Genomic DNA, 60,948 nt, shown 5'->3' on the forward strand with positions numbered 1-60,948 from the left:
GTGTAGAACTGCACTCACGGTGCTGGACTTGGTTGCTGAGAGCTGGACTCAAGCATGCTGGACTTTTTGGCAGAAAAGCTGGACTCAGATGTCAGACACGGTGGAGGAAATGATGCACGCAGGTTGTGGGCTCTGTTGCTAGGAGCATACGCAACAGAGCAAAGCTAAGTGGTGTTTCCCCTGTTTTGTCACTTTTCCTTATGTGTGTTTAGTGCAGTGGTGGGATTAATTTCTGCACCGACCAATTCCCTAGTGAGGGTTTTGGTGCAGGGCAAGCTAGGGTTAAAAGGTATCCTGAGCGGCGCCCGGTGCAGAAGCGGCCTAGGGAACGTTAGGATTGTAGAGACACTGACTCAGGGGAGTGCAGGAGGTCTCCACATCCCTACTCCCTATCGCAGGGCCACCATTGTTATTGTTACCCAGGTTTTCCCCCTTTTCCCCTATGTCTTATTGTATTAGTTACCGGCCTGCGGGCCGCGTCATATAGGACAATTACACGTGCTGCGTCCTGTTGTATCAGTTACCGGCCTGCTGGCCGTGTCACTCAGGACGGGGCACGTAACACTTAGGTAACGCTATTTTGATTTAAAAAAAAGCATAATAAAAAAAAAAGCATAAAAGCCATCCCACCGCGACAAGGTGTCCCATTTGGAATGGTCTTAGCGGCAGACAACCTCAATGTTTTTAAGGACAGGGCAGGACAGAGTCCCAACTAAGACACCCATCCATTTGAAGCTATATAGATGAAATACTTAGCTCAGAAAGGGGGGCACTCCACTGTTTGTACAAAGTACAAGAAAATACAGCAAAACCAAAGAAATGAGCCGGAACTTAACTTGATATACGTGCAATGTGCAATAGCACGTTCACAACAGATTCCCTTTAACACTTTGATGCGTTGCGATCTATCTTAACATTCTGACTCATAAGGGTGACAATAAAGTTTATATTCAGGTTGTAGAAAACATTGGGCACTTTCACATGAAAAAGTTCACATATCCCACTTGTCCATCTAGATTAAAATATTTCTCCACTAGCACACACTTTCTTACAGTATTCTCACAGGATACATTGGAAGTGACATAGACCTGAAGTGTATCATTACCCAGCAGATACTTAGTCAGTCATACTCTTTCTGAAAGTTTCTCCTGGGCTGCCATCCAACTGAAGTGGCTTTTTATCTTGTGCGATGTAGCCTATTGTCCGTGAGGTTGCTACCATTGATTTTCATTTTGCTAGGTTCATTCTCATTCCCAGTTGTTTTTCTTTTCTTTGATTCTCTTGGCTATTTTTCTCCATCAATTTATGTCCCACACCTTCCCGGGCGGCAGTCAGAAGAATGGCGGAGAGGTTATTTATATTGTGTGGAGTAATTCAGTCTGGATGGGGCTCAATGTGCATATGACAATATATTTCTGTTTTGACTTCTCAGAAACTTTTTATGTTGTATACTTGTACTTCAAAAAGAAGTGAGATGATCTGAAAAAAAAATCAATATGGATGGGACATATCCTGGTCTTATAATTCCTGTGATCTGACGACATAATGATTCGTACCGATGCGGGAAAAAAGATGTCAATAGGTTTTGCTTTGTCTAAATTCTAAAATAATATTTTTTTTTTATGAAAGCCATGTCCACTAATGAATGACTAGTAATGAATGACAAATTATACGTAGAGGCCAATCACTGGAGAAGGACATCAAGGTCAGATGAATGGAAGGAACAAGGCGAAGAGGAAGACCAGCAACCCGATGGCTTGTTACAATTGTAGTTTCCAAATTCAATGATGATATAGGACAACCACCCAAATTGTGTAGATTCGGCCCAATTTATCTTGAGAACTTCCAACTTTTGAACCAGGTCACTCTGACATATGGAAAGTTCTGGAAAGTTCCTTCACATTCTCTCATGTAATTTATCTTGTATCCCAGGATGTCTTTGACAACCAACTGTATAACTCATATTTCTGCCAGATTATTGTGTAATGCCTCAATTCCCTTTGATCTTGCATTACAAAAGATCACCATATCCAATAATAAACAGAGTCTACTTGGACAGACAATGCGTGTGGGTGTCGCTTGGATTATTCCTCAAAGCTTGGGTACCCAAGACAGAGAAAGCCTGAGTAGGAATAGAAATCCCATCTCTAACAAAAATAATGGTGGAGAAGACCCTGGTGGACCTATCTAGGCTTGCATAAGATCGATCTTCATACAGATAGTTCATGCTTCAAGTCGCCGTGGCTCGAGATCGAGCCAAAGCCGTTAAATAAATAAATATATAATGACCAAGGTCGGCACCTAGTACTTTTATTAAAAATCTCTCATCACTGATCTCATCACTTAGCACTCATCCGACAACCTTGTGTTAGGAACGGCGGAACGCACTAAATAAAAATATAAATAAAGTGCGTTCGCCGCTCGGGGTCCGCTCGGGTAGGTGATATAACCGCTGCTAAGTGGTGGCAGGAGCAATATGGCGGAATTGCACACAGGGTTAAACTCCACCCAGGTGTGCAGAGCAATCTCAGTTAAACTCACGGAGATGCAAAAAGTACAAACACAAATAACTGAGCCTGTTGTAGTCACAGAACTCAGTAAAAAACGCACATACGGTATACGGTCACAGGAGTAGCCCAAGACGGCGGCACTACGTCCGTCTAGACCTACCGTGTGCGTGGCGTTGCAACTGCGGACGCAAAGAAGGCTGCTACTGCAGCGCGGCGTGGACACTGCCGCCAAACGACAAAGGCAAGGCGCAAGCGCAATGTCGGACGCTAGCAGCTGTGCAAGTTGAAGCAGAGGAGCGCTGGCGCTGAAACTAACTCAGTCCCTATTCACATGCATAATATCAAAGGGAAGGGGTTTCAAATGAGTCAGTCACCAGAATCATGCATCCATCCTCATACACACAGCAGCAAGTATGACTATACTAGCGCATGGCGGAACAGCCATGCGGCTTTTTATAGCAGCCGGGACCTTCTGCATGCTTCCAGATCTCTAAGATGGACCAATGAGAACTGGAGCGGGACCTGAGCACATGACTCCCGATCTCCAATGGGAGATCGTCCCATGAGCATGCCCAGTAAGAGGACAGAAGGACTTAGCCTCAGGAGAGATTTGCTGCAAGGCAATTTCCTCTGCAATCTCCTCTGCAGTGGAAAAATAAGAGGAGAGTGCAGAATGTGAGGATCTGTATCCCTGCTGAGTAAACGCAGGAATCCGACTCCTAACACCTTGTCTTCATCCCGCAGTCTACTACATAGTAACATCTCTTACTAAACTCACTTTATAAAACTTTTTAATATGTATGTGTTATCTCACTGTCTACAGCTGGCCATAAAGATGACATGTCAGCCAACGCTCATACAGCACATAGTAGTTTCTTCCAACGCCCCAATACATATGAGCACTCAACTCAGCTGAACGTGCATGTATTTCCTAATGCAAGAGAAGAAATTCATTGCCATACATCATCTTCCCTGTAGAAAAAAAGATCAAGACAGATCATTTTCCCCTTTTGTCCTATACACATCAGATGGTTGTCCATCCCCATTATATTTTATGGGAGGGCTGCATTATACTATATGAGGGGGCTACATTATATTCTATGGGGGATGCATTATACTATATGAGGGAGGCTGCATTATAGTCTATGGGAGCTGCATTATACTCTATGGGGGGCTGAACTATACCCTATGAGGAGGTCACATTATGTTCTATGCAGGAGCTGCATTATACATGTTGAGGGGGCTACATTATATTCTATGGGATGCTGCATTATACTCTATGCGATGGCTGCATTATACTCTATGAGGGGGACTACATTATATTATGTGGGGTGGCTGCATTAAACTCTATGGGGTGGCTGTGCTATACTCTATCCAACTATGAGCAGTGCATTATACTATATGTACTACATGGGACCTGCTTAATACTGCATCAAGGACTATGGGGAATACATTATACTATATAAATAACTATGGGGTGCATTATACTTTAGGAAGTGAATTGCACTACATGGAGGAATATGGGAGTGCATTATACTATATGGAGGACTATGAGGAGTGTATTATACTATATGGAGGACTGAGGAGTGTTTTATACTATATGGAGGATTGAAGGGTGTATTTTAATATATGGAGGAATATGAGGAGTGTATTATACTCTATGGAGGACTATGAGGAGTGTATTATACTATATGGAGGACTGAGGAGTGTTTTATACTATATGGAGGATTGAAGGGTGTATTTTAATATATGGAGGAATATGAGGAGTGTATTATACTCTATGGAGGACTATGGGGAGTGTATTATACTATATGGAGGACTGTGGGGAGTGTATTATACTATATGGAGGACTATGGGGAGTGTATTATATTATCTGGAGACCTATGGGGAGTGTATTATACTATATGGAGAACTATGAGGAGTGTATTATACTGTATGGAGGACTATGGGGCACATTATATTATATGGAGGACTATGGATGTGCATTATACAATAGGGAGGACTGTGGTGCACATTATGCTATATGGAGGACTGTGGGGTGCATTATACTATGTGGAGGACTTTGGGGTGTATTATACTAAACAAGCAAATTGCTGCCTAATCATCGAGTGATTGGCTTGTTTATGCCGGAACAATCATTGTTCTCAGCAGCACATCGCCAGGTGAAAACTGCAGACATGCTGCTGATAACATGATACTGTATGGGGACAGATTGATCTAATAGTGATTGTTCTGTCCCTATTATGCTTCCTCAGCTGGTGGAAAGAGGCCAGGAAACAAGTGTCGAACAACTTCAATATTGTCGATTACGCTAGTTTAATGACCTGGATTCAACGCATGTAAATACAACCGAAATGCTTCTGTGTGATGTGCAATATGTTAGCATTTGGGACCCCATTTTAAACTTTTGCCCAGGGCCCCACTTTTCCTAAAACCAGACCTGCTAATATCTTCTTATTACTTTGTCCCCATTTCACTCTACTCATCTCATTATCTAGTATCTTCTCACCACTGAGTTGTCCTCGGACTGTCTGATATACATCTCACCATATTGTTATTCTCCTGCATTATCAAGTCACCATGTAGTATAGTATTCCCCTCTTGTTCTCACCACTATGTTCTTGTTTCTCATTTTCACCTAACCATCAAGTCTTATCATGTCCTCGTCTCACCATCTAATATACAGTTAGGTCCATATATATTTGGACAGAGACAACATTTTTCTAATTTTGGTTCTAGACATTACCACAATGCATTTTAAACAAAACAATTCAGATGCAGTTGAAGTTCAGACTTCAGCTTTCATTTGAGAGTATCCACATTAAAATTGGATGAAGGGTTTAGGAGTTTCAGCTCCTTAACATGTCCCACCCTGTTTTTAAAGGGACCAAAAGTAATTGGACAGATTAAATAATTGTAAATAAAATGTTCTTTTCTATTACTTGGTTGAAAACCCTTTGTTGGCAATGACTGCCTGAAGTCTTGAACTCATGGACATCACCAGACACTGTTTCCTCCTTTTTGATGCTCTGCCAGGCCTTCACTGCGGTGGTTTTCAGTTGCAGTTTGTTTGTGGGCCTTTCTGTCTGAAGTTTCGTCTTTAACAAGTGAAATACATGCTCAATTGGGTTGAGATCAGGTGACTGACTTGGTCATTCAAGAATATTCCACTTCTTTGCTTTACTAAACTCCTGGGTTGCTTTGGCTTTATGTTTTGGGCTATTGTCCATCTGTAGTATGAAACGACGACCAATCAGTTTGGCTGCATTTGGCTGGATCTGAGCACACAGTATGGCTCTGAATACCTCAGAATTCATCCGGCTGCTTCTGTCCTGTGTCACATCATCAATAAACACTTGTGACCCAGTGCCACTGGCAGCCATGCATGCCCAAGCCATCACACTGCCTCCGCCGTGTTTTACAGATGATGTGGTATGCTTTGGATCATGAGCTGTACCACGCCTTTGCCATACTTTTCTCTTTCCATCATTCTGGTAGAGGTTGATCTTGGTTTCATCTGTCCAAAGAATGTTCTTCCAGAACTGTGCTGGCTTTTTTAGATGTTTTTTAGCAAAGTCCAGTCTAGCCTTTTGATTCTTGATGCTTATGAGTGGCTTGCACCATGCAGTGAACCCTCTGTATTTACTTTCATGCAGTCTCCTCTTTATGGTAGATTTGGATATTGATACCCCTACCTCCTGGAGAGTGTTGTTCACTTGGTTGGCTGTTGTGAAGGGGTTTCTCTTCACCATGGAGATTATTCTGCGATCATCCACCACTGTTGTCTTCCGTGGGCGCCCAGGTCTTTTTGCATTGATGAGTTCACCAGTGCTTTCTTTCTTTCTCAGGATGTACCAAACTGTAGATTTTGCCACTCCTAATGTTGTAGCAATTTCTCGGATGGGTTTTTTCTGTTTCGCAGCTTAAGGATGTCTTGTTTCACCTGCATGGAGAGCTCCTTTGACCGCATGTTTCCTTCAAGGCAAAACCTTCTAAATGCAAGCACCACACCTCAAATCAACTCCAGACCTTTTATCTGCTTAATTGAGAATGACATAATGAAGGTATTGCCCACACCTGTCCATGAAATAGCCTTGGAGTCAATTGTCCAATTACTTTTGGTCCCTTTAAAAACAGGGTGGCACATGTTAAGGAGCTGAAACTCCTAAACCCTTCATCCAATTTTAATGTGGATACCCTCAAATGAAAGCTGAAAGTCTGAACTTCAACTGCATCTGAATTGTTTTGTTTAAAATTCATTGTGGTAACGTCGAGAACTAAAATTAGAAAAATGTTTTCTCTGTCCAAATATATATGAACCTAGCTGTAGTTTCATCACTTATTTCTCCTCTTACCATCTAGAATTCATCTTAAAGCAGTTGTCTGGGATTTTAAGAAAGTTAAAAAAAAATCATTCAAAATAGCAAATTACTCATTAACTCTGTCCATATAAACGGCTTAGGAGGGTTGATTCCCATTAAGCAACTCTCTTAAATACCAGGCCAGTCCTTTTAACTTAGTGCTCTCTTCGGACTACCAAGAATTATCATATCATTTACATCTCAATTCACCAAAGTCATCTGTTCTCATTCCGCATTATCACCTCGCCATATATTCTTAATACTGTATTCTCATCTCTAATCTAATATGTTCTCATCTCCCTGGCTAGAACTCACTTTAAAGGGGTTGTCTGGGATTCCCCAATGACCAGCTGTTCTTAGCCACAGCGCTAGCTTAGAAGTAAATGCTGAATGGAACAGAATGACGTGGTTTCGCTCAATGTGTTGCTGCCATAGCTGAGAGCTGCAGATCAGCTCCTGAACAGCAGAGTTTTGTTCAATGTGCAGCTGACACAGCTGAGAGCTGCAGATCAGCTCCTGAACAGCACAGGTTCTTTCAATGTGTAGCTGACACAGCTGAGAGCAGATCAGCTCCTGAACAGCACAGTTTCTTTCAATGTGTAGCTGCCACAGGTGAGAGCAGCAGATCAGCTCCTGAACAGCACAGTTTCGCTCAATGTGTAGCTGACACAGCTGAGAGCAGATCAGCTCCTGAACAGCAGAGTTTTGTTCAATGTGTAGCTGCCACAGCTGAGAGCTGCAGATCAGCTCCTGAACAGCACAGTTTCCCTCACTGTGTAGCTGCCATAGCTGAGAGCTGCAGATCAGCTCCTGAACAGCACAGTTATGTTCAATGTGTAGCTGCCATAGCTGAGAGCTGCAGATCAGCTCCTGAACAGCACAGTTTCGCTCAATGTGTAGCTGCCATAGCTGAGCGCTGCAGATCACCTCCTGGACAGCACAGTTTCGCTCAATGCTTAGCTGCCGCAGCTGAGAGCAGATCAGCTCCTGAACAGCACAGATTTGTTCAATGTGTAGCTGACACAGCTGAGAGCAGATCAGCTCCTGAACAGCACAGTTTTGTTCAATGTGTAGCTGCCATAGCTGAGCGCTGCAGATAGAGATGATCGTCAATACCCAGCTCTCGTCTGTGCTTAAATTCGGAGTTAATAACAACTGATCCTAGGGGTGCTTGGTGTTAGACCCCCACCAATCCGATAATGTTGATCTCTCCTAAGGTTACATTACCAATATTACATGCTTGGAGTACCCATGTAACATTGGTGCACTCATCTCACCATTGTCACCACCTATTTCCTTATCTCAACATCTCGTACTTTTTTTCTGGTCTATTTCTCATCTCACTGCCTGTTATGGGACCCCTCTGACCATTCGATGGTGGCTCCTCATCCATGATTTCACCCACCTTGTCATATAGCACTTATCTATCTAGTACCTTGCTGCATAGTACATTTCTCATAATTAGTACTTATCAGACTATCTAGTGCTTATTTCTTGGTCTAATACTCCTCTTATCATCTGAGACCCATCGTCGTCTATTAGACCTATAGCGGTCTCTTGTATTTCTAAACTCTTGTTGTTTCCTTTTATCCCTAATATAAAATCATGGTAAATATATAATAACAATGCTACATACTGGACTTGAGCAAAAACAAAATTAACAGGACACGGGTCCAGTGGCCACATCGGTAGTCTGTGACCACCAACCAGAGCCTTGTGAGCATCCTTCTACAGGCCCGCATCTGTGACACACCCCTTCTGATACGTGGACCCAACACGGCATTATGGACCAATTAATGAGAAAAGGGTGCAGGGTTACTGCCAGCTACAAAATGGTTCACAAGGCTCCGGTTATCTGGTCATGCGGCAACGGACTACCAAGGTCATGTGATTTTTTTTTTTTGCTCAGCTGAACTACATACTGTATATTAGTCGTCCTTATTTACCATTCAGCACACCGGATCTATCATCATAAATCGCAATACAAACAACACACCTAATTAAAGAAATCTCTTCTGATGAGGCTGGTGTACTTATTTTGATAGTCCATGTTAGAACGGCTGTATATTTCTCCAGTTAAAATTAGCATTTTTTTTTTAATCCAACCAGAGCTAGAGCTGGACTCATCAAATCTTTATTTTAATATTACCAGTGCAACTATCAAAAATGATAATCATTTTAATGTGGACTCTCATTGGGTCTATTCAATGGCCTGAATAATGGGTGGTCTTCATAAATAATTTCTCTTTTGAAGATGGTTTCAATGAATTTAAACGGGTTGTCCACTTTCTAGCTGAAAGTCTAAAAAAAAAAAAACACACAAAGCTCATGAGACATAAGGTTTAGGGCTTTTTAAACATTTGATGAACCCCTTTAGTCATATATATCTCTTCAGATAAAGTCACTGGTCACATAACCGTTTTGCTATTGATTTTGGTAATATAATTACAAACTAAAAAGGAAACAATTCAGGACCAGATATGATAATTGGTAATAATACATTTCATTTAACATCGCATTTGGACTTGGTGAAATTGTTACTCGGCATAACTTAGATTTCATTTGATGATAGAACAGAACAGATTTTTTTTATTTTTAATCTGCCGGTAATTATTTGTAATGACGGCTTACGGCGCTGAGCAGCATTCACTGCATATAACCATCCCACCACAGTTTATCACAGTGGACATCGACACACAATCATTCATTACACATTCTCTTGCCCACATGATATTAATATTAACCAGGCAATATGCTAATATAACTCTCCGCTCCGTTTACATTCTGTTGCTGGGCAGATAAATGCACATACAGAGAGGAATACACTCTGCTACTTAGCATGACCCACAGGATCCCTCTGTGTTCTCTAAGAGAATGTGTAATGAAAGGTGGTCAATGGGGGTTGTACTACTTACATTTTTGATTTACAAATAGACAAAATGGATACAAAATAATAAAATGATTAATCCAGATGACTCCAGCATAGGCTGCTCGGGCAGTCTCCAGTAGGGCAGGAAGTGATGGCGTCCTGTTCTTCAATCACATGACAGCTGAGTCTCAGGATTGGCTGCAGCAGTCTGGTGAGTGGGACGGACCGTCATCAAAGGCACATCCAATCCTAATCACCTGGCCACTGCTGCCAATCATGGGCCACACCAGAAGAACAGGATGTCATTGCTTCCTATGGCCTGTTTCACACATCAGTCAAGATCCGCAGATTTGCAAAAAAAAACCCAGTGGATCTTGATGGATGGCCATCCATTGGATCCGTTTATTTGCGGATCCGCCAAAATTTTGGCGTCCGCCAACATGCCTGGACAGACAATGCAACGTTTTTTCGGGCGGCCGGATCCGCATTTTACATTGCGCATGCCCGGAGGACTTGCCTCGGCAGCAAATTTAACCCTAAACTCCATTCTGGTGGCTGAAAATTCTCTCTCTCTCCCCTCCCCGGGCTGCGGTTCCTTTAAGATTCTTCCTTCGCCGGATCCGTTAAAACAACGGTCCGGTGGCAAACGTTGAGTCCAGCACTGGAACGGATCCACTTTCCTCCATTTTAGCGGATTTTAACTGACACAGAAAACTGTGGGACGGACCATCATCAAAGGCACATCCAATCCTAATCACCTGGCCACTGCTGCTAATTATGGGCCACACCAGAAGAACAGGATGTCATTGCTTCCTATCCATCCAGCTTAAGAGCAGCAAATTATGCAGCCGCGGGGACTCGAACATATTACTCGAGCACGCCCGAGATACTCCGATAACACGATATCCGAGCACAATCGCTCATCAATATTTGACACCCATTACTTTGAAGCACAATATTCTCTATTGTTACGTTGGGGACCCATAACTGCTGCAGTTTAGCAGCATTAGCTGCTAATATGCTTTGCATATAAGCTCATTTCTATTGAGCTTGTAAATGCCTCTATGAAGCTGGTGAGATCACTAAAACACACTGTAAGATTTTGGATCCCATCCAGTTTCAGTGTCACATACTTCTGGTCTGAACTGCTGATCAATCAAGACTGCCCACCTCCCCTAACAATCAGGGGGTCCAACTGGCTACAGTGGGTAACCTCCTGAAATTAGAAGACAAGACAAACTCTTTAAAGGTGGCAAGAAAAGGTCATGGAGGAACGTAGCCTATAGACAAGATAGTGCTCCATTTACCACTGGCTGGTGATGTGCCTGGTCAGTCCAAACTTTTATCATTCTGAGACCTTTTACTCATAAGTTTGCACACAAACAAAAGTTTCACAACATATACAGTGGGGCAAAAAAGTATTTAGTCAGTCAGCAATAGTGCAAGTTCCACCACTTAAAAAGATGAGAGGCGTCTGTAATTTACATCATAGGTAGACCTCAACTATGGGAGGCAAACTGAGAAAAAAAAATCCAGAAAATCACATTGTCTGTTTTTTTTTCATTTTATTTGCATATTATGGTGGAAAATAAGTATTTGGTCAGAAACAAGCAATCAAGATTTCTGGCTCTCACAGACCTGTAACTTCTTCTTTAAGAGTCTCCTCTTTCCTCCACTCATTACCTGTAGTAATGGCACCTGTTTAAACTTGTTATCAGTATAAAAAGACACCTGTGCACACCCTCAAACAGTCTGACTCCAAACTCCACTATGGTGAAGACCAAAGAGCTGTCAAAGGACACCAGAAACAAAATTGTAGCCCTGCACCAGGCTGGGAAGACTGAATCTGCAATAGCCAACCAGCTTGGAGTGAAGAAATCAACTGTGGGAGCAATAATTAGAAAATGGAAGACATACAAGACCACTGATAATCTCCCTCGATCTGGTGCTCCACGCAAAATCCCACCCCGTGGGGTCAGAATGATCACAAGAACGGTGAGCAAAAATCCCAGAACCACGTGGGGGGACCTAGTGAATGAACTGCAGAGAGCTGGGACCAATGTAACAAGGCCTACCATAAGTAACACACTACGCCACCATGGACTCAGATCCTGCAGTGCCAGACGTGTCCCACTGCTTAAGCCTGTACATGTCCGGGCCCATCTGAAGTTTGCTAGAGAGCATTTGGATGATCCAGAGGAGTTTTGGGAGAATGTCCTATGGTCTGATGAAACCAAACTGGAACTGTTTGGTAGAAACACAACTTGTCGTGTTTGGAGGAAAAAGAATACTGAGTTGCATCCATCAAACACCATACCTACTGTAAAGCATGGTGGTGGAAACATCATGCTTTGGGGCTGTTTCTCTGCAAAGGGGCCAGGACGACTGATCCGGGTACATGAAAGAATGAATGGGGCCATGTATCGTGAGATTTTGAGTGCAAACCTCCTTCCATCAGCAAGGGCATTGAAGATGAAACGTGGCTGGGTCTTTCAACATGACAATGATCCAAAGCACACCGCCAGGGCAACGAAGGAGTGGCTTCGTAAGAAGCATTTCAAGGTCCTGCAGTGGCCTAGCCAGTCTCCAGATCTCAACCCTATACAAAACCTTTGGAGGGAGTTGAAAGTCCGTGTTGCCAAGCGAAAAGCCAAAAACATCACTGCTCTAGAGGAGATCTGCATGGAGGAATGGGCCAACATACCAACAACACTGTGTGGCAACCTTGTGAAGACTTACAGAAAAGGTTTGACCTCTGCCATTGCCAACAAAGGATATATCACAAAGTATTGAGATGAAATTTTGTTTCTGACCAAATACTTATTTTCCACCATAATATGCAAATAAAATGAAAAAAAAACAGACAATGTGATTTTCTGGATTTTTTTTTCTCAGTTTGTCTCCCATAGTTGAGGTCTACCTATGATGTAAATTACAGACGCCTCTCATCTTTTTAAGTGGTGGAACTTGCACTATTGCTGACTGACTAAATACTTTTTTGCCCCACTGTATGACACACACATATTATAGATACAGTATATCTCAAGTTGGACATAGTTTCACACAAATCCCTAAAAAAATGGGCGAGACAAAATTGTTGGCACGTTTCCAAAGTTGTAGGCAATCAACTTTGTTTCAGGCATGTGATGCTCATTGAAACTCACTTGTGGCAAGTAACAGGTGAGGGCAACATGAAAATCAAACCTGACACCAGATAAAAAGGGGAGAAGTTGACTCAATCTTTGCATTGTGCGTCTGTGTATGCCACACTAAGCATGGAGAACAGAAAGAGGAGAAGAGAACTGTCTGAGGACTTGAGCACCAAAATTGTTAAAAAAATATCAACAATCTCAAGGTTACAAGTCCAGAGATCTTGATATTCCTTTGTCCACGGTGCGAAACATAATCAAGAAGTCTACAACCCATGGCACTGTAGCTAATCTCTTTTGACTGCAGACAAAAATTGATGAAAGGTTGCAATGGAGGATACTCTGGATGGTGAATAACTAGCCCCAATCAAGTTCCAAAGAAATTCAAGTTGTCCTGCAGGCTCAGGGTGCATCAGTGTCGGTGCGAACTATCTGTCGTCATTTGAATGAAATGAAACACTATGGCAGGAGACCCAGGAGTACCCCACTGCTGACACAGAGGCACAAAAAAGCTAGACTGCAGATTTCCAAATGTACATGAGTAAGCCAAAATCCTTCTGGGAAAGTGTCTTGTGGAAAGATAAGACCAAGAAAGAGCTTATTGGTAAAGCACAACATTCTACTGTTTACCGAAAACTAGATGCCTACAAAGAAATAAACACAGTACCTATAGTAAAATATGGTGGAGGTTCAAATATGTTTTGGGCTTGTTTTGCTGCCTCTGGTACTGGGTGCCTTGACAGTGTGCAAGGCATTACGAAATCTGAAGCTTACCAACAAATTTTGGGTCGCAATATGGTGCCCTCTGTCAGAAAGCTTGTTATGCAATCTAAGTCATGGGTCTTCCAGCAGGAAAATGACCCCAAACATACTTCAAGAAGAAGCCAGAAATAGATGAAAAAGTACTGGAGAGTTCACAAGTGGCCAGCAGAGTTTGGATCTAAATCCCGTTGAACACCTGTGGAGAGATTTTAAAATTGCTGTTGGGAGATAACGCCCTTCACATATGAAAGACCTGGAGCAGTTTGTAAAAGGAGAGTGGTCAAAATTCCAGCTGAGAGGTGTAAGAAGCTTGTAGATGGTTATAGGAAGCGGTTGATTGCTTATTTATTTCAAAGGTCTGCAACCAAATATTAAGTTGAGGGTGCCAACAATTTTATCTGGAGCATTTTGGGAGTTTTGTGTGAAATTATATCCAATTTGACTTTTTTCTCTGTTTTTTTGTGTTTTTCCAATAAATACAAAGGAAATAAACATGTGTATAACAAAAGATGTGTAATTCAAATAAGTTTCAGGGATAAATACTTCATTTTCTGGAATAATTTCAAGGGTGCCCACACTTTTGTCCATGATAGATAGATAGACAGACAGATAGATACCGTATATATTTATATGCAGTATAAGCCGAGATTTTCAGCACTTTTTTTGAGCTGAAAACGCCCCCCCCGGCTTATGCACAAGTCATTGTCCAGAAAGCCGGCATGGGAGGGGGAGCGGCGGAGCATCGGCAGGAGCCGGCGGCTGTGGCACAGTGACAGCTGCAGCCGCCTGCTTCAAGAAGACATCACACTCGCCCTCCTTGCACCGCCACTGCATCTCCATTGTCCCGGCGCCGGCAGCTCTTCCTGTGTTCAGCGGTCACATGGTACCACTCATTAAAGGTAATGAATATGCACGTGTCTCCACTCCCATAGGCGTGGAGCGCATATTCATTACCTTAACGAGTGGTAACACGTGATCGCTCAGCACAGGAAGAGCTGCCGGGGCAACGGAGATGCAGCGACAGCGCGAGGAGGGTAAGTAGGACTGGGGGGAGGGTGAGTCATGCATATAACGATGGGACCGGGGGGGGTGAGCCATGCATACAACATGGAGAGCAACACATACCAGGACAAAACGGGGGAGCCACCCATACCAGGACAGGACGGGGGAGCAACATATGAGGACAGTAGGGGGGAGCAACATACGAGGACAGTGCAGGGAGAGCCACAGATAGCAGGATAGGATGGGGGGAGCCACACATACCAGGACAAAACAGGGGAGCCTGTTGTGAGTTCATTTTCCCCTCCGTCACTGAGGCCTGGTGAACTCCCTATTCTAGTGAAGGAAGGTAGTGAGCCTGATTATCAGGCTCCTGGGACTAATGAAGACGATTGGCTGAGTGGAGTCACTGACTGGATTTAAGGCAGCCTACGCCCTTTCTGCCCTGCGGGTGACTTCTCTGTGGACTCTTGGACACCAGTCTGATTCCTGCTCTCCTAAAGCTAAGTTTTCTGTTTTGCCTTTTTGCATCTAAGATTTGTTTTTGTTTTTCTTGCTTTTTGGATTCTGCCACTCCCTGCTGGAGTGTGCAGTGTTCCGTGAGCTCTGTCTTCTGAAAGTACCTGAGTGCTGATTTAGTTTTTGAAGCTTAGTTGCTTCAGGGCCATTTTTATATCAGCTTGTTGGCTTTTGTCTCTGATAGGGTTTTGGCAGATTGCAGATAGCAGCCTTCCTATCCGTTCCTATCTAGGTAGTGTTTGGGCCCCGTCTTTGCTCAGCCTGTCTTTCTGTCTGTGTAAGTGTTTTCATCTTGCTTCACAGTCATTATATGTGGGGGGCTGCCTATTGCTTTGGGGTCTGCTCTGGGGCAGTTAGATTTCCCCTTTCCTTCTTTAGGCCTATGTATCTCTCCGGCTGTGATCGAGGGGTCTAGGTCATCATAGGAACCCCCCACGGCTACTGCTAGTTGTGTTGATAGGTTCAGGGGTCTGCAATCTGATAGTTGCCAACTTCTCTGGTTTTCAGGACTTAGCTAGCATCTCTGTTTTTGCCTCCTACGGTGACTCAATCATAACAGGAGCCACAAAACAGGACAGAGGGAGCCACACATTGCAGGACAGGGATGAGGGGGCAATGCATACCCGGCTTATATTCGAGTCAATAAGCTTACCCAGTTTTCTGAGGCAAAATTAGGTGCCTCGGCTTATACGCGAGTATATAGGGTAGTTAGATAGACAGATAGATAGCTAATAGATAGCTCATAGATAGCTAATAGATAGATAATGATCTTATATAGTATGCCTTCAGTTAATGGAATAATTTCCGAGAAAAATGACTTCAAATTTCTGTTAGGAAAAAACAAAGAAAACCTTTTCTGAATTTAAAAGAAGACATCGAGGTGGCTGGTATCACAGCAAATAATGATAAAATATGGATAAGTAAACTGCAGTCTAATTAAATTCCAAAAGTTACAAGAGAAAACTTTCTCTCTCTACATTAGCGAATGAATATTAATCTGTTTTTCAGAAGAGACCACATGGCTCCTTCTCCGCTAACAATCAAATCATTATTTGCAAACATTATTCCGGAGTCGTGGCCGTTTCCACTTGTCAAACTTTTGCACCGTGATTCACTAAGGCGAACCAAATCTGTCAGGCACGAACCAATAAATGCCACTCAACCCGCTATTTAATTTAAACACGTTGTTCTCTCTGACATGTTGAGTCATTTTTGCATAGCAAAAAATTAAGATTATGAATATTGAGCGCAACTCGGAAATAAAAAAAAAAAAGAAGAAAAAAAAGAAAATGAAAACTCATCTATTTTGTCTTCTGCTGGCACGTTCATTACTTTCAAGGAGAAGGTGCCGCCTGCATGTGTAATGTTCTGCCGCGCGCTGAATCCTAACATTACAAATAGAGCTGGTGTCATATATTACAGAGGAGATCTGGATGAGAGGCAGTGAATGTATGGAGATGGGAATACACCAATTATACCGTACAGCCACCCACCGTGCATTATACTTTCCCAAAGATGGCACCTATGCCTGTTTTATTATCAGAGCTGATATTTGGGAATTGTTATTACAACATGTATTGTAACACCCTCCCCCAAAAAGGTGGCCAAATAAAAAGGAGGACGAACAACAACTGGTTTAGCAAAACTCCTGCCCCCCTCCGCCCAGCTGCAGTTTGTTTTAATAAGACAAACAGTGCTTTACACCCCTTTTTTCGGTCCATACGCTGAATCTCCACCACTGGTTCAATCGTCTGTTATCGTCTGTATCGCTGACATCTCGTCAGCACTGCAGGCAATCAATGAGCTCAGTGACTTTTTATTTAATCTGAAAGTATAAGAATATAGGGCAAGAGAGCCTGATTCCAGGGATGTGTCACTTATTAGGCTTTTTTGTTGTAGTTTCAATACAAGCAGTGTTTTCTCAGCAGGAGATTATCGCTGCCAAACTACAGCTCAGTGACAGTATTTTTAGCCTCTCACATAATCTTAAAATGTATTCACATGTTCCCTTTTCTCAATTTTGGCACAGTTTTTGATATATTTTATGAAAATCATGTGAAAACAGCGTTTATGTGGAGCGGAACGCTTATGTAAATAGGTTACAACAATAGCATGTATGCATACACACAGGCCAATATACACATATCGGCAGTCAACCAAGTAAACGTAGGCCTAAACCGGTTTATACGTAGCAACATGTGCTGTGCAAAAGTTTTAGACAGGTGTGGAAAACTTGCTGCAAAGTAAGAATGTATAAAAAAAAATTGACAAAATGCAAAGAGAAGTCAAAATAAAATCAATACTTCGTGTGACCACCCTTTGCCTTCAAAACAATGAATGAGTTCTGATCACACAGGACGACGCATTGCTGAGAACAATGATCCTTTGTGCAGCACAGAAGATCATTTCACCTGACGAAAGAGCGTTTTTTTGTTCGTCGTGTGATTGGCTGCCTGTTCAATATTATCTAGTCCTAGGAACAATAATCGTGCAGTGTAAATGGACCTTAGCGCATGATATAGACACTGAAGAACCTCAGCCGCTGCGAGGTGCTGACCGTGGTCCTGAACGTCCTGGGATCATGGATAACATAAGTGAATGAGGGTGGCAGCAGTTTTGAGACTGTCATACACTGATTATTTGCTGGCCAAGATAAGAGTTTTCCTTCCTCGTCAACTTCCGCTAGATTAAAATAAAAAACTCAAGTGTTACTCATCCTACCCAGGTCCAGTTGTTGTGTCTCTGTCAATGACCCAGTTTTTTTTCTGTCCAGGGTTGAGGCTCAAGTCTGAAGTCACTGAGACCTGTGAATCCTCACAGTGCACTGTCAGGATGTTCTGACACCGGGAGTGAGGGCCACGGGGTAAGAGAACCAACTACCTACCTGTAGTACCCGGCGTCGGCACACAGCGGTCATTGACAGCTTCTGCTGGTGATTCAGTTGCTCCACATGAACAGAGCAGCTCTTCTTCTTTTGGCTGCTCTGTCAACAGGGCGTGACTGTCAATATTATGCTCGTTAAAATACACTGTAGGAAACAAGAAGCGCAATAGGGTCTTATCTGATGATAATAGTGAAAAGAAATATAAAATCCACTCACTCACTAGAGGAGAGATCAGGCATATGGAAATCATCAGCTGCTGCATGTCCAAATGGTCAGACAAGTGACTGCCAATATATCGCTTCTTATGGAACTTATTTTTTGGACTTTCATGCGCTGCTTGACATAATACACAATCCAGTTATATTAAAGGATCAATCATTTATTTTCATATAATCCCAACGTGTTTCAAAGTGGAAAACACTTCTTCCTCAGGGGATGACAAATATTCAATATTTGTCATCCCCTGAGGAAGAAGTGTTTTCCACTTCGAAATGCGTTGGGATTAAATGAAAATAAATGATTGATCCTTTAATATAACTGGATTGTGTATTATGTCAAGCAGCGCATGAAAGTCCAAAAAATAAGTTCCATAAGAAGCGAAATATCATGCTCGTTCACAGCCGGATCCCCGCAGTCAGGCAGCAGGGAGCCAGCTATCAATCATCATGACGTCGGTAGTCATGCACCATCAACAGGAGCGGCCCAGAAGAACAGCTGATCTGTTGACGTAGAGCTTCTGAAGCAATCTGTGACGGCTCGCTGCCAGAGGAGATGGACACCGGCCACATCCGGCCAGGTAGTTAGCAAGTACCTGCCTGTTAGTTCTTAGGTCTATAGTAAAACAAATAATAATAGTCCTGACCCCCCCTTTAAGCTTAGTGATATATTTCTCCTGGAGCAGATAGCAGCTGAGCTATAACCTGGTTGGCTCTGTCATCTGGCATCTGCAGACACCTCTGGGGAATTCTTCTTTTACCAGAAGCGTCCGGCTTTGTAAAGTCCGTATTTAACACATCTGTTCTGTCTCCGACATAATCAATGACTCTTAGCTGCCTGTTCTGACAACATATAATCATTGCTATATGTTTAGAATGCTCAGACTTTTGCATAGACTTTAATGTTTGGTATTTTTGGCTCCATCTAGTGCCCAAAGCAATAACTGCAGTGTTATCTTAGTTTCATTTTTGTTTTTTATCTTCTTCCCTCCAATTCTCAAAGTATTCTGGGTAAGTTTGCAAGGACCATGGTCTATAACAGCCCCCTTCTTCTCTTCAGTCGGCCATTTCTTTCAAGTCTGCATATTGGAAGCACCTCATCACTCTGTTTCCCCTTGTTTTAGCATCGGTGGTATGTAATCATTCTCTCAGTATATTCTGCCTTATATTAGCTAGCTTAGTTACAACCCCTGCTCAGCTAGTAGTTCAGATTGTATGTTATACAGTCATATGTAAAAGTTTGGGCACCCCTATTAATGTTAACCTTTTTTCTTTATAACAATTTTGGTTTTTGCAACAGCTATTTCAGTTTCACATATCTAATAACTGATGGACTCAGTTATATTTCTGGATTCAAATGAGGTTTATTGTACTAACAGAAAATGTGCAATCTGCATTTAAACAAAATTTGACCGTCGCAAAAGTATGGGCACCCTTATCATTTTCTTGATTTGAACACTCCTAACTACTTTTTACTGACTTCCTGAAGCACTAAATTGGTTTTGTAACCTCATTGAGCTTTGAACTTCATAGCCAGGTGTATCAAATCATGAGAAAAGATATTTAAGGTGGCCACTTGCAAGTAGTTCTATTTGATTCTCCTATGAAGAGTGGCATCATGGGCTCCTCAAAACAACTCTCAAATGATCTGAAAACAAAGATTATTCAACATAGCTTTTCAGGGGAAGGATACAAAAAGTTGTCTCAGACATTTAACCTGTCAGTTTCCACTGTGAGGAACATAGTAAGGAAATGGAAGAACACAGGTACAGTTCTTGTTAAGCCCAGAAGTGGCAGGCCAAGAAAAATATCAGAAAGGCAGAGAAGAAGAATGGTGAGAACAGTCAAGGACAATCCACAGACCACCTCCAAAGACCTGCAGCCTCATCTTGCAGCAGATGGTGTCACTGTGCATCGGTCAACAATACAGCGCACTTTGCACAAGGAGAAGCTGTATGGGAGAGTGATGTGAAAGAAGTCATTTCTGCAAGCACGCCACAAACAGAGTCGCCTGAGGAATGCAAAAGCACATTTGGACAAGCCAGTTACATTTTGGAAGAAGGTCCTGTGGACTGATGAAACAAAGATTGCGTTGTTTGGTCATACAAAAAGGCATTATGCACGGAGGCTAAAAAACACAGCATTCCAAGAAAAACACTTGCTACCCACAGTAAAATTTGGTGGAGGTTCCATCATGCTTTGGGGCTGTGTGGCCAATGCCGGCAAGAGGGAATCATGTTAAAGTTGAGGGTCGCATGGATTCAACTCAGTATCAGCAGATTCTTGACAATAATGTGCAAGAATCTGTGACGAAGTTGAAGTTACGCAGGGGATGGATAATTCAGCAAGACAATGATCCAAAACACCGCTCCAAATCTACTCAGGCATTCATGCAGAGGAACAATTACAATGTTCTGGAATGGCCATCCCAGTCCCCAGACCTGAATATCATTGAACATCTGTGGCATGATTTGAAGCGGGCTGTCCATGCTCGGCGACCATCAAACTTAACTGAACTGGAATTGTTTTGTAAACAGGAATGGTCACAAATACCTTCATCCAGGATCCAGGAACTTATTAATAGCTACAGGAAGCGACTAGAGGCTGTTATTTTTGCAAAAGGAGGATCTACGAAACATTAATGTCACTTTTATGTTGAGGTGCCCCATACTTTATTAAAATGCAGATTGCCCATTTTCTGTTAGTACAATAACCCTCATTTGAATCCAGAAATATAACTGAGTCCATCAGTTATTAGATATATGAAACTGAAATAGCTGTTGCAAAAACTAAAATTGTTATAAAGAAAAAAGGTTAACATTAATAGGGGTGCCCAAACTTTTACATATGACTGTATATAATGTATATTTCCATGAACCCAATACTGATCCTATGTATCTGTTTGTAGTTTTACCATACACATCTATATCTACGTTCAATAAACAACAGATTCAACTACAGTCTCCCTTATTGGACCCCGGTATAGCAGTTTAGCTGCTTGTTAAGCTGTATGAATCTTGTTCATTTAGTGAGGACATGACAGTAAAACACCGGCTCTCCAGCTAGTGGGAATATAGAGAGAAGAACCTTCCATCCTGCAGTGGCCAGTTACACAGCGCTACCCAGCTAGTGCAATTCAGGGAAAAGACATCCCTTCATCCAGCTTGCAGAAACTAGTGATGCTACAGAAATCCATCTAGTGAGATTCAAGTCAACGGCTACACAGAGACTAACACAGCTACAGCAATCTCTGCACAGCCAAGCATCCCTCTAAGACACCATGTCCCACAAATCACACAGGACAAAATCTGCTACAACCATCTCCTCAAAGACTGTATCTATCAGCAGCGCGGTCGCCATTGCCCTCGCAAATGCGGAAGCCGCCAAAATGCAAGTAAGGTATGCTGAAGAAGAGATGCAACTTAAATTAGAGAAAGCACGCCTAGAAGACCAAGAGAGAAAGTCACTCATACAGTTCCGCTTAGAGAGAGATGAGCAAGAGAGAAAGACGCAGTTAGAAAAGGCGTGTCTGGATGCTGCCTTAGAGAGCCTAGCTGCAAAAAGGAAGCGGCTGCAGCACTGGCAGAGGCAGAAGCACTGGAAGCCGCACACAACCCTGAGCTGCATAGTTGCAGCAGTACGTCAAGCCTGAAGTTGCCGCTGCAAGATTCACCACAACGCATATCTCAATATGTTAATGAACTTTCTGATCCAAACTATAACCAAGGTCACGACACATCCAGTGAAACGAGTGAGAGTCATCATGAAGCTCAGCTCCAGGAAAACGTGAAGCAAAGCAACTCTCCTGTCTTCCTTGCCCCTCACCAGGTAACCAACGTGAATCACCTTGCTGACACACCGCATGTCAGACTGAAGCAATATGACACCGGCTGGCGCCACCCTGAGGATACTATCAGGTATGAATGCACCTCACATCACTATCAGGGTGACCCATCACCAGTATACTCTGCTGTCAACCGGTTCACATCAGAGCTTGCAAGGATCTTCACACAACGTGATCTAGTTGCCAAGGGACTCATGAAATTCACTGACCACGCTGAAGGTTACAGAGCTTGGAAAGCTTCCTTCCAAAATGTTACCAGAGACTTGGGGCTAAAAACAGGGAAGAGAAAGACCTCTTAGTCAAATACCTGGAGAAGAGTCAGTCAAACACGCAGTAAGGATCAGAGACATTACTATAAACCACCCTCATATAGGCCTTAAAGAGATCTGGAAGAGGCTAGATGAGCGTTACGGCTCTGCAGAGGTAATATAGAGAGCCTTGTTCAAAAGAATCAATAACTTTCCTAAAATATCTAACAAACGTCTCCCAAAACTTAGAGAGCTAGGTGACCTGCTACAAGAGGTCCTACTTGCCAAATGTGAAGGTGACCTACCAGGACTTGCATACCTCGACACAGCCAAAGGTGTTAACCCTATAGTCCAAAAGTTGCCCTACAATCTACAGGAGAGGTGGCTCACATGTGGCTCCACATACAAATACAAACACAGTGTTTCATTCCCTCCCTTCTCCATTTTTGTAGACTTTATACACGAACAAGCGGCAATCAGAAATGATCCCATCTTTGACTTTGCAATGTCATATGCCGCACCACCACCAGCTGCAAACCCACGCAGAACATTTGTGGTAGTGCACAAGACTAATGTTTCTTTTCCAAGTTCCAATTACAGGTCTGCTGGCCGCTCTCAATCAGAGACAAAGGTACAAGAACCTGACAAGCAGTGCCCACTTCATCAGAAGCCTCATCCTCTCCTGAAATGCAGAGCCTTCAGAGGAAAATCTATGCCGGATCGCAGAAGCTTCCTGAAAGAGAACGGTATCTGCTACAAGTGCTGCTCATCCACAACTCATCTCGCCAAGGATTGTAAGGTCAGTTTAAAATGCACAGAATGTGGTACCACAGATCATAACACTGCCCTACACCCTGGCCCAGCCCCATTGAGTGCGCAGAACACAACAGCTGACAGTGAGCATGGCGGGGAGGAAAAGAGTACTGATGCAGCTACGCCAGAGATCACTTCACAATGTACTGAAGTCTGTAAAGGGACAATAGACAGTAGGTCTTGTTCAAAAATATGTCTCGTCAGAGTGTACCCAAAGGGCCATAGAGACAAAGCTGTGAGACTGTATGCTATCTTGGATGATCAAAGTAATCGATCCCTGGCTAGATCAACATTCTTTGACCTATTCAACATTAAAGGACCAAGCACTCCTTACTCATTAAAGACATGTGCAGGTACTATGACAACAGCGGGCAGGAAAGCCACTGACTACCAAATTGAGTCCTTAGACGGACAATTCTGCCTGCCACTACCTACAATCATCGAGTGTAATCATCCCAGACAACAGGTCTGAAATTCCTACACCAGATGTGGCAATCCATCATGCTCACTTAAAACGCATAACACACCTTATACCGAAACTCGACCCTCAGGCACACATAATACTGCTGTTGGGAAGAGATATCCTACAGATTCATAAAGTGAGAAGTCATATCAATGGACTCAACAATGCTCCCTATGCCCAAAAGCTAGATCTAGGATGGGTCATAATAGGAAACGTATGCTTGGGACACATGCATGCCCCATCTTCTGTGACAAGCATGCTAACAAATACACTGGAGAAAGGACGCCCGTCTCTGTTTAAACCTTGCAACAACGAGTTCCATGTTAAGGAACTACCACACAGCATCCAACTACCCAATCCTTTAATAGACTTTACTTATGACAGCAGTATGTGTCAGGAAGCTATGAGGATCAGCTGGGGTGCACAGTCTTCCAGAGAACTAAGCAAGACAACCAAGTAGCAATGTCGGTAGAAGATAAGCTGTTCTTAGAGGTAATGGACAAGGGACTCGTAAAAGATGAGACCAACAGCTGGGTCACACCTCTCCCCTTCAGAACCCACAGACCTCGTCTACCAAACAACAGAGATCAGGCATTAAAACGTTTCTCCTCTCTCAAACATAATCTGCAAAAGAAGTCAGAGATGAGCGATCACTTCTTCATGTCAAAGATATTTGAGAACTGCCATGCAGAACTAGCACCCACTCTCAAAAGCTCTGAAGAATGCTGGTTCCTACCCATGTTTGGAGTATACCACTCTAAGAAACCGGGCCAGATTAGAGTGGTGTTCGACTCGAGTGCAAAGTTTGATGATGTCTCCCTGAATGATGTTCTACTGACAGGACCAGATCTCAATAACAAACTAATGGGAGTACTTATGCGCTTCCGTAAAGATTCCATCGCCTTCATCGCTGACATCCAGCAAATGTTCCATCGTTTCCTTGTGAGAGAGACAGGAACTTCCTAAGATTCTTCTGGTACAGAGACAATGATGCTACTAAAGAAGTCACAGAGTACCGCATGAGAGTGCACATCTTTGGCAATAGCCCTTCTCCTTCAGTCACCATCTATGGACTCAAAAGGTCAGCTCTAGAAGGAGAAACAGAATACGGGTCAGATGTCAGACAATTCATAGAGAAAGACTTTTATATTGATGACTGTCTGAAAGCCATGCCTTCAAATGAGACTGCCATCAGTCTTCTCAAAAGAGCCCAAGAGATGCTTGCTTGATCTAACCTCAGGCTTCACAAAATAGCCTCAAACAGCCAAGAACTCATGAAAGCATTCCCTTTACAAGACTTGTGTAATGGTCTCAGAGACCTGGACCTAGGGTCAGACCCCACACCAATGCAACGCAGCCTCGGGATTCTCTGGAATCTACAGTCAGACACTTTTACCTTTCAGGTCAGCCATGAAGAAAAGCCTTTCACACGCAGAGGTGTCCTGTCTACCATCAACAGCCTGTATGATCCCTTAGGTTTTGCAGCTCCTGTTACTATACAAGGCAAAGCCATACTAAGAGACTTAACCAAGGAGACTTCTGACTGGGAAGCAACTTTGCCACCTGACAAGAGAATCCAGTGGGAAGCATGGAAGAACTCTTTAGCAGCTCTCTCCAACCTAAATGTGCCAAGGCCATACACTCCTGTGCCGTCTACGGAGATACAGAGCCAAAGATTGTATGTATTTGCAGATGCTTCAGTCAAAGCAATCGCTGCTGTTGCCTATCTCAAAACGGTGGACTCCAAATGTCAGAGCCACATTGGATTCGTCATGGGGAAAGCCAAACTTGCTCCACAACCAGAGCACACCATACCAAGGTTAGAACTTTGTGCTACAGTCTTAGCCGTCGAGTTAGCAGAGTTCATCACATCCGAGATGGATATCGACCTGACACAAGCCAAGTTCTACTCAGACAGCAAAGTAGTCCTGGGATGCATCTACAATGAAACCAGGTGATTCTACGTTTATGTCAACAACAGAGTGCTACGAATTAGGAGATCAGTTCATCCAAAACAGTGGCATTACGTCCCCACGGACCAAAGCCCTGCAGATCATGCAACTAGAGCAGTTGACGCAAGTCTACTAGCGAGCACAACATGGCTCTCAGGACCAAAACTATTGTACACTGAGGAGTGTTATCCAGACACCTTTGAACTGGTAGGAGAGGACTCAGATGCTGAAATCCGCCCTCAGGTGTCCACACTTCATACAATGAATTCTGGTATTCAGCTTGGATCCCACAGATTTGACAAATTTTCAAGTTGGAAGTCACTCACTCAAGCCATTACCTGCCTGACTCGTATAGCTCGCTCATTCAAGACCACCAGAGTTTGTGACACACAAAAATGTAAAGGTTGGCATCTCTGTAAAAACACCTATGTTTTTATGTGGAATCTTCCAGAAACCACATCATCTCTACAGTTCAGAGAGAAACCTACTCTGTGGAAATCCAATGTCTCATTAACAAAGCTTCAATGCCCGCGAGCAGCTCATTGAGAAAACTCGACCCATTCATCGACAACAACGACCTGCTGAGAGTAGCCTCAAGAAGCTAAAATGGAGTTTGAGGAGAAATTCCCTCTTGTCATTCCTGGAAAATGTCATGTTGCTTATCTAATCGTGCAACACTACCACAACCTGGTCAAACACCAAGGAAGACTATTCACAGAAGGAGCCATCAGAACTGCTGGCCTGTGGATTGTCGGTGCTAAGAAACTCATCTGTAGTGTCATCTATAAATGTATTACCTGCCGTAAGCTTCGAGATTCCACTCAAACCCAAAAGATGGCTGACCTACCAGCAGATAGACTCAGCCCAGACCCTCCTTTTACCAATGTTGGTCTCGATGTGTTTGGACCTTGGTCAGTTGTTACTCGTCACACGAGAGGCGGACAAGCCAATAGTAAACGTTGGGCCATCATGTTTACCTGTCTGTCAATCAGAGCCATCCACATAGAGCTCATTCAGTCACTTGACATCTCAAGCTTCATCAATGCTTTGAGATGTTTCATTGCCATCCATGGTCCTATCAAACATATACGTTCAGACAGAGGTACCAACTTCATTGGTGCAGCAAAGGAATTGGGCATACCCTCAAATCTAGACCATAAGACTCTCGAGAAGTTCCTCAGTGACCAAAGTTACACATGGTCATTCAACCCACCTCACTCCTCGCATATGGGTGGATCTTGGGAATGAATGATTGGTATACTATGAAGAATTCTTGACTCTACTCATCTTCAGGAAGGAGCAGCAAGACTTACCCACGAAAGTCTAACCATCTTCATTGCAGAAACCGCAGCTTTAATCAACGCAAGGCCCTTGGTTCCAGTTCCTAATGACCCTGAGGAGCCCTTGTTATTGACTCCAGCTACTCTTCTAACCCAGAAAACAGGACTATCCAGTGCCCCTCCAGGAGAATTCGATGCTAAGGACCTCTATAAGTGCCAATGGAGGCAGGTACAAAGTTTTGCCAATACATTCGGGACAGGTGGCACAAACAATATTTGTCTACCTTGCAGCCACAGATGAAGTGGCAATCTACCAGGATTAATCTTCGGATTGGTGAACTCGTCCTTGTTAAAGACTGCCAGGCCCATCGGAACCAGTGTCCACTTGGACTAGTGACTGCTACACTTCCGAGTAAAGATGGTAATGTCCGCAAAGTTGAACTCAGGATGGCCAAAGGAGATGGACCTTAGACATTCTCCAGACCAGTGACTGAGCTGGTCCTATTGTTGCCTTCGGAGAATAAGAATGGTGACATCCGTTTGATGTCAGACGGGGAGTGTTCTGTCTCTGACATAATCAATGACTCTTAACTGCCTGTTCTGATAACATATAATCATTGCTGTATGTTTAGAATGCTCAGTCTTTTGCATAGACTTTAATGTTTGTTTTTTTTGGCTCCATCTAGTGCCCAAAGCAATAACTGCAGTGTTATCTTAGTTTCATTTTCGTTTTGTATTTTCTTCCCTCCAATTCTCAAAGTATTCTGGGTAAGTTTGCAAAGGACCATGGTCTATACCAGCCCCCTTCTTCTCTTCAGTCAGCCATTTCTTTCAAGTCTGCATATTGGAAGCACCTCATCGCTCTGTTTCCCCTTGTGTTAGCATCGATGGTATGTAATCATTCTCTCTGTATATTCTGCCTTATGTTAGCTAGCTTAGTTACAATCCCTGCTCAGCTAGTAGTTCAGGTTGTATGCTATGTATAATGTATGTTTCCATGAACCCAATACTGATCCTATGTATCTGTGTCTGTTTTACCATACACATCTATATCTACGTTCAATAAACCACAGATTCAACTACAGTCTCCCTTATTGGACCCCAGTATAGCGGTTTAGCTGCTTGTTAAACTATATGAATCCCGTTCATTTAGTGAGGACATGACAACATCACTTCACATGATAGCAAAGAATCATAAAAGGTGTGCTTGATAAATAGAGCAAATTACAATGCCAGTCACATCCCAGTTAGCACAATGACTGTGACTAATATGTGCTCGTATTGGAGGAACTCCGCCGGTTTTATGGCCAGACACCTGGCCACCTCTTCCAAGATCTTCTTGCTCCATCTTAGAAGGAAGAGCACTGAGGAAAATCTAGATATGTTTGCTTATGCTTCATTTGAGCAATGCTGTACTGTCTGTATGCTTCTTTTTTTCACTGCCATGTAGGTGAGATCAGAAAAAGTTACAAAGAGTTTTTCCACTACTTTATCATTGATGGCCTGTCCTTAAGTTAGGTCTTCAATGTCTGATCGGTCGAGGTCCAACACCCGTCACCCCCCGCAGATCAGGTGTTCTCAGTGTCGGCCGCCACTACTTAATGGTGGGGAAGCTCCGTCTAATAGTGGCCACGGAAGGGTACTGCACATCCTCCTCCTATTGATGTGAATAGCAGGCGGGAGTAGTACCCTGCCACGTCCACTATCAGAAAGACGAAGTAGCTCCACAATTGAGTTGTTCCGCCCGATGGCCGCAGACACAGAGAACAGCTTATCGGCGGGGGTGCTGGAGGTTGTACACCAACCGATCAGACATTGAATACCTCTCCCAAGTCTTCAGTGATAAAGTAGTGGAAACCTCTAAAGCCCCCATTACACATAGCGATATCGCTAGCAATATCGCTGCAACATCACCGATTTTGTGACGTAGCAGCGATTTTGCTAGCGATATCGCTATGTCTGATACCTCTGACCGGCTCCCCTGCTGCTCATCGCTGGTCGCACAAGAACATCCTGGACCATTTCTCGTCGGGCGCTTCCTGCGGCACCGACGAGTGACGCATGGACGCGGGCGGGAGGACATCAGGATCGCCTCGTCTGACAGGTAAGTAGCGACCCCCGACCCCCTGCTATGTCGCTGGTGAGATCTGCCTGTGTGGCAGCTCACTAGCGACCACTTAGCGATGCACCAGCGATCCATATCGTTGTCGGGATCGCTGGTGCATCGCTAAGTGTAACAGTACCCTAACTATTTAGCTGTACAGGGATCTTTTGCATGCAATTAACATATCATGTTATGTAAATTATCTCTTTCCCTAAGTGAATGTTAATCTTTTATTTGCAGACGTTCTCAGCCGACAAAGTTTTTACTTCCGTCAACTAATTAGTAAGAAAAGACTTGGGAAGTTTGCACGTTATGATAAATGACAAAGAAGGTATAAATTGATGGAGAAAGGTTGAACGTTATCGACCTGACCCTTTTTTTCTAACCTATACATCGGGTGACCAATAGAATCATAGAATCATGGAATCGTAGAGTTGGAAGGGACCTCCTGGGCCATCTGGCCCAACCCCCTGCTCAAAGCACGATTCGCTAAATCATCCCAGACAGATATCTGTCCAGCTTCTGTCTGAAGACTTCTATTGAAGGAGAACTCACCACTTCTTGTGGCAGCCTGTTCCACTCATTGATCACTCTGTCAAAAAGTTTTTTCTAATATCTAATCTGTGTCTCCTCCCATTCAGTTTCATCCCATTGCTTCTAGTCTTTCCTTGTGCAAATGAGAATAAAGATGATCCTTCTACAATGTGACAGCCCTTGAGATATTTGTAGACAGCTGTTAAGTCTCCTCTCAGTCTTCTCTTCTGCAAGCTAAACATTCCCAAATTCTGTAACCTTTCCTCATAAGACAGGGTTTGCAGACCAGTCACCATTCTGGTCGCTCTTTTCTGAACTTGCTCCAGTTTGCTGACGTCTTTTTTAAAATGTGGCGCCCAAAACTGGACACAGTATTCCAGATGAGGTCTGACCAAAGAGGAGTAGAGGGCAATAATGACTTCACGTGATCTAGACTGTATGCTTCTGTTAATACATCCTAGAATTGCATTTGCTTTTTGCTGCTGCATCACACTGTTGACTCATATATAGGCCGGTTTCACATTAGCGCTTTTTAAGCGCACGCACGGCCGGGGGTAGCTCCGCCCCCGAGCCGGCTCTCTGCCCGGCGTGCCCGCCCCTTGCTTATAGCGCCGCCTCCTAGCGGACAGCGGCGCCTGCGATCGGCGCACCCTATCTTTAGCAGAGGGTGCGCAGATCGTGCGCAGGCCGTGCGCTAGTTGCGCTTTGACCTGCGCTGCGCACTTTTGACGGTGCGCCGTGCGCGCCAAAATCGAATTTTGGCGCGCACGGCGCACCGTCAGAAGTGCGCAGCGCAGGTCAAAGCGCAACTAGCGCACGGCCTGTGCACGATCTGCGCACCCTATGCTAAAGATAGGGTGCGCCGATCGCAGGCGCCGCTGTCCGCTAGGAGGCGGCGCTATAAGCAAGGGGCGGGCACGCCGGGCAGAGAGCCGGCTCGGGGGCGGAGCTACCCCCGGCCGTGCGTGCGCTTAAAAAGCGCTAATGTGAAACCGGCCTCAGTCTGTGATCTATTAGTATACCCAAGTCTTTTTCACATGTGCTGTTGCTTAGCCCTATTCCTCCCATTCTGTATATTGCTTTTTTCATTTTTATTGCCCAGATGTAGTACTTTGCATTTTTCCCTGTTAAAAACCCTTGTTAGTTGCTGCCCAGTGCTCCAGTTTATCTTTTTGAATCCTCGCTCTCTCTTCTCTAGTATTAGCTATCCCTCCTAGCTTTGTGTCATCAGCAAATTTAATCAGTTTACCCTCAATTCCTTTATCTAAATCGTTGATAAAGATATATACTAATATACAATTAGTTGTTACCAGAATGTCCCCACTGCTTGTTTACGTAAGGTATAAAATGACAAAATGTTGTGAACTCTTGCGCTATTATCTATTTTTACCGGATACCTATAAAATCTTGTATGTTTTCAAATGCAGCACGCTACTGCCATCTGTTGGTGGGGAAATTTTTAATTCTTTTTCCGTTTTTCACCTTTTCATCTTCCTTGTTATTACACCAAAGCATTTTTTTTTCTTTAAACTGCTAAACTTGTATAGCGTCATCATATTCCACAGCGCTGTACAGACATTATCACTGTCCTCATTAGGGGGTCGCAATGTAAACCCTGTCTGTCTGTGTTTGTAGTGTGGGAGGAAAACTGAGAACCCGGAGGGAACCCACACAAACACAGTGAGAACATACAAACTCCTTGCAGGTGTTGTCCTTGGTGGGATTTGTTCCCAGGACCCCAGTACTGCAAGGCTGCAGTGCTATCCACTGAGCCACTGTCCCGCCTATTATATTGAACTAATAGCTTCAGGGTATAATACAATAAAACCATCAAAGTTTGTAAAACCAGCAGGATGTTAACATTTCTTTAAACATTTACAAATAGATGCAACAACGATACAAATGCTATAGACCCCCATATAGAGACCATCCAGCACCAAGTTAGTGGGAAAAGCAACAATTGTAGCACAGAAATCCTTCTATATCTCATCACCTTGTCTCGACTTCCAGCCAGACCAAAAGGACACAAGGAGGGGAAGCGCTCAGAAGCAAGGGACATCACGCAGCCAAGACCTTGGAAAATTTCTGAGTGACCAGTAGGGTGACCGCAAAAAATCGATGTCGGAATTTTGTCCGTCTGGACCCCACAAAACGATTCCCCTTTCCAGATATTGAGATAGCCAAAATTTGAGCTTGATCAAACGACGTTAACCCGTGCCGCTCGTCGCTCAAAGTGTGAAAAAATCCAAATTGGGGTATTTTAAGATTTAGGTATTTTGCATAGTCTGTTAGACTATAAAGAATGTGACAACAACATTGCAGAAATAGCCCTGAACAAATTTTGAACCATTTGTGGTATTTGAATGCAGAGTTGGTGGGATTATCGTTTTTTGATCCCACCATTACAGACAATGAAAAGTTGTTAATGGCTAATAAATTGCTCAGTAGCACAGATGAACCATCAGAGCACGCTAGGGTTGTAAATCCAAAAGTTAGGAAAGAAAAATTAAAAGAGGTAGGAAGTAACCGACTTTAATGACCTTCTGACAAAAGATGAAGAACAAAAGCAATATGTCCTGCAAGTTGTAAGCAAATGCCGAGCATTATATTCTGACGTTTCAAAAACTACTTTAACAAAAGCTCTAGAATAGATTAGATAACTATGTAAAATTATCAACTCATGTAGGTTAGCGTGCTCTGATGGTTCATCTGTGCTACTGAGCAATTTATTAGCCATTAACAACTTTTCATTGTCTGTAATGGTGGGGTCAAAAAACGATAATCCCACCAACTCTGCATTCAAATGCCACAAATGGTTCGAAAATTTGGTCAGGGCTATTTCTGCAATGTTGTCACATTCTTTATAGTCTAACAGACTATGCAAAATACCTAAATCTTAAAATACCTCAATTTGGATTTTTTCAAACTTTGAGCGACGAGCGGCACGGGTTAACGTCGTTTGATCGAGCTCAAATTTTGGCTCTCTCAATATCTGGAAAGGGGAATCGTTTTGTGGGGTCCAGACGAACAAGATTCTGACATTTTTTCCCCCCATATGAGATCCGGTCACCCTAGTGACCAGTTTTGTTTTGTTTTTTTTTAACACTAAGGCACCGATTAAAGCAATCTTGTTATAGTTTTGGAAAAAGGGTTTTCCTAAGGGACATTTGATAATCTGTATAACTTTTATGTTGACTGCAGGAGACATATGGAGTGGAAATACCGGCACCTCCTCCCGGTCCACCACCGAATTTTGGTTCTCCATTAGGGACGAGCGGGCACATGGATGTTCTGGGTTTGACCGAACGGCGTTCCAAAGTTCAATTCGGGTACCAGAACTGCACTTGAACCAGAACCCCATAGAATTATTAGTATTATTACTTGAGCCATGAGTCCGGATACATAAAAGTATAGCACATTCAGGAAAAAAAAGTAGATTACCTGCATATATGGGTTATTTGTGCTTGCAGCAAAGTTCTATGGTCTTTATAAATGCAAGTTACAGCTGTACGTGCACAGGTGGATGCTAAGAAATAAAGAATACCAGTGGGTAACGTGAGGAGTGCTTTCAAGGGTTAATATAAAATCACTAAGTTCAATAGGAATATGGCAATGTAAGTGTTACGTGTTCCCCAGAGTGTGTGAATGAAGGCTATGTTACCTGTGGTAAATGCCTGTCAAAGGCTTAAGAGGAGGTCCAGATGAAATAAAGCCGTGGAGGGCCAAATGGATGGCAGAGGCGGCTTATCGGCTGGGAGTGCAGCTTCACAAAATAGTCTTCAGGAGCGCTGTCCCAGCCGGTGACTGACGCACAGTAGATCGCGTTCGGAGGTACCCGTGTATCCAGTGGGGGGGGGAAATTCCAAGACGTCTTTATGTACGTGACGCCTGCAGCCACGTGGTGCTAGTAAGAGTACGGGATGAGCAAAGGACCAAAAAAACGCATTTTGGAATTCCTAGATTCCTTCACCAACCGTGAAGGAAGAGTGTCCAAACGATGCTCAATGCAGGATTCACTAAACCAGGGTTCCCCAACTCCAGTCCTCAAGGCCCACCAACAGGTCATGTTTTCAGGATTTCCTTAGTATTGCCCAGGTGATAATTGCATCACCTGTACAATACAAAGGGAAACCCTGAAAACATGACCTGTTGGTGGGCCTTGAGGACTGGAGTTGGGGGAACCCTGCACTAAACCATCTCAGACGGATGTCTGTCCAGCCCCTGAAGACTTCCATTGAAGGAGAACTCACCACCTCTTGGCAGCCTGTTCCACTCATTGATCACCCTGTCAAAGTTTTTTCTAATATCTAATCTGTATCTTCTCCCTTTCAATGTAATCCCTTTGCTTCTCGTTTCTATGTGCAAATGAGAATACTGATGATCCCTCTACACTGTCTCAGCCCCTCAGATATTTGTACAAAGCTATTAAGTCTCCTCTTAGACTTCCTTTTTGAACCTAAACATTCCCAGATCCTTTAACTGTTCCTTGTAGGAAATACTTTGAAGTCCGCTCACCATCCTAGTAGCTCTTCTCTGAACTTGGTCCAGTTTTTCAATGTCTTTTATAACATGTGGTGCCCAGAACTGGACACAGTATTCCAGATTAAGCCTGACCAGAGGAGGAGTAGAGGGGGGTAATTACTTCTTGTGCTCTAGACTCTAAGTTTCTCTTAATATAGCCTAGAACTGTGTTTGCTGCTGCATCACACTGTTGACTCATGTTCAGTCTAATCTGTTAGTATACCCGTCTTTCTCACGTGCTGTTGCTTAGTTCTATTCCTCCCATTCTATAGATGTAATTTTCATTTTTTGCCCAGATGTAGAATCTTCCATTTCTCCCTGTTTAAATACCATTCTATTAGTCCCATTGTTCAAGCTTATCAAGATCCTCTGGGTCTTCTCCAGTGTTTGCTATTAGTGATGAGCGAGTATACTCGTTGCTCGGGTGGTCTCCGAGTATTTTGGCGTGCTCGGAGATTTCCTTTTCGGCGTCTCATATGCATGATTTGCGACTTGCAGACAGGCTGAATACATGTGGAGATTCCCTAACAAACAGGCATTCCACACATGTATTCAGCCTGGCTGCAAGTCGCAAATCATGCAGATGAGACGCCGAAAACTAAATCTCAGCGCACGCCAAAATACTTGGAGGACACCCGAGCAACGAGTATACCCGCTCATCACTAATAGCTTTGCATCATCTGCAATCTTGATTAGTTTAACGTCAGTTCCTTTACCTAGATCATTTATAAAAATGTTGAACACCACTGGAGCCAGGACAGAGCCTTGCGGTACCCCATGTGAAACACTTTTCTAATTGGATATGCAACCATTTATCATCACGCGAGTACAATTACTGAGCCAGTTATGAATCCTCCTAACCGTAGCCTTCTTTTGAGTCCACTCTTATCCTCAGTTGGAGTGTATGTCTGAAATCAGCCCCTTAGGTCAATGGGTCATAAAAATACCCAACAGAGTTCAAACTTAAGCTATCGGTTATAGATAACAAACATCGACAACTTTGGCATGCCTTACAAAGATTAGTTCTAAGGATATTAGGTTCTTCTTTCACTTGGGAAAACAACTTTTTGGCGTTCTCCAAATAGAGGTCACTTAAGGCAATGACGTTAAAGGATTTCATTATTTCATAGTAGACCCAATACCCATCATGAACAGACCATGAAGTATACATTCCCCCTGTGCATAGCTTAGGGGGTTTCCACATAGTCATCAGGAGTAGCCTATAACCCAGTAACAGAAGTATACATATAGGAGATTACTAACCAGCCATGCAGGCTATGTACAGGTAAGGGAATTTGGTCGCATGCCGACAAGACAGCCTGTCCTCTACTGCGATGGCATGAATCCCACTCCAGTACATAGCCGTAAAGTATGTGCATCCCCCAGTGGTGTCTCGTTTGACTGCAGGCATGCACTGCCGCCACCTCAATCAGCATCCTGCTTCCTTGGCAGAGGCTGCACCTTCAAGAAACAACATAACTGCATTACAGAATTAAGTTTCTCTGCTACTTGACATAGGAGCTGTTGAGCCCTGTTGAACACTGCATTCAGAGCCCTAAAAGAATAAATGTTTTCCTTTGTTTTTCACCATCACTTCTCCTGTTGGGACATTTACGTCGTCACCAGATTCCATCCATTGTGGAGCGATCGAACCCTCCTCAATTCTTCAAATACATTGTAAGAAAGGACAGCTCCATTGCATCCTACAGATATTCATTTGGTTGAAGCAATGGGCAAAAGAAATGTCAATCACAGAAGTTCTTTCAAGGAACAAAGCATATGGAATAAAAGATGAAGATCATGAATGCCAAGGCTCCTGTCAACACATTGATCAAACCAGCAAAGTGTTACTAATGCAAAAAAAAGGTGCAGGTTCCGGCCCCCACCTAGAGAGCCTTTCGCAAACACGTACATCACCGCATTGCCGAACACGTATGAAGCACAAGAGACAAGGATTTTGATAACAGTTTATTTTCCTGCCTGTTTTATACATTTAGAAAAAGAATCCCAGGATTTTGCCTCCCGTGTGTTTTCGCCTCGCTTCTTCGTGGTCCATGATGCCAGCTGAAGTGGTAAGCACAATGTACCTGCAAAATTAAACAGTCTAGGTTTATATGACATGGCAACAAAGGTAAAACCATTTAAACCTGGGTTATAACAAGACATTCTGTAGCAGAAGAGTATTTGTATAAACCATGGCATAACAGAAGCTGTAGCGACGGAATCGCATATGACAATGGAGGGGAGTGAATTTGTTCGGATTCGGTTCCAAATACAATCGTACTCAAATATAGTTTTTGGAATATTCATCAAACACAGCCCAATGTCATTAGAGTCAATGGGAGTAAAATTACCGGATATGTTCAGAACCAAACATAAGACATACATTCGGGCCGAATAGTGTTCGAATATGGCCTGAATAAATCAAAATCAGATTCGGGGCCAAAATCCAAACAAATTCGCTCATCTCTAATGACAAACATAAGGTGTAGAGAGACATTTACATAGCAAGATAATTGTGAACGAGCATGGTTAAAATAAATAGATGTCAAGATTATCCTTGTCATGTAAACAGGCTGACGATTACCTGATAAACGAGCAAAACTTGTTCATCAGGCAAAATGATCTTGTGTGAAGTATAAAAGATCACAGTATTCGGCAGTGCATCATCTGCTGTTAACAGGACTAGAGGCACTGAGCGATCTATTACTTTACTCAGTGTGCATAGTTTGTTTTGGTCTTCCTGTGTAAACAGGTAGTCAAACGACCACCAAATCGGTAAAAGTTTACAGATCTGCTGTCGTACAACTGGTCCTTAAGGGTATGTTCCCACGGTCAGTAAACTCTGCCGGTTGAACGCTGCGTACATCCGCAGCATCCAACCAGCAGTGTCCAGATGTTACAGTATAGTGGATGGCATTTGAAGAAATCCCATGCCCAATATGCGTGCACCGGAACCCGCAGAGTCCCTGCAGAGACGGACAGGCGGCGTCTCTCCAGACCGTGGCGTGTCAGCAAGATAAATGTCCCCGCACAATGTATTGGACACTGTGACTCCGCACGGTTCAACGAACACATGCAGAATCACCTGTGTTCAAAAGCCAGCAGCGCTTTGGAGGGACAGGACATGTGCTGCATCCAAAGCGCTGCCGATTACTGACCGTGGGAACGTACCCCAAGAGCTGGAATACCAGCCATCACTGATCTAGGGCTATTTATTTAATAAAGGAGTGGGCAGGCCACATTGGTGATATTTAGACGAGTCAGCAGTTAACAAGAGTGGCCAGAAGCTACCCTAATGCCCCCCAAACCTGCCAAAGGGCCCAAATTTCTAGCAAAAGTCTAGCCCAATTCTCCAGGTTGTGGAGGCCTAGCATGCAAAACAGAATGGGTACCCACAACAATCCACCATCGCTCTTGCAGTGAACGTGAGATCTTGCCCTTTGTACTGACCTAAAATGTATCCTAACTAACCGCAATTACTGTTCAATAACGTCTTCGTAACTTCTGGGTTAGTGCAGAGATCAAGCAGCCATGGATCTCAACATGGAAGTTCAGCCCACAGTTTGCAAGAATGTCAGGACCTTTTGGATTAGGGTACTTTTGTTAACTGGTGATTTTTAGATGCAGCCCCTCTGCTTCAAAAGTACACATTGTCAGATTAGTCTCAGATGCTCTGCTGTTCTACTGGACCACATGGATCATAACAGAATATGATGTTGGAGGGAAAAAAAAAAAAAAAAAAAAAAAACACCCGATACAAGCTGTCCAAGTATTATAGGCCTTATTTGGGCTTCTGAAAATGTGACTACAGAGGTTTGAATCCTTACAGTGTGCAAACCACACACTATCAGGATTCAGCCGTCTGCAGTCAGCTTGCAGGCCGGGCCCGCACTCCTCTGGTTACTGGTGAACTATGGGAGGTCTTATTGCCTCTACATGTCCCCGCTTAACTGTAAAGTGCTGCGGAAATGCTAGGTGCTATATAAATAAATTATTTTATAGCCAAAATGTAGCCACGTCAAAATACAAACATTCAATAGATTACAGCTAAATGAAGTCACTATGCTAAATCAGTTTCTATATAATAGAAAAAGATTAAAAAAATATATCTGTATGTGAAGATCTACAAGTATTAGAGCTTTACAAACTAGCAAAAAAAATAAATAAAAATTACACCAACAAATCGGTCATACAACATTCTTACAATGCATAGTATATCAGTATTTCTACCTGGATAGGTCTTTTACAAAAGGAGTAGAAAAATAAAATTCCTTCAATTTTTTTTCTACTTCGGGGGATTTGGCTCATAATCCTCGAAACACAGCTGCGTAGTTTTTGAGCAAAGAACTGAAGCACCCCCCCCCCGGTCTTTAAGATCGAGGTGTCACATAACGGGGGTGGTCATACTCAGCACCCCAAATGTCATAGCTAGAGTTGAGCGACTTCGGTCAGATCGGGTTTCATGAAACAAATTTGTTTCAGATGAAACTGGTCCAACTAGGGCAAAAAAAAGTCAGGGTTTCGTCCGAAACCCAACCCCAATACAAGTCAATGGGGAATAAAAGTCGGCATTGAGCGGATGACATTCATCCACTCAATGCTGACTTTTATTCCCCATTGACTTGCATTGGGGTCGGGTTTCGGACGAAACTCCGACTTTTTTTTGTCCTAGTCGGATCAGTTTCATCTGAAACAAATTTTGCTTCATGAAACCCGATCCGACCAAAGTCACTCAACTCTAGTCATAGCCTCATATCATTGTTTTAAGTCATACAGCACCCCACCATACTTTTGGGTAGCGTTTGTAGTGGGGTATTACCTCTCAGGCCTATTCATAAATTCTCAGCACCCCTGCCACATGGCCTCCTGCGAGCAATGGAAACTATTACAACCACTTGTGGGGCCTCCACCCATGTAATACTGGCTGCCAATGCTAAATACAGGTCATTATTGTTAAGGCACTGGAGAAACCTTATTATAAGCAATAGGTCATCATAGGGAGGCTACATGCGTACACGGGGGGGGGGGGGGGGGGGGGGGGAGTCACCAATAAAAAATAAAAGCACGTCTTACCCAAACTGACGTGAAGGCAGAAGGTTATTCTGCCACTTCTCCAAATCCTTCAACTGCACATCAAATCTGGGGCTGATCACGCCACACTGGAAATTGCCAGAAGAAAGTCATGTTAGTTAACAAATCATATATAGGACTGTACTCTCATTCTCCTAAATTGACAACAAATCGGGTAATATGCAAATGCAGGGAGTCCTCTTAAAATGGTTGTACCAAAATAACTTGCACAGCAATGGGGATCAAAATGCAAAAAAAAAAAAAAAAAAAAAAAAAAAATTTTCCAAGATAGCCGTTCACCTCCCTACAGCAGAACGCTAGCAACTCGCAAGTCATTTGGCCGCCGCTTACACTTTTTATCCAGAGGGTTGGAAATATCATGACTTAAAGGGAATCTGTCACCCCTTTTTTTGGACTATCAGCTGCCGGCATTGACATCAGGGGCTTATCTACAGCATTCTGTAATGTTGTAGATAAGCCCCCGATGTAACCTGAAAGATAAGAAAAACAAGTTAGATTATACTCACCGGAGCGGGCGGTCCGATGGGTGTCACGGTCCGGTGCCTCCCATCTTCATACGATGCCGTCCTCTTCCCTTCCTGTCGTGGCTCCGGCGCAGGCGCACTGCTCTGCTTGAGGGCAGAGCAGAATACTGCAGTGCGCAGGTGCCAGACCTCTCCCGATGCACTGCAGGACTCTGCTCTGCCATCAACAGGGCAGAGCAGTGCGCCTGCGCAGGAGCCACTACAGGAAGGGAGAGGAGGACGGCATCGTATGAAGATGGGAGGCGTCGGACCGGACACCCATCGGACTTGACCACCCCCTCCGGTGAGTAATCTAATGTGCTTTCTTATCTTTCAAGTTACATTGGGGGCTTATCTACAGCATTACAGAATGCTATAGATAAGCCCCTGATGTCAATGCCAGCAGCTCATAGTGCAAAAAAAGGGTGACAGATTCCCTTTAACACCTTCAGGACTGGATTTTTTTTTTTTTTTTTGCTTTTTACTTTTAAAAAACCCGTAACTTTTATTTTTCAAAGTATCAGCCATATGAAGGCTAAAAAAAAAAAAAAAAAAAAAAAAAAAAAAAGTGGTGAAATTGTGAATATAAAAATAAAAAAAATTCCACAACTGAATTTCAGGTTTTGTTTTTTCAGAATTCATTGTGCAGTAAAAATAACCTATCAATTTCTGAGACTCATAACTTATTTTTCCATTGCCTGAGCTGTGGGAGGAATTGTTTTATTTCCAGGTGAGGTTTCCTATTAAATACCATTTTGCGTTATTTACAACATAATGATCACAATTGTATTTTTGATTGTCCAATCGCTTATACTATATGACAGTGTTGCAGTATATTTCCTTGGACACTCAGCCTGTGGCCAGGATGGTGGATAAGGACGAGGGGAACTTCAGCAAAGCTTCTGGCTGCCATGGTGCCCCCATTATCATGCCTGGAAGGGAGAGGACACAAAGTGGGGGGCAATGGAGCCCACAAGTGCACAACACAAACCTACAATCAGGCTACTTAAATTGCCTTGCCAGGGACTGACAGCCAGTTACATAACAGCGGTCGATGCTAGCGACAATCGATGCAACTAGAGGCAGATGCTGGCTGCGAATCACAGCTGACATCTGCCAGATATGGAGTGGTCTCCGCTTCAGCGCTTGACCTATACATGCAAACCCTGACTTGCGTACAGTGTGCAAAGGGTTAAACATCTGCTTTAACTTCGAGTTTACTAGCCAAAGTAATCATATAGTAGCCATGAACAAAATATACGGAGTTCCTTGGTAGCTTCATGAAAACACAGCCATAGCACAAAAATATTTCTGACATGGGTCTATGTAAGAGCTAGTCATCTGAGCAGGCTGCCAAAGATCGATCATCTCAATACATAAAGAGTGTATACAAGATACCAGCAGATCCATCCATTATCAAATGTGTATTGTAGCAGCTGAAGTAAGGACAATCAGTCATGTTGGACCTGAAGTTGACCACTACTAGTGACAACTCCTTCTCATACCCCAAACTTGGCACCGATAAAATAAAGCTTATACCCCCCTCCCGTGTCGGCGCCGTTCCTGCGGTGTCAGCACTCGCTCTCCCCGAGGTTCTTGTGCGGTGTTATGACACATGATCTCGGCGCCAAATCAGTGCGTCACAGCTTTTGGACAAATAGAACATGAAGTCTGATCAGCTGCCACCCGGACATGCCTATTCATGTTCGATTTGTCCGATGGCGGGGACAGAGACGCCAGCGCTAATTGGGCGTCAGCGTCATAACCGCACAAGAGCCCTGGGGACGACAGTGAGAGTGCTGACATCATGAGAAAAGCGTCAGCACAGGGGCCAAACATATTGATCAAGAAGGGGTTGTCCTAGTAGTGGACAAACCTTTTAAAAACTTTCTCCACCAGATTAGGCAGCAGCTCATTCTCCGGCAGCTATATACCAATATGACATATAAACAGTATATTAGAGGACATACACAAGACCATATGGCCGAACACAGGACAAACTACAGCTCAGGAGCAGGATAATACGTAATGCAAGTCACTGCACAAGGTCTCACCCCTGGGCTGATGCTTTGAGCAGCTTGATTGGCAGTGACAGTGGAGAATGCATATTGCGTTGACTAGTAAAGCAAAAAAGCCCCCTCAGCAGATCCAGCTCCTCTGGCAGTGGAGACATCAACATACACACTGGATGTGCCGACAGCTTACCCATTTTCATTGATGAACTTAGTAAAAGTGGAACTTATACATGAAAACTTAACTGCCTAAACACGTCTTCCCACAACCATAACCAAACAAAAAAACAATTTTCATTCAGCTTCCAAAGTTTTAGAAAAATTTATTGGACATAAAAACAGAAAGTAGTGGACAAGCCGCACCAATGCTGAGGCAACGCGTTTTGAAATGAAGTAGTTCTTTTTTTGAGCTTTGAAAAAGAACTACTTCAGTTTGAAACGCGTTGCCTCAGCATTGGTGCGGCTTGAACGTTACTTTCTGTTTTTATGTCCAATACATTTTTTTATTGGACGTGAAACTACACCGAATTTGTGCTTTCACGCACCACTAAGCCAAGGCAGGTGAGCTGGTTTATTCAATCTTTCTGTTTATAACTAAAGAAAGCCACCATGACACCAACACATTGCTAGCCTTAAAACTGGCCATATGCAGTAGAAAAACTCCAAGATAGCCATAATCGGCCACAATCTAATGTATGAGAGGGGTGGGATGCTGTCAGGAATCAGTGAGCTATCATAAGGCTCAATCCTTTGTCCCTATAGTAGATGAGCATTAGATGATCATCAACTAGTGTAAGAATTTCAGCAGGACTGGCCCAATAATGGTCATTTAAGTAGAAAAAGCTAGGACTGGCACTTAGCCAAAGAAATTCTCCTACATACACTAAGGTGTGCTCAGGAAGGTGCATGAACACATCAAAGTCCAATATGAAAAGAAAGAATGAATATGCTGCACTCACCCATGTGAAAGACACTTCAGCAGACTTTATTCCAAGCAAGTAAGATTACAGCACTGTAGCATCTGGTCCCAAGAAGAAGCGCCTGCTTGATGTGAAACGACTGTTGTCAGTGATTTGTAGTGTTTCGCATGTTAACACACTGTAATTTTGCTTGATTGCAATAAAGCCTGCCGAAGATTTTTTTTTTCCTTTTTACATGGTTGAGTGTCACATGTCCAATCTCTTTCAGATATCTGATGTGTATAGAGGGACTCCTGCTCCCTGACATGTGGGAGAAAAGGAGCACGGAGTTGGAACTTCAGCAGCTGATGGTTTTGCTGTCAGGGGTGATAAGACGCTACCAGAGCTGTCCGAAAGGGGCTGTCTCCTCTCTTACGGGAAAAAAACAGCTCATGTGTATGGGGGAAGTCGGGGGGCGTCACCAGAAAGTTGGTCAGGTCACATGTTCCATCTCATGTGTGTGGCCACCTATTTTCTCTCCATTAACCCCTTTACCACCTTGCAATTTCCCGGGTTTTTTTTGCGCTTTTGTTTTTTTTATCCCCTACTTCCAAGAGCCATCAATTTTTGTTATTTTTAAGTCAATATAGCCGAACAAAGGCTTGTCTTTTGTGGGACGAGTTGGAGTTTTGAAGAAAGCAATGACTTTACCATATAATGTACTGGAAAATGGGGAAAACATGCCAAGTGTGTTGAAGTGCAATTACTTTGGAGTGTTTTTTTTTTTTTTTTTTTTTTTTTTATAACCCATGGTCACTAAATGCTAAAAACAGACCTGGCAATATGACCCTGCGTGTCATTACGAGTTCGCAGATACCAAACATGTCTAGGTTCTTTTTTATTTAAAGTGGAGAAGGATAAAAGTCCAAAATTTGTAAGAGCAAAAAAAAAAAAAAAAAAAAAAAAAAAAAAAAAAGCAAATTATGGCGTAATTTTCCGAGACCAGAAGCATCTTCATTTTGTGGGAGAGGTTGCTCAGTGGTTGGCACTGTTGCTTTGCAGTGCTGGGGTCAAATCTCACCTAAAACACCTGCAAAGATTTTATATGTTCTCCCTGTGTCTGGTGGGTTTCCTGTAGAGCGGTGTACAATTAATGGCGCTATATAAGTGAGTAAAATAAATAAAATCTGAGGCTGTGTGATGGCTTATTTTTTGCACGCTGAGCTGACTTTTTATTGATACCATTTTGGGGTAGCAACAATGTTCTAATCACCCATTGTTGCGTATTATTGCAAAATTGCAGCGGCCAAAAAAAGCGCAATTCTGGCAGTTCGATTTGTTTTTCTCGTTACATCATTTACCGACCGGAATAATTTACTTTATATTTTGATAGATTGGAGATTTCTGAACACGATAATACCAAAAACAAAAAAGTGTATTTTTTTTTAATAGCTTTATTTTGAGTGAGACATGAACTTGTTTTCTCTTCCTTCAATAGTTCCTAGTGGACAGTGATCATCTGTTTACACATAGCAGGACTTCAGCCCTGCCATGTGTAGCTGAAAGCCAGATCTCATATGAACGCTGGCCATGAGTTGGCGTTCCTAGGAGATTAACAACCACCGACGCGGGGGTCTTCTGCAAATCCCCCTGCTGTCATGACAACTGATCGGCACAATGCGATCATGTGACAGGGGCACAGATGGACGGCATTTGTGAAGCACTTCCGGACGGCATCTGTTAAATGATGCTACCAGTGATCTACGATTCACCCGTGGCCGTTAGAGGCACATGACAGCTGATCAGATGTCATGTGCAAGGAAAGATGCGAGAGCGCCGGGGCCAGCAAAGACAGGGACACGACCTTGGATGTACCCATACCCAAGGTATGTAACCCATACTTCCAAGGATGTAAAGAGGTTAATAACACATGTGCATTTACCGTGGAATTGGGCACTCTAGATGTCTGCTGACTGAGTTCATACAACAGCTGATATTTGCCTGTAGATGGACTTGGGAGTTCATTGAGCTCTGTCACATACAAGTTGCCATAATGTTATCACAGACAGTCCTATTGGATTGTACAGGCATTTGGGGGATGGACATTTCTGGAACATCACACAATGCAAGCCATATCTATATAATTCAGAGTCTCGCAAACATCCTAAAAATGCTAACAATTTTGGATTATTCTCAACATTGCAGTCACAAGCTCCCCTCTAATCATCACTACTGAGCGTTAATCACTTAGTTCTTACATGGTAGTATACAAGCCGGGTCAACATTGCTCTTCTCGAGAAGCCCCAGCATCAATGTGACTGCTGAACTCGTGTGGATACTTCAGCCCATTTACACATTACAAATGAATGGACGTCCACGCTATACATGGCTGCACCGAGGCCTCCAGTCACTCTCCAGGGTTCCTGGAGGAATTGCTCCTGATTTCAATATGACCTTGGGACCCCTATAACCATAACCGAGTTTCCAAATAGCAAAGGCTTCCAGCTCATGAAAACTTGTCCACCTCGAGTCCATATTGACAAAGTGCACAAGTCAAGCAATAACGACAACTAGTAATGAGCAAACATGCTTGGATAAAATGTTATCAAGCTCGTGTGTTAACTGAGTGACTTTGGCATGCTCGAAAAATACATTTGAGTCCCCACGGCTGCATATATCGCTGCTCATCGTCAGTGGCAATACATGCAGTGGATAGCCCAGCAAACAGGCAAATCCCTGCATGTGTTGCGGCAGTCGAACAACCGTGAGACATGCAGCTGCAGGGACTCGAATATAGTTTTCAAGCTCGCCGAAGACACTATGGTTAGCACCCGAGCATGCTCTGATAACACTACAGAGCACAGTCGCTCATCACTGATGACAACCTCACACCCCAAACCCCATTACTCTACCATACAAGGGGTCAGAGTTAAAACTCGAGTTCTCACCTTGTTCAGTCTGCCTGTGAGATTGACGACGATTTTTCCGGCCCGGTGATCATCAATAATTTCAAATTCTCCAATGTAACCTGTAATAGACAACCAGGAGGTGAATGTCAGGGTTTCTCACTGCACCAGGGAGCAAGACGTGAGCAGGAGGGAGACTGCTCTTACCGTGCTTCATCATCACAGTCAGAAAGCGCACTATCACTTTTGAGCACGGCCTGATGAGAACCTGGCGCTTGCCACGCTTCTCTGCATTGTTTATGCTTTTAAGTGCATCAGCAAGCACGTTCATGCGCACCATGGTGCCTGGAAGAGAAGGGAGCAGTCAGACAATACACCAATATCAATGCCCACTAGATAATGGGGCCACAAGCAATGACACCGGCAGACATCCAAAACATGAACCAAGCGCAATATGTATTCACAGTGCTGCTTGTGAGGCGACTTAGTAAAGCAAGGTTCACACTAGGTGTTTATTTTCGGCAGCAAAACCTGATCTCTTGGCAGGAGAGACATTGCAGAAAAAAAAGAGCATGTTCTTCAAAGGGGTGTTGGCACGCTAGAAGAAAACATGAAGAGCACAAAATCCTGATGACAAAAAAATAAAGCAGTGTGTGTGAATGAGATTTCTGAAGTCTCAGACTTTCCTGGTACTGAAAAACGCAGCTGAAAATTTGCATAAACATCTAGTGTGAACTTAGCCTAACAATACTAGTAATTACATAACTGTGCTAGCCGCGCCATCGCTCAGTTACATCGTAGTGTGACCACATAAAAGCTTTAGCCACCAAGTGTTATGCAGTAGGGGTACCAGCCATTAATACATCTTATCTGGCCTTCTACTGGCATGATGGGCAAAGTGGCACAGATCAATGGGCAATGCCAACCCCTCAAATTGATTTTTAACAAGATAAAGTGTGTTGTCGCGTGAAGGGAAATCACATGGCAGCGGAAAGGTACCGACAGATTGCAGGGGTCCGAGTGCCAGGACAAGCAGGTGCTTGTTGGCACTTATCCCTGTGAGAACGGAGCAGCAGCGGGTCTCCACTCCACCTCCATGGGCCTGTGCTCGGCTTTATCCAGAGAATGAATGGAGGTCGGCAACCAAAACGCTGTGCCACCCTGAAACAGGGATAACAATGACCCATCCTGCCAGCGGTCGGACCCCCAACAATCAGCAAAAGGGGGACATCTTCTAAAGGGACAGTAATTGCAAATCTAAGCAATAACCTATAGACTAGAACGCAGAGAATGAGTGTGAGAGGATCCACGATGGATGCAGCCATCACTGAGCAGGTAGAAAAACAGAGGAGGACAGAGCAACAGGCGGCCCCTGCCAATAAGCCCCAATAACAGGACGCCCCCCCCCCCACCACCAAGCCCCAATAACAGGACGCCCCCCCCCCCACCACCAAGCCCCAATAACAGGACGCCCCCCCCCCCACCACCAAGCCCCAATAACAGGACGCCCCCCCCCCCACCACCAAGCCCCAATAACAGGACGCCCCCCCCCCCCACCACCAAGCCCCAATAACAGGACGCCCCCCCCCCCCACCACCAAGCCCCAATAACAGGACGCCCCCCCCCCCCACCACCAAGCCCCAATAACAGGACGCCCCCCCCCCCCACCACCAAGCCCCAATAACAGGACGCCCCCCCCCCCCACCACCAAGCCCCAATAACAGGACGCCCCCCCCCCCCACCACCAAGCCCCAATAACAGGACGCCCCCCCCCCCACCACCAAGCCCCAATAACAGGACGCCCCCCCCCCCCACCACCAAGCCCCAATAACAGGACGCCCCCCCCCCCACCACCAAGCCCCAATAACAGGACGCCCCCCCCCCCCACCACCAAGCCCCAATAACAGGACGCCCCCCCCCCCACCACCAAGCCCCAATAACAGGACGCCCCCCCCCCCCACCACCAAGCCCCAATAACAGGACGCCCCCCCCCCCACCACCAAGCCCCAATAACAGGACGCCCCCCCCCCCACCACCAAGCCCCAATAACAGGACGCCCCCCCCCCACCACCAAGCCCCAATAACAGGACGCCCCCCCCCCCCACCACCAAGCCCCAATAACAGGACGCCCCCCCCCCACCACCAAGCCCCAATAACAGGACGCCCCCCCCCCACCACCAAGCCCCAATAACAGGACGCCCCCCCCCCACCACCAAGCCCCAATAACAGGACGCCCCCCCCCCACCACCAAGCCCCAATAACAGGACGCCCCCCCCCCACCAAGCCCCAATAACAGGACGCCCCCCCCCCACCACCAAGCCCCAATAACAGGACGCCCCCCCCCCACCACCAAGCCCCAATAACAGGACGCCCCCCCCCCACCAAGCCCCAATAACAGGACGCCCCCCCCCACCACCAAGCCCCAATAACAGGACGCCCCCCCCCACCACCAAGCCCCAATAACAGGACGCCCCCCCGAGGGACAGAAGCCGCAGGTTACACATACAACCATCACAGATAGAAGCAGCCTCCTCAGCCACTGTGGTACTACAAGCCCCAGCACGCAATGCAGCACGGCAAGCTGGGGCTAGCACAGAGGCCGGGGGGCTCCACTGTCCCCTGCACACTCCCGGGGACCCCAACGCCCGGCTGTACAGAGGCCGGGACAGAGCCTGAGCCCGAGGCTTCCCCGGCCCCTCCACACTCCATGGAGGGAGAGACAAGGAACAAGCCCCGGCTCAGGTTCCAGCTGAGCGCCGCTCACAGCCCTGCCGCCCCCCATACCGAGCTCCACCGAGAGCGCCGCTCCTCCACTACACGGGGGTCACGTAACCGCGGCGGTCCGGGCCGGGATGGCGGAGATAGAAGCGGATTTCAGTCAGGCCCAAGACAGACAGTCACTCACCGGGTCTGCAGTATGGCGGAAAGAGGGAGGAGGAAGAACTCGCGGGGAGTTATGGGAAATGTTGTAGTCTCGCGAGAGTGTTTCCTGCAATGTTGAACTCTCTTGTTCAGGCGGAAGTAATCAGTAACCGAACCGATTGCACAGCAAGAAGCGTTGTGTACAGGTTTGATAATCGATTACACTTGTCTGACTAAGCTTATACATAGCACTCATGGATACTGTGTGAGGAGCAGCAGGGCCCCGGTAACAGCTCATGGGGATGATACAGTGTGAGGAGGAGCAAGACCCCGGTAACAGCTCATGGGGATGATACAGTGTGAGGAGCAGCAAGACCCCGGTAACAGCACACAGGAATGATACAGTGTGAGGAGCAGCAGGGCCCCGGTAACAGCGCACAGGGATGATACAGTGTGAGGAGCAGCAGGGCCCCGGTAACAGCGCACAGGAATGATACAGTGTGAGGAGCAGCAGGGCCCCGGTAACAGCGCACAGGGATGATACAGTGTGAGGAGCAGCAGGGCCCCGGTAACAGCTCATGGGGATGATACAGTGTGAGGAGGAGCAAGACCCCGGTAACAGCTCATGGGGATGATACAGTGTGAGGAGCAGCAAGACCCCGGTAACAGCGCACAGGGATGATACAGTGTGAGGAGGAGCAGCAGGGCCCCGGTAACAGCGCACAGGGATGATACAGTGTGAGGAGGAGCAGCAGGGCCCCGGTAACAGCGCACAGGGATGATACAGTGTGAGGAGGAGCAGCAGGGCCCCGGTAACAGCGCACAGGGATGATACAGTGTGAGGAGGAGCAGCAGGGCCCCGGTAACAGCTCATGGGGATTATACAGTGTGAGGAGCAGCAGGGCCCCGGTAACAGCGCACAGGGATGATACAGTGTGAGGAGCAGCAGGGCCCCGGTAACAGCGCACAGGGATGATACAGTGTGAGGAGCAGCAGGGCCCCGGTAACAGCTCATGGGGATTATACAGTGTGAGGAGCAGCAGGGCCCCGGTAACAGCTGTAGAGTTCCACCATGTGAGTGGACGGGGATTACCCACTTTGCAGGTCTTGTAGGTAAACACTGGCACATTCAGAGTTAAAATGAGTCCTTTCGGTTTATTTGCTCCATAATCCTCACAGTAACAAAAACACGGTTTCCAGCCTTCACAAGCAACATAAACAATCCTTAGCTGGGCTGTGTCCCCTCAGGCCCTGTTCACACACAGGCCAGGGCAATGTCCATGGCAGAGCTCTATCTGCAGCCAGACACAGGAATAGCCTTTAGCTCAGGCGAAAGAAAGCATAAAAAAAGTCCATTACTTCAGGCTCGGTCCTGGAGCCTCAGCAAAACACAGGAGGCTTATACCTCCTCACACACAGCCAGCATACATAGGCCTCACCGGGTCAGCAGCCTCAGCACGTGGTCTTCAGGAAGGTAGCCCACCTTCCTCCACCTAGGCCTGCCGGGACCTTCCACATGGCCCAATCAGATCCATGCGCTCTCTCTTGTGACCAGACCTCAGGTACCTTATATGGTCCATACCCACACCCACAGGTGATCACATGGCTATGACCTCACTAAAGGTCCTATTACACACATCCACACACACAGGCTTCCCTGACAAATTGTAACAGAAACGTCAGCAGTACCTCTGCTGATCAATACTCGAGCTTGCATCTCCAGGCCACCTACCATGGGATGCATAGCGGTCAATCAGCATCCTATACCCATTACCACAATGGATATGCCTGTAGGCCCGTCCTGGGACACCCACACAGCGCCCCCTAGCGGACCTAGTGGTCACTACACCACATACCTCCCCCCTCTGTTCAAACTTGTGGGGTTGAACACATGACATCACCCAGGGATCTCGAGACTGGGCACCCATGTTACCTTGCCCTACAAGTCGAGAGGACCATCTCCGTCTGTTTCGGTAGTCATACCGCATCATATTTACGTTAGGCCTCCCCCGCCCCCAGCGGTCAGTTTCTCGGCCTTGGGCTTTGGCCTTCCCATCAACGTCCGTTAGGGTGACCAGACACTCTTTAGTCTCCACCTGTCTGCGGTGTGCTCCGTCATCCGACCTTTCTCTCACTGGCCGGCTCTCCTGGTTCGTACGGTCATGAATCCCACATTCAGTTGGGCTAACTGGCTGGTCTGAGTCTGACCCTCTGTCGCTACGTCCACCACCGGGTCTCGTGCCTATGTTACTAAGATTAGAACTACCAGTTGCGGACTCTCGACGTTCTTGCCTTCGACTACCTGTCCTTTCATTCCTTGGAGGATCCCTTCGGGTCCTTACACCTTGGGTTGGAGGTGGATGCCACCTGACATTCTGTATCTGCTTATTCATCTGCAGTCGATCCTGTCTTAGCTGCTCAACCTCCTTCAGGTACGCTACCCGATATTCCAGGAGCATGCGAAGCTTCCCAATGCTTTCCATCGAGCCAACCACAATGACTGGAACCATGTCATCTTCAACAGCAACTTGGATTTCCCCAGCAGGTGGGATCCTCACTCTCTTCACACTGAATCGATTTACCATCTCCTGCATCACCTTTCCAAGTCTGCCAACGACTTTCCCCACCAGATTTCTGGGTAACGGAATTATGTCTTCCACAAAGCCCATCCGACTTTGAGCTTCCCTCGCAAGCTTCAGACATCGAGCGGCTTTCCTATTACGCACCACGAGCATCTGTTTCATGCGGAGACATTGTAGGTGCATCTCCTTCAGGACAGCCACCCTCTTCTCTGTGTCTTCCGTTTCTGCCAGTATCACCAACTGGTCTGTCTCTGGTGCCCAGTTCACACTATAGGCCTTTACTGCCTTTTTAAAGGTCTCATGCACACCCTCACTGGCACATGCTTCTCGCACGTCTTCGGGTACCTCCATCATGCACTTGAAGGTCGTGGACTTGCTCTCATCCTGGACAGATAGCTCTGGGTTCTCCACGGACAATTCCCTTAATACAGTTTTCCCGACCAGGTGACTGTCTTGTGCAGCTCTTGGCTCACCATCTTCCTGAGATTTACAGTCTTCAAGACCCTTTTTCAAGATGGGCTTTGGCAGTTCTGCCTTGCTATCAGTTGGGCACGGCTGCTGTAAGTCTTCACCCATCAACTTCTTCTCCCGCAGAAGACCTCCTAGTTTCTTTGAGCACTCTCACATCTTCTCTGAGGGTCTCATTCCCACCTTGCCACGTTGTCAGGTAACCTCTGAGCTCCAAGACCTCTCTCTCCAGCTCATCCACTCTGCGCTCGGCCGTTTGTCTCAGGGCCTTGACTGCCGAGAGCTCGGACTCTAGGTGGCGCAGCCGCTCCACCTGCACGGAGTTGGCGACTTCCATACTCACCACCTTTAGACTCTCCCTCGCCAGCTGTTGACACATCTCTTCGCGCCCTTGCTCCAAGTCTCGTAGGTGCGCTTCTACCTGGTGACAACTGTCAACTTTCCACATGTATACTTCCTTAGTCAGTTTGTCAACTTGACCCTCTAGCTGTCGGGTGATAGCGGTCAAATTAGAGTCACTACTCCTCCTGTCATCCAAGAACAGCAAGCCCCCATTCACACATGTGTCGGACCCTTTTTCTGGAGGTCCCCCATCTCCCACGGTCACTTCTACCTCTGACCTCTCCACTTTAGGAGGCGTCACCATCTCAATGTCTGCTAGCCCACCAGTAGAAAGGTCTCCATCCCCCTGCTGTAGAGGAACTCCCCTCTCCCACAAACCAGAGAACAGTCTAGAGTCCCAGCCTATAACCACTGCACACGTCAGATTCGGGACTATCGCGACATCCTGTCCCGCAATGTCCCAGCCTGTCTCAAAGACTACCCTGGCCACTGGACAATCCTTAGTGCCCCCATGGTTGCACGTGATCCCAACCTTTCTGCCAGGCATCTCAGGAACAACCCTCAGTAGAGTCACCGGGCTCTCAGGGTCGACCAGACCACCCACGTCTTCGTTATTTACCTGGAGGCCACACCCCCATAGCATTGTGCTGGCTGGGTAGTTCACCAGGCAGATTGGACAGACATAGGACATTTGCCCCTGGCAAGTTCGTCTGTACCACCCCTTTCACGCCGGGATGCCCCTCCCCCTTTTGGGCCACTATCCCCTTTTTGGACTCCACCTCCCACTGGGTCTCCACCCCTTTTTGGGTTACCACCCTAATTTGGGTCACCGCCCCCTCTTGGGACTCCACCCCCTTTTGGGCTACCACTCCGATTTGGGACACCGCCCCCTTTCGGGATTTCCCCATGTCTGATCTGCAGAACTTCTTATGCCACAGTTCACACAGTACAGTTTGTCTTTTTGGGCTGTTACTGGCCCTTTAACCCCTTAAGCCCCAAGGGTGGTTTGCACGTTCGTTTTACAATTCTGACCACAGTCCCTTTATGAGGTAATAACTCTGAAACGCTTCCATGGATCCCGGTGATTCTGACATTGTTTTCTCGTGACATATTGTACTTCATGTTAGTGGTAAAATTTCATTTATATAACTTGCGTTTATTTGTTGAAAAAAACGGAAATTTGGCGAAAATTTTGAAAATTTCGCAATTTTCCAAATTTGAATTTTTATGCCCTTAAATCACAGAGATACGGCACACAAAAAACTTAATAAATAACATTTCCCACATGTTTACTTTACATCAGCACAATTTTGGAACCAGAATTTTTTTTGTTAGGAATTTATAAGGGTTAAAAATTGACCAGCGATTTCTCATTTTTGCAACACCATTTTATTTTTACGGACCACATCACATTTGAAGCCACTTTGAGGGGTCTATATGATAGAAAATACCCAAAAGTGACACCATTCTAAAAACTGCACCCCTTAAGGTGCTCAAAACCACATTCAAGAAGGTGCGTCACAGGAATTTTTTGAATATTTAAAAAAAAATGAACATTTAACTTTTTTTCACAAAAAATACTTCAGATTCAATTTTTTTTATTTTACCAAGGGTAACAGGAGAAACTGGACTGCAAAAGTTATTGTGCAATTTGTCCTGAGTACGCTGACACCTGATATGTGGGGGGAACCACTGTTTCGGCACATGGCAGACCTCAGAAGGGAAGGAGCGCCGTTTGACTTTTTCAATACAAAATTGGCTGGAATTCAGATTGGACGCCATGTCGCGTTTGGAGAGCCCCTGATGTACCTAAACAGTGGAAACCCCCCACAAGTGACCCCATTTTGGAAACTAGACCCCCCAAGGAACTTATCTAGATATGTGGTGAGAACTTTGAACCCACAAGGGCTTCACAGAAGTTTATAACGTACAGCGGTACAATTAAAAAATCATATTTTTTCCACAAAAATTCTTTCACCCCCAATTTTTATTTTTCCAAGGGTAACAGGACCTAAAAGTTATTGTGCAATTTGTCCTGAGTACGCTGATACCCCATATGTGGGTGTAAACGACTATTTGGGCGCATGGCAGAGCTCAGAAGGGAAGCAGCGCCATTTGACGTTTTTGGCTGGAATTGAGATCGGACACCATGTCGCGATTGGAAAACCCCTGATGTACCAAAACAGTGGAAACCCCCCACAAATGACACCATTTTGGAAACTAGACCCCCCAAGGAACTTATCTAGATGTGTGGTGAGAACATTGAACCCCCAAGGGCTTCACAGAAGTTTATAACGCCCGGGCGTGAAAATAAAAAAAAAAAATCGTATTTTTTCCCACAAACATGATCTTTTAGTCACCAATTTTTTTATTTTCCCAAGGGTACAAGGAGAAATTGGACCCCAAAAGTTGTCCAATTTGTCCTGAGTACGCAGACACCCCATATGTGGGAGAAAACTACTGTATGGGCACACGTCGGGGCTCGGAAGGGAAGTAGTGATGTTTTGGAATGCAGACTTTGATGGAATGATCTGCAGGAGTCATGTTGCCTTTGGAGAGCCCCTAATGTACCTAAACAGTGGACACCCCCCACAAATGACCCCATTTTGGAAACTAGACCCCCCACGGAACTTATCTAGATGTGTGGTGAGCACTTTGAACCCCCAAGTGCTTCACAGAAGTTTATAAAGCCTGGGTGTGAAAATAAAAAAATCATTTTTTTCCACAAAAAATGATATTTTTTCCCCCAATTTTTTTTTTTCCTAAGGGTAACAGGAGAAATTGGACCCCAAAAGTTATTTTGCAATTTGTCCTGAGTATGGCGATACCCTATATGTGGGGGTAAAACACTGTTTGGGCGCATGGCAGAGCTTGGAAGGGAAGGAGCACCATTTGACTTTTTCAGCGCAGAATTGGCTGGAATTGAGATCAGATGCCATGTTGCATTTGGAGAGCCCCTGATGTGCCCAAACAGTGGAAACCCCCCAATTATAACTCCAACCCTAACCCCAATCTCAGCCCTAACCCTAATGAGAAAATGGAAATAAATACATTTTTTTAATTTTATTATTTTTCCCTAACTAAGGGGGTGATAACGGGGGTTTGATTTACTATTTATGGCGGTTTTTAGGTTTGGCAGCTGTCATACGCTAAAAGACGCTTTTTATTGTAAAAATAGTTTTTGCATTACCACATATTGAGAGCTATAATTTTTCCGTATTTTGACCCACCGAGTCATGTGAGGTCTTATTTTTTGCAGGACGAGTTGACGTTTTTATTGGTACCATTTTCGGGCACGTGATATTTTTTGGTCGCTTTTTATTCCGATTTTTGGGACGCAGAATGAACAAAAACCAGCTTTTCATGAAATTCTTTTGGGGGGTGCGTTTACACCGTTCCGCGTGCGGTAAAATTGATAAAGCGGTTTTATTCTTCGGGTCAGTACGGTTACAGCGATACCTCATTTAGGTCTTTATGTTTTGGCGGTTTTATGCAATGAAAACTATTTTATATAAAAAATAATTATTTTTGCATCGCTTTATTCTGCGAGCTATAACTTTTTTATTTTTTTGCGGATGACGCTGTATGGCAGCTCGTTTTTGCGGGACAAGATGATGTTTTCAGCGGTACCATGGATATTTATATGTGTCTTTTTGATCGAGCGTTATTGCACTTTTTGTTCGGTGGTATGATAATAAATCATTATTTTTTGCTTCGTTTTTTATTTTTTAAGGGGTTCGCTAAAGGGGTTAACTAATGGGATAGTTTTATAGGGCGGGTCGTTACGGACGTGGCGATACCAAATATGTGTACTTTTATTTATTTTTTTTATTTTCAAAAAATGAATTTATTGGGGAATATTTTTTTTTTTGTACTAATGTATTTAGCGATTTTTTTTAAATTATTTTTACACTTTTTTTTTTTTTTTTTAAACTTTATTACATAGTCCCAGGTGGGACATCACTGTCCTGTGACAGATCGCTGATCTGTCACAGGCACTGCTGCAGACTTCCTCATGCCTGCGCTTTGCAGGCAGTGAGGAAGTCAGCTCCCTACAGGCCCCCGTCGCCATCTTGGATCCGGGGGTCTGTAGGGAAAGAGCCCCCCGCAGCAGCGCTGCACATTGCGCTGCTGTGGGGGGCTCAGGGAAGCACGGAGGGAGCCCCCTCCCTGCCGATGCTTCCCTTTAACCCCCGGTACACCGTGATCGTGTTTGATCGCGGTGTACAAGGGGATAACGTGTCTGGGGCGGTCCGTGACCGCCCCTGACACATTATCACAGCTGACACCTGGCCGCGATCAGCAGCGCTCACCACGTGGGCGCCGCTGATCGCTATGACGTACTATCCCGTCCCTGGAAATTAAGTCCCAGGGCACATGGACAGGATAGTACGTCTCATGGCAGAAAGGGGTTAAGCACAACACCACACCAGTTCCTCCTGGCGCTGCCACAGCTCCTGCTGTCACAAATCACCGACACCTCCGGCTGCAGTTCACACACACAGCGGCTGGTGTCACTGCAGCTCCTGCTGCGCCATCTTTGTGGACCCGCCGATCCACCGGAAGCCGCTTGTCCCCTTCGTAACCCCACTGAGTTACAGGAAGCCGCTTGTCACCTTCGTGACTCCCACTGAGCCACCGCAGGCTGAGTTGAGAAAAAAAAAAAAAAACACCATACAAAAAAACTCACGTGTCCTGTCTGTGTGCTATTCAGGACGTTCCGTCTCCGCCTGAGACCGCCCAACACACAGGGCGCACTGGGTGCTATTCAGGGAGCGGCCTTCCTCCCAGGGTTTCCCAACACACCGGCCTTACCAGGTCCAGGGGCTCAGCGGGTGCTATTCAGGACATCCGTCTCCACCTGAGACTGCCCAACACTCACGGTTCAGGTCCAAGGTCATACAACGTGCTCAAGGGAGACGATTCTTCTCCTAGAACCTCCCAACACTGACCCTCCAGGACCTTGCTCACTGAACCCTCCAGGTACACCGTGTTACTCATTGACCCAGGTCAGTACCACACAAACACCAGTCCGTTGCCTGTGTCAGCCTCACAGGTCCTCGGGTACCTCTTATCTGCAGAGGCACCCTAGCACAATTCACAGTCTCTTTCTCACTGACCCCGGTCAGTATTACTCACGATTTTCCACGGCCGTCTGCTCTCCTGGCTCAGAGCCACCAGTACGGCAACATGTGCTTCTTGGAACCGCTGCCGGCAGTCTGTCACCAATTGTAGCGTTCCACCATGTGAGTAGACGGGGATTACCCACTTTGCAGGTCTTGGAGGTAAACACTGGCACATTCAGAGTTAAAACGAGTCCTTTCAGTTTATTTGCCCCATAAACCTCACAGTAACAAAAACACAGTTTCCAGCCTTCACAGCAGTCAAAAGCAACATAAACAGTCCTTAGCTGGGCTGTGTCCCCTCAGGCCCTGTTCACACACAGGCCGGGGCAATGTCCATGGCTGCAGCCAGACACAGGAATAGCCTTTAGCTCAGGCGAAAGCAAGCATAAAAAAAGTCCATTACTTCAGGCTCGGTCCTGGAGCCTCAGCAAAACACAGGAGGCTTATACCTCCTCACACACAGCCAGCATACATAGGCCTCACCGGGTCAGCAGCCTCAGCACGTGGTCTTCAGGAAGGTAGCCCACCTTCCTCCACCTAGGCCTGCCGGGACCTTCCACATGGCCCAATCAGATCCATGCGCTCTCTCTCGTGACCAGACCTCAGGTACCTTATATGGTCCATACCCACACCCACAGGTGATCACATGGCTATGACCTCACTAAAGGTCCTATTACGCACATCCACACACAGGCTTCCCTGACACATTGTAACGGAAACGTCAGCAGTACCTCTGCTGATCAATACTCGAGCCTGCATCTCAAGGCCACCTACCTTGGGATATATAGCGGTCATTCAGCATCCTATACCCATTACCACAATGGATATGCCTGTAGGCCCGTCCTGGGACACCCACACAGCGCCCCCTAGCGGACCTAGTGGTCACTACACCACACAGCACACAGGAATAATACAGTGTGAGGAGCAGCAGGGCCCCGGTAACAGCGCACAGGGATGATACTGTGTGAGGAGCAGCAGGGCCCCGGTAACAGCGCACAGGGATGATACAGTGTGAGGAGCAGCAGGGCCCCGGTAACAGCGCACAGGGATGATACAGTGTGAGGAGCAGCAGGGCCCCGGTAACAGCGCACAGGGATGATACAGTGTGAGGAGCAGCAGGGCCCCGATAACAGCGCACAGGAATGATACAGTTGAGGAGCAGCAGGGCCCCGGTAACAGCGCACAGGGATGATACAGTCTGAGGAGCAGCAGGGTCCCGGTAACAGCGCACAGGGATGATACAGTGTGAGGAGCAGCAGGGCCCCGGTAACAGCGCACAGGGAAGATACAGTGTGAGGAGCAGCAGGGCCCCGGTAACAGCGCACAGGGATGATACGGTGTGAGGAGCAGCAGGGCCCCGGTAGCGCACAGGGATGATACAGTGTGAGGAGCAGCAGAGCCCCGGTAACAGCGCACAGGGATGATACAGTGTGAGGAGCAGCAGAGCCCCGGTAACAGCACACAGGGCTGATACAGTCTGAGGAGCAGCAGAGCCCCGGTAACAGCGCACAGGAATGATACAGTGTGAGGAGCAGCAGGGCCCCGGTAACAGCGCACAGGGATGATACTGTGTGAGGAGCAGCAGGGCCCCGGTAACAGCGCACAGGGATAATACAGTGTGAGGAGCAGCAGGGCCCCGGTAACAGCGCACGGATGATACAGTGTGAGGAGCAGCAGGGCCCCGGTAACAGCGCACAGGGATGATACAGTGTGAGGAGCAGCAGGGCCCCGGTAACAGCGCACAGGGATGATACAGTGTGAGGAGCAGCAGGGCCCCGGTAGCGCACAGGGATGATACAGTGTGAGGAGCAGCAGAGCCCCGGTAACAGCGCACAGGGATGATACAGTGTGAGGAGCAACAGAGCCCCGGTAACAGCACACAGGGCTGATACAGTCTGAGGAGCAGCAGAGCCCCGGTAACAGCGCACAGGAATGATAGTGTGAGGAGCAGCAGGGCCCCGGTAACAGCGCACAGGAATGATACAGTGTGAGGAGCAGCAGGGCCCCGGTAACAGCGCACAGGGATGATACTGTGTGAGGAGCAGCAGGGCCCCGGTAACAGCGCACAGGGATGATACAGTGTGAGGAGCAGCAGGGCCCCGGTAACAGCGCACAGGGATGATACAGTGTGAGGAGCAGCAGGGCCCCGGTAACAGCGCACAGGGATGATACTGTGTGAGGAGCAGCAGGGCCCCGGTAACAGCGCACAGGGATGATACAGTGTGAGGAGCAGCAGGGCCCCGGTAGCGCACAGGGATGATACAGTGTGAGGAGCAGCAGAGCCCCGGTAACAGCGCACAGGGATGATACAGTGTGAGGAGCAGCAGAGCCCCGGTAACAGCACACAGGGATGACACAGTCTGAGGAGCAGCAGATCCCCGGTAACAGCGCACAGGAATGATACAGTGTGAGGAGCAGCAGGGCCCCGGTAACAGCGCACAGGGATGATACAGTGTGAGGAGCAGCAGGGCCCCGGTAACAGCGCACAGGGATACAGTGTGAGGAGCAGCAGGGCCCCGGTAACAGCTCACAGGGGTGATACAGTGTGAGGAGCAGCAGGGCCCCGGTAACAGCGCACAGGGGTGATACAGTGTGAGGAGCAGCAGGGCCCCGGTAACAGCGCACAGGGATGATACAGTGTGAGGAGCAGCAGGGCCCCGGTAACAGCGCACAGGGATGATACAGTGTGAGGAGCAGCAGAGCCCCGGTAGCGCACAGGGATGATACAGTGTGAGGAGCAGCAGAGCCCCGGTAACAGCGCACAGGGATGATACTGTGTGAGGAGCAGCAGGGCCCCGGTAACAGCGCACAAGGATGATACAGTGTGAGGAGCAGCAGGGCCCCGGTAACAGCGCACAGGGAAGATACAGTGTGAGGAGCAGCAGGGCCCCGGTAACAGCGCACAGGGATGATACAGTGTGAGGAGCAGCAGGGCCCCGGTAGCGCACAGGGATGATACAGTGTGAGGAGCAGCAGAGCCCCGGTAACAGCGCACAGGGATGATACAGTGTGAGGAGCAGCAGAGCCCCGGTAACAGCACACAGGGCTGATACAGTCTGAGGAGCAGCAGAGCCCCGGTAACAGCGCACAGGAATGATACAGTGTGAGGAGCAGCAGGGCCCCGGTAACAGGGCACAGGAATGATACAGTGTGAGGAGCAGCAGGGCCCCGGTAACAGCGCACAGGGATGATACTGTGTGAGGAGCAGCAGGGCCCCGGTAACAGCGCACAGGGATAATACAGTGTGAGGAGCAGCAGGGCCCCGGTAACAGCGCACGGATGATACAGTGTGAGGAGCAGCAGGGCCCCGGTAACAGTGCACAGGGATGATACAGTGTGAGGAGCAGCAGGGCCCCGGTAACAGCGCACAGGGATGATACAGTGTGAGGAGCAGCAGGGCCCCGGTAGCGCACAGGGATGATACAGTGTGAGGAGCAGCAGAGCCCCGGTAACAGCGCACAGGGATGATACAGTGTGAGGAGCAACAGAGCCCCGGTAACAGCACACAGGGCTGATACAGTCTGAGGAGCAGCAGAGCCCCGGTAACAGCGCACAGGAATGATACAGTGTGAGGAGCAGCAGGGCCCCGGTAACAGCGCACAGGAATGATACAGTGTGAGGAGCAGCAGGGCCCCGGTAACAGCGCACAGGGATGATACTGTGTGAGGAGCAGCAGGGCCCCGGTAACAGCGCACAGGGATGATACAGTGTGAGGAGCAGCAGGGCCCCGGTAACAGCGCACAGGGATGATACAGTGTGAGGAGCAGCAGGGCCCCGGTAACAGCGCACAGGGATGATACTGTGTGAGGAGCAGCAGGGCCCCGGTAACAGCGCACAGGGATGATACAGTGTGAGGAGCAGCAGGGCCCCGGTAGCGCACAGGGATGATACAGTGTGAGGAGCAGCAGAGCCCCGGTAACAGCGCACAGGGATGATACAGTGTGAGGAGCAGCAGAGCCCCGGTAACAGCACACAGGGATGACACAGTCTGAGGAGCAGCAGATCCCCGGTAACAGCGCACAGGAATGATACAGTGTGAGGAGCAGCAGGGCCCCGGTAACAGCGCACAGGGATGATACAGTGTGAGGAGCAGCAGGGCCCCGGTAACAGCGCACAGGGATACAGTG

At 45.9% G+C, this 60,948-nt stretch overlaps 1 protein-coding gene across 2 annotated transcripts; it reads right to left on the reverse strand.

Moving 5' to 3' along the window:
• Positions 1–35,982: 35,982 nt before the first annotated feature.
• RPS15A (ribosomal protein S15a) lies at positions 35,983–48,485 on the reverse strand. Of its 2 annotated transcripts, none has more exons than XM_073542936.1 (5): positions 48,347–48,485; positions 45,649–45,786; positions 45,484–45,563; positions 39,104–39,189; positions 35,983–36,114 (listed from the first exon to the last, which is right to left on the reverse strand). In XM_073542936.1, exons 2-5 carry the CDS (start codon positions 45,779–45,781, stop codon positions 36,021–36,023), a joined length of 393 nt encoding a protein of 130 aa, XP_073399037.1. In that variant the 5' UTR covers positions 45,782–45,786; positions 48,347–48,485; the 3' UTR covers positions 35,983–36,020. The 2 variants fall into 2 exon arrangements, with proteins under 2 accessions (XP_073399037.1, XP_073399038.1); XM_073542937.1 differs by having other exon boundaries at positions 48,226–48,348.
• Positions 48,486–60,948: the final 12,463 nt, after the last annotated feature.

The sequence above is a fragment of the Dendrobates tinctorius genome, unplaced genomic scaffold, assembly GCF_039654945.1.
Source record: "Dendrobates tinctorius isolate UK_male_01 unplaced genomic scaffold, ASM3965494v1 ptg000129l, whole genome shotgun sequence".
Taxonomy (NCBI): Eukaryota; Metazoa; Chordata; class Amphibia; order Anura; family Dendrobatidae; genus Dendrobates; species Dendrobates tinctorius.

Bases quoted from the DNA above. Each gene is read 5' to 3' on its own strand.
- RPS15A (XM_073542936.1), bottom strand. From the start codon at position 45,781: ATGGTGCGCATGAACGTGCTTGCTGATGCACTTAAAAGCATAAACAAT. The intron at 39,190-45,483 runs GTGAGAACTCGA...GGCAATTTCCAG, and splicing joins TCACAGGCAGACTGAACAAG to TGTGGCGTGATCAGCCCCAG. The intron at 36,115-39,103 runs GTAAGACGTGCT...TTAATTTTGCAG, and splicing joins CTGCCTTCACGTCAGTTTGG to GTACATTGTGCTTACCACTT.